A 72,089-nucleotide genomic window follows, 5' to 3' on the forward strand; every position below is an offset into this window, starting at 1 on the left:
CAGGATCAGCCATAACTGTCATGAATCGACGAGACTATGAGCGGTTATTCTCACACATACCCTTAAAGGACACGTCCATTGTATTGAAGACATAAACGGGGCAAAAGGTCTACCCCAGAGGAAAAATAAGGGTGCCAGTTGAATATAACGGAAAGGAAACACAGAAACTATACATGTATATACTACGAGATGGAGGACCACCATTATTGGGACGTGAATGGATCCGAAGACTACAATTGGATTGGCATTCCATTCTGGCACTAACTGTGACTGACAAAAAAGATGATGACGTCGCACCTGGACGTCTGTCACAAATTCTATCTGACGCAGAAGAGGTGTTCCAACAAGGACTTGGGACTCTAAAAGGAGTAAAGGCAACCATAAAGATTGAGGATAACGCAACCCCAAAATTTTTCAAGGCCACACCGGTGCCATACGCGATACGCCCAGCTGTGGAAGCTGAACTGGAGAGTCTGGAGCGTTCGGGGGTGCTGTCTAAGGTGGACTGGAGCGAGTGGGCCACACCCATCGTTCCTGTAATGAAGAAAGCATTGAGTAGCATGCCTGGGGAGCCAAGGAAGGTTCGCATCTGTGGGGACTTCAAGGTGACTGTGAACCCAGTCCTGCACACAGTACAGTATCCACTTCCGCGGATAGAAGATATTTTTGCCTCACTATCTGGAGGGAAACATTTTACAAAGATTGACCTGGCTCAAGCGTATCTACAAATGGAGGTGGAAGAAGCATCTAGGAAATACCTCACGATAAACACTCACAAAGGCCTTTACCAGTACAATCGACTGGTATTTGGGGTAGCATCAGCCCCGGCTATGTGGCAGAGGGCAATGGAACAAGTCCTGCAAGGGATCCCGGGGACCCAGTGTTATTTGGACGACATCCTGGTTACGGGCGAAAATGACAATGAACACCTTGCCAACCTGGAACAGGTGCTCACGAGATTGCAGGAATATGGGCTACGAGCCAACCGTCCCAAATGCGAGTTCTTCAGGAGACAAATCTCGTATTGTGGCCACATGATTGATGAGGAAGGGTTGCATAAGTTGCCGGACAAGATTGAGGCTGTAGTCAAGGCTCCAGCACCAGAAAATGTGTCGCAACTGAGGTCGTTCCTCGGGTTGGTGAACTACTACCATAAGTTCTTGCCGAATTTATCTACAATTCTGCACCCACTGAACGCCCTCCTTCAAACTGGTGTAACATGGAAATGGAGTGATGAGTGTAAGCGTGCCTTTCAGGAATGTAAATGCCAAATCACTTCAAAAGAAGTATTGGCCCACTACAACCCAACACTACCGATTCGGTTGGCATGTGATGCGTTACCTTACGGCATTGGAGCGGTGCTGTCACACAAATTCCGTGACGGTTCAGAGAGGCCAATAGCCTTTGCATCGCGCTCGCTAACCTCAGCCAAGCGTAACTACGCCCAGATTGACAGGGAGGCCCTCAGCCTGGTGTGGGGGGTGCAGAAGTTCAATCACTATCTGCACGGGCAGAAATTCACCCTACTGACTGATCATCAACCACTGGTCTCAATTTTTAACCCAAAGAAGGGCATTCCGGTGATGATGGCGCAACGGCTGCAAAGATGGTCACTTTTTCTAGGGGCACATCAGTATGACATAGAGTACAAAGGTACGAAACAACATGGAAATGCTGATGGGCTGTCGCGCCTACCGTTGCCTACGGCGGAAGAAGCACCTGCAGTGGACCCTGTGGAGATATTCCATGCGACCATAGTCGAATGTTTGCCTGTTACAAACGCAAGTATTGAGAAGGAAACTCGAAATGACCCGACACTCTCTCAGGTCTATGATTTGACAGTGAAGGGATGGCCAGCATATGGCGACTCACTGTTGCCAGCATTCTCGCCAAGGAGGGAACAGCTGTCAGTGTGCCGGGGAACCTTGATGTGTGGATCCCGAGTGGTAATTCTACCCAAGTTGAGAGATAGAGTACTCAATGAACTTCACGAGGGTCATCTGGGAGGGGTAAAAATGAAGAGCCTAGCCAGGGCGTTTGTGTGGTGGCCGGGAATCGATAAAGAAATCGAGGATATGACCAAGAGATGCACAGGATGCCAGAAGGTCCAAAACGCTCCACCACAGGCCCCACTACATCCATGGGAGTGGCCCTCATCTCCATGGCAACGGGTACACATTGATTTCGCTGGTCCATTTATGGACTCAATGTTTCCAATCGCTGTGGACGCCCATTCGAAATGGCCAGAGGTCATTAAAATGTCCTCCACCACCATGGAGAAAACTATTGCAGTCCTAAGGACCATCTTCACCAGGAATGGGTTGCCAGAACAGATCTGTTCCGACAATGGCCCACAGTTTGTGTCTGAGGATTTCCGGAGGTTCCTGAAGAATAATGGGGTGAAACATTACACATCTGCCCCATATCATCCAGCCACAAATGGATTGGCTGAGAGGTATGTTCAGACCTTTAAAAAGGCCATAAAGGCAATGTATAATGACGACATACCACTGCAACACAAGGTAGATAACTTCCTGTTTGCTTACCGGAATGCGACACATGCAGTAACCAACCAAACTCCAGCCGTACTGTTTTTCAACCGGAGACTAAGATGTCGCTTGGATTTGCTCAAACCAAACATAAGACGAGATGTTGAGGATAAGCAGTTCCAGCACATAAATGAGAAGCCAACCAGGAGCTTCAAGATAGGGCAACCAGTCTTGGCCCGCAACTACCGAACAGAAAAATGGCAGCCAGGCATGATATGCACACAGCAGGGACCACTAATGTACACAGTGGATGTTGGAGAGAGCATCGTGAGACGCCATGCTGATCAGATTCTAGAGTCACAGGAACAAGCCAAACCTGTACCACAAGCATGTGCACCTGGTAATGAGCACGAAGTACAGATTGCGTCTACCTCAGAAGCAGGGGTATTGGAAGCTGACGAACCAACCAATGACAATGAGCCAGAATTGACTCCACCGCCAGAACAGGATACTCGAGAAAGGCGCTATCCAGTCCGGATCAGGAAGCCTCCTCAAAGACTGAACTTATAAATGACTATTTCAGTTGATGTATATATTACTGAGAAAATTGTAATTGTAATTAGTTATTATTTAGTTGTTAAATGAATGTTATGTACTGTTTATCTAAAAGGGGAGGAATTGTTGTGTATGTACCTTTAAGGGAATAACTGGTCTTAGGCTGCAGTACCGGCAGTGACCACCCCTGTATAAAAGGCCCTAGCAGGCTTCTGTAGTTTCAGTTTCAAGCTGCCACTTGTTCAGTAAAGTACCTGTTAAACTGTTCTCCCGAAGTCCGTGTATTATTGAGGCGCGGACTTTACAGCCCCCAGGCCGCCCCCAATGACAAAATGCAGCCCATTGCCTCTATCTATAAAGCCAAGGATTCCATATGCTTTTTTAACAGCCTTCTTAACTTGTCTATTTAGATGCCTATAGCAGACTGTTGAATTCCCTTTTATGTTACCTGCCATTCTATTCTCATACTCTCTTTGCCCCTCTTATTTTCTTTTTCACTTCCCCTCTACTTTCTATATTCAGCCTGGTTCTCACTTGTATTCTCAACCTGACATTTGTCATACGCACTCTTTTTCTGCTTTATCTTACTCTCTATCACTTTTGTCATTCGGGGAGCTCTGACTTTGGTTGCCCAACCTTTCCCCCTCGTGGGCATGTACCTCAACTGTACCCAAACCATCTCTTCTTTAAAGGCAAAATAACAACAGAAAATGCTGGATAAACTCAGCAGGCCAGGCAACCTCTGTGGAGAGAGAAATAGAGTCAACGTTTCAGGTCGAAACCCTTTGTCAAGACTGAAAAAGCACAGGAAATGAAACAAATTAAAAGGCCAGTTTGGGGGCTGTGAGAACAAAAGAGAAGTGAAGAGACATTAAGAGGTATTCAAAACGAGATGAGATGGTGAAAGGACTAGTAGAGACAAAAGACGGTTCTAGATTAGGTGTGAAATGCGCTGGCAGAATGGGAGACAGCTGCCATGTGGGAGAGGAAAAAAAGGTGTGGATAAAAAATATAAGTAAAAATGTAATGGGGGCCGAGGTTATGATCTGAAATTGTTGAACTCGATATTGAGACCGGAAGGCTGTAAAGTGCCTAATCGGAAGATGAGGTGCTGTTCCTCGAGTTTACGTTGAGCTTCCGTGGAACAATGCAAGAGGCCGAGGACGGTGAGGTCTGAGTGGGAATGGGGCGGTGAATTAAGATGACAGGCGACCGGAAGCTCGGGGTCACCCTTACGGACTGAACGGAGGTGTTCCGCAAAGCGGTCACCCAATCTGCGTTTGGTCTCCCCAATGTAGAGGAGACCACGTCGTGAGCAGCGAATACAGTATACTAGATTGCAAGAAGTACAAGTAAATCGCTGTTTCACCTGGAAGGGGTGTTTGGGGCCCTGGACAGTGGAAAGGGGGAAGGTATAAGGGCCGGTGTTGCATCTCCTGCGCTTACACGGGAAGGTGCCGGGCAAAGGGGAAGGGGTGCTGAGTGGCGTGGACTAAGGTGTCTCGGGGGGAGTGGTCCCTATGGAATGCTGAAAGGGGAGGGGAGGGGAAGATGCATTTGGTGGTGGGATCACGTTGGAGGTGGCGGAAATGGCAGAGATGATCTGTTGAATGTGGAGGCTGGTGGGGTGAAAGATGAGGACAAGTGGAACCTTATCGTGGTTCCAGGAGGGAGGGGCAGGGGTTAGGGCAGAAGTGCGGGAGATAGAACGGACATGGTCGAGGGCCGTGTCAACCACAGTAGTGGGGAATTCTCGGTTGAGGAAAAAGGAAGACATGTTGGAAGCATTGGTGTGGAAGGTGGCATCGTCGGAGCAGATGTGGCAGAGACGGAGAAACTGGGAGAATGGAATAGAATCCTTACAGGAAGCGGGGTGGGAGGAAGTGTAGTCCAGGTAGCTGTGGGAGTCAGTGGGCTTGTAGTGAATGTTGGTCAATAACCTATCCCCAAAGATGGAGACGGAGAAGCCGAGGAAAGGAAGGGAAGAGTCGGAGAGGGACCATGTGAAGGTGAGGGAAGGGTGGAAATTGGAGGCAAAGTGAATGAAATTGTCTAGTTCAGGGTGAGAGCAGGAAACGGCACCGATACAGTCATCAATGTATCGGAAAAAGAGGTGAGGGAGCGGACCCGAGTAGGACTGGAACAAAGAGTGTTCCGCATATCCCACGAAAAGGCAGGCATAGCTAGGACCCATGTGGGTACCCGTAGCAACATCTTTAACTTGGAAGAAATGAGTGGAGTCAAAGGAGAAGTTGTTCAATTTGAGAACAAGTTCAGCCAGGCGGAGGAGGGTGGTGGTGGATGGGGACTGATCGGGCCTCTGTTCAAGGAAGCCCATTGTTTAAAGGCAGCCCATTGTTTGATTACAGTTTTGCCTGCCAATCTTTGATTCCAATTTACCCAGACTAGATCCATTCTCAACCCAATGAAATTGGCCTTCCTCTAATTAAGTAGTTTTACTCTAGATTGCTCCCTGCCCTTTTCCATAGCTAATCTAAATCTATGATCACTGTTCCCCACTTGACCCAACTCATTCCCCAGAACTAGATCCAGCAATGTCTCCTTCATCGTTGGGCCAGAATCATATTGATCAAAAAAGTTCTTCTGAACATACTTCAGAAATTCTTCCCACTCTCTGCCCTTTATACTATTACTATCCCATAGAAACATAGAAACATAGAAGATAGGAGCAGGAGTAGGCCATTCGGCCCCTCGAGCCTGCTCCGCCATTCAATGTGATCATGGCTGATCATCCAAATTCAGTACCCTGTCCCTGCTTTCTCCCCATATCCCTTGATCCCTTTAGCCTTAAGAAATATATCCAACTCCTTCTTGAATATATTTAATGAATTGGCCTCTACTGCCTTCTGTGGTAGAGAATTCCACGGGTTCACCACTCTCTGGGTGAAGAAATTCCTCCTCATCTCTGTCCTAAATGTCTTACCCCTTATCCTTAGACTGTGACCCCTGGTTCTGGACTCCCCGATCATTGGGAACATCCTTCCTGCATCTAGTCTGTCTAGTCCTGTTAGAATTTTATAAGATTCAATGAGATCCCCTCTCATTCTTCTGAACTCCAGCAAGTACAAGCCCAATCGACCCAATCTCTCCTCATACGTCATTCCTGCCATCCCAGGTATCAGCCTGGTCTATATTAGGATAGTTGAAGTCCCCCATTATCACTACCCTATAGTTCTTGCACCTCTCTGTAATTTCCCGGCAAATTTGCTCCTCTATATCCTTCCCACTAGTTGTTGGCCTATAGAATACACCTAGTAGTATAATGGCACCTCTATTAATTCTGAACTCTAACCAAATAGATTCTGTCCTTAATTCCTCCAGGACATCCTCTCTCCAACACTGGTGAGAGGCTAGCCCCAATGAAAGCTAGCCTCCACTTTTTAAAGGCAGTCTGCACCTCTTAAAGGGGAGGTGCATTCTGCCTGCAGCAGCTCATTCAACTGGCTGGGGAAGTACAAAACAATTACTGATGTCACAACAGGAGAAGGTAAGGCACCAAGGTTCTCTGATGCAGTACTGGAGGCTTTGGTACAGGAGGTGGAAAGGAGAGAGTACCTATTTCCACAGGGGGCCAGGAAGCCCTCCAAGCAAAATTGAAAACACCAATAAGAGCAGATAGCCATAGCTGTCAATGCCAGCAGTTTCACCCCGAGGACCTGGCTGCAGTGTTTAATGACATCACACGAGTGGTTAAGGTCAATGAATTACTACTCAAATGCCATATCCCACCATCTGCACCACTAGCCTCACACGCCGCTCAATGCTCCACACCCGCATCACTCACCTAAGAACATAAGAAAATAAGAAATAGGAGCAGGAGTAGGCCATTTGGCCCTTTGAGCCTGCTCCGCCAGTCAATAAGATCATGGCTGATCCTGTACCTCATCTCCACTTTCCTGCACTATCCCCATATCCCTTGAGTCCCTTAATATTCAAAAATCTATTGATCTCTGTCTTGAATATACTCAATGACTGAGCCTCCACAGCCCTCTAGGTTACAGAATTCCAAAGATTCACCACCCTCTGAGTGAAGAAATGTCTCCTCATCTCAGTCCTAAATGGTCAACCCCTTATTCTGAGACTGTGACCCCTGGTTCTAGACTCTCCAGCCAGGGGAAACATCCTCCCTGTATCTACCCTGTCAAGTCCTGTAAGAATTTTGCATGTTTTAATGAGATCACCTCTCATTTTTCTAAACTCTAGAGAATGTAGGCCTAGTCTACTCAATCTCTCCTCATAGGACAGTAACCTCATCCCAGGAACCAGTCTGGTGAACCTCCGTTGCACTCCCTCTATGGCAAGTATATCCTTCCTTAGGTAAGGAGACCAAAACTGTATACAATACTCCAGGTGTGGTCTCACCAGAACTCTATATAATTGCAGAAAGATGTCTTTACACTAAAACTCACATTTCTTGTAATAAAGGCCAACATACCATTTGCTTTTCTAATTACTTGCTGTACCTGCATGTTAACTTTCAGTGATTCGTGTACAAGGAAAACCAGGTCCCTCTGAACACCAACATTTGCCAACATGAACCCTGCAGTCCTGCGACATCCAGTCATCAATGGTGGTGGACCATTAAACAACTAACGGGAGGAGGAGGCTCCATGAATATCCCCATCCTCAATGATGGTGGAGGCCAGCACGTGAGTGCAAAAGACAAGGATGAAGCATTTTCAACCATCTTCAGCCAGAAGAGCCAAGTGGATGATTCATATCTCCTCCTCAGGTCCCCACCATCACAGAAGCCAGTCTTCAGCCAATTCGATTCACTCCACATGATATCAAGAAACGGCTGAGCGCTCTGGACACAGCAAAGGCTATGGGCCCTGACAACACCCCGGCTGTCGTGCTGAAGACTTGTGCTCCAGAACTAGCCGCGCCTCTAGCCAAGCTGTTCCAGTACAGCTACAACACTGGCATCTATCCGACAATGTGGAAAACTGCCCAGGTATGTCCTGTCCACAAATAGCAGGACAAATCCAACCCAGCTAATTACCACCCAATCAGTCTACTCTCAATCATCAGCAAAGTGATGGAAGGTGTCGTCGATAGTGCTATCAAGCGGCACTTACTCACCAATAACCTGCTCACTGATGCCCAGTTTGGGTTCCGCCAAGACCTCATTACAGCCTTGGTCCAAACATGGACAAAGGAGCTGAATTCCAGAGGTGAGGTGAGAGTGACAGCACTTGACCGAGTCTGGCATCAAGGAGCCCTAGTAAAACTGAAGTCAATGGGAATCGGGGGGGAAACTCTCCACCAGCTGGAGTCATACCTAGCGCAAAGGAAGATGGCTGTAGTGGTTGGAGGTCAATCGTCACAACCCCAGGACATCGCTGCAGGAGTTCCTCAGGGCAGTGTCCTAGGCCCAAACATCTTCAGCTGCTTCATTAATGACCTTCCCTCCAACATAAGGTCAGAAATGGGAATGTTCGCTGATGACTGCACAGTGTTCAGCGCCATTCACAACTCCTCAGATAATGAAGCAGTCCATGCCCACATGCAATAAGACCTGGACGACGTTCAGGCTTGGGCTGATAAGTGGCAGGTAACATTCGCGCCACACAAGTGCCAGGCAATGACTATCTCCAACAAGCGAGAGTCTAACCACCGCCCCTTGACATTCAGTGGCATTACCATTGCCCAATCCCCCACCATCAACATCCTGGGGGTAACCATTAACCAGAAACTTAACTGGACCAGCCACATAAATACTGTGGCAACAAGAGTAGGTCAGAGGCTAGGTATTCTGTGGTGAGTGTCTCACCTCCTGACTCCCCAAAGCCTTTCTACCATCTACAAGACACAAGTCAGGAGTGTGATGGAATACTCTCCACTTGCCTGAGTGCAGCTCCAACAACACTCAAGAAGCTCAACACCATCCAGGACAAAGCAGCCCGCTTGATTAACACCCCATCCACCACCTTAAACATTCACTCCCTCCACCACCAGCGTACCGTGGCTGCAGTGTGCACCATCTACAAGATGCACTGCAGCAACTCGCCAAGGCTTCTTCAGCAGCACCTCCCAAATCTGCGACCTCTTCCAACTAGAAGGACAAGGGCAGCAGGCGCATGGGAACACTACCACCTCCAGGTTCCCCTCCAAGTCACACACCATCCTGACTTGGAAGTATATTGCCATTCCTTCATCATCGCTGGGTCAAAATCCTGGAACTCCCTCCCTAATAACACTGTGGGAGCACCTTCACCACACGGACTGCAGCGGTTCAAGAAGGCAGCTCACCACCACTTTCACAACGGCAATTAGGGATGGGCAATAAATGCTGGCCTTGCCAGCGACATCCACATCCCATGAACAAAAAAAAAATATCTCACCATTTAAAAATACTCCACTTTTCTATTTTTCCTACCAAAGTGGATAACTTCACATTTCTCCACATTATATTCCATTTGCTATGTTCTTGCCCACTCACTTAGCCTGTCTATATCCCCTTGAAGCCTCCTTGCATCCTCCTCACAACTTACATTCCCACCCAGCTTTGTATCATCAGCAAACTTGGATACATTACATTTTGTCCCCTCATCCAAATCATTGATGTAGATTGTGAACAGCTGAGGCCCAAGCACTGATCCTTGTGGTACCCCACTAGTTACAGCCTGCCAACCCGAAAATTACCCGTTTATTCCTACTCTCTGTTTTCTGTCCGTTAACCAATCCTCAATCCATGCTAGTATATTACCCCCAATCCCATGAGCCCTAATTTTGTTTAATAACCTCTTGTGTGGCACCTTACCGAATGCCTTCTAAAAATCCAAATAAACCACATCCACTGGTTCTCCCTTATCTGTTCTGGTAGTTACAATCTCAAAAAATGGTAACAGATTTGTCAAACCCGATTTCCCTTTCATAACTCCGTGTTGACTCTGCCCAATCCTATTATTATTTTCTAAGTGCCCTGTTACCACATCCTTAATAATAGATTCTAGCATTTTCCCTACTACTGATGTCAGGCTAACTGGTCTGTAGTTCCCCATTTTCTCTCTCCCCCCTTTCTTAAATACTGGGGTTACATTTGCTACCTTCCAATCCACGGGAACCGTTCTAGAATCTGTGGAATTTTGGAAAATGACAACCAATGCATCCACTATCTCTAAAGCCACCTCTTTCAAAACCCTAGGATGTCGGCCATCAGGTCCAGGGGATTTATCGGTTTTCAGTCCCATTAATTTCTCCAGTACTATTTTTTTACTAATATTAATTTCTTTCAGTTCCTCATTCTCGCTAGGGCCTTGGTTCTCCACTATTTCCAAGAAGTTTTTTGCGTCTTCTTCCGTGAAGACAGACACAAAGTATTTGTTTAATTTCTCTGCCATTTCCTTATTCCCCATTATAATTTCTCCTGTCTCAGCCTGTAAGGGACCCACATTTACTTTCACTAATCTTTTCCTTTTTGCATACCTATAGAAGCTTTTACTGTGTTTATGTCTCTCACTAGTTTACTCTCATATTCTATTTTCCCTTTCTTTATCAATTTCTTGGTCCTCCTTTGCTGAATTCTAAAATCCTCCCAGTCCTCAGGCTTACTACTTTTTTTGGCAACATTATAAGCCTCTTCTTTTGATCTAATACTGTCTTTAACTTCTCTTGTTAGCCACAGTTGGACCACTTTTCTTCTGGGGTTTTTGTGCCTTAAAGGAATGTATATTTGTTGTAAATTATGTATTAATTCTTTAAATGCTAGCCATTGCTTGTCTACCGTCATATCTTTTAATGTAGTTTCCCAATCTACCTTAGCCAACTCGCCCCTCATACCTACATAGTTTGATTTATTTAGGTTTAAGACCATAGTTTTGGATTTAACTAAATCACTTTCAAACTCAATATAAAATTCTATCATATTATGGTCACACTTCCCTAAAGGCCCCTTTACAAGGTTATTAATTAACCCTTTCTCGTTCCACAATACTAGATCTAAAATAGCCTGTTCCCTAGTTGGTTCCTCGACATACTGATCTAGAAAACTATCTTGCATATATTCCGTGAATTTGTCCTCCACACGATTACTGCAAATTTGGTTTGCCCAGTCTATATGTAGATTAAAGTCCCCTATGATTACTGTATTACGTTTGTTATATGTGCCTCTAATTTCCTGATTTATACTCTGCCCTACATTACAACTACAGTTTGGGGGCCTATAAACAACTCCCACCAATGTTTTCTGCCCCTTGCTGTTTCTTAGCTCCACCCAAACTGATTCTACTTCTTGATTTTCGGAGCTAAGATCCTTTCTCTCTACTGTCTTTATCCCATCCTTTATTATCACGGCGACCCCTCCTCCTTTTCCATTTTGCCTATCTCTTCTAAAAGTTAGGTATCCTGGAATATTTAGTTCCCAATCTTGGCCACTTTGCAACCACGTCTTCGTTATGGCTATTAGATCAAACCTGTTAATTTCTATCTGCGCTATTAATTCATCTATTTTGTTGCGAATGCTTCACCTACCAACATTCATAGCTTCACCTCAACCTCACACACTTAACACTGCTGCAAGACTCACACCCACATCTCACAGCTTGCACACACTTGTCAGCTATTCAACCATGACAGGCACATCACCCAAACACATTGCACCACACTCACTGATACACTTCCCTTTCACTTGCAGAACAAGGTCAATCACATTCGGAGCAGGGGCTACCCAAAGGAGCACAGTTCCTCCAACAGATTTCTAGGCTTACTGAGGTGCCGCCCCTCTGCAGAGCACGATCCTGCTGTCCTCTCTCAGGATGGCAGCATTCGCACTCCCTCCACTGCCACTTTACCAGTGCCCCTACTGTTGTCTGTCAGCCAGATCACCCAGACTGCTGCCACCTGTGCCGAGGTTGTGCAATCCGCAGCCTGGCCTTCGAGGCCCAGAGCTGCTTGAGGTCGTCCGGCAAGACCATCTGCAGTCTCCCCCACTGAAAGTCAGCAGCCTTCCACCAGCCATGGTGTAGCTACTGAGGTAGCACTTCGTAGGAGCATGAGGACAGACAAAGGCACACGGATGACAGGGACTAAGGAAATGCACAAGGGTGATTAGTTGACTTTTTATGTTATATCCTTCTCACATCCCACTTCCCCCTCATCCCACAATCTCTTCCAATTTACAATTTGCGCATGGTGTAAGCATGCAACTCTTGCTTCCCCCACCCTCACCGCAACCCTACCCTTGGTACCTTTCTCATTTCAGACACTCAAGGACTCTAATCTGGCCAGGCAGTGGTGGAAGAGCAGGAAGACAGTGATGAAGAAGAAACACCGTTACTCGATTTCACACTCACAGCCACCAGCTCAGATACTGGCACTGCGCGGAGTGTAGAGGGTAGCTTAGAGGCGGTATCTGCATGTGCGGAGACACCGGGCAAAAGTGCCATGCATCCAGGGCAAGGGACAAGGGTAGCGCAGGTGCCAGCTCACCAGAGGGCGAGGTCGCACACGAATTCTGCTGCAGAAGACTCAGATGAGCACTTTGATGTGGCGAGCTACAAGAGAAGGCTGATGAGTATGCACAATGAAATGCTTGGTGTATTGGCAGACCTGCCAGAAAGCCTGCATGCAATATCAAGGAACATGGAGGAGTCTGGCACCAATTTGGCACAAGGCTTTGCGCAGAGCTTGGAGCCCATCCTTTCCAGCATGGAAGTGGTGGCCAACTCCATTAGCACACCTGCGGACCCAACCATGATGCAGTGTTTGATGGCCGATGTCTCAGCTTCCATTGCAGCACAAGCAGAACCCACCCAACATCTGGGTGCTACAGTGGAATCTCAGACTTCTGCCACGCAAGCTCAGACTGCTGCCATCTTGGCTGCGGATACCAGTGTTCAAAGGAGCTTGCAGGGTGTCACAGCAGTCCAGCAAACTGTCCTCCAACAGATTACTAGGAATGCTGAGGCGCCACCCCGGGGGAGTGGCAGTGGCTCCGTGAAGCACGAACCTGTTGTCCTCTCTCAGGATGACAGCATTCATCCTCCCACCCCCGCTACTCCCCCAGTGCTCTTGCTGTTGCCTTTCAGCCAGCCAGCCCAGAGTGCTGCCACCCATGCCGAGGTGGTGTGGTCCGAAGCTGGGCCTTTTAGGGCAGAGCTGCTCAAGGTCGTCCTGCAAGGCCATCTGCAGTCTCCCCCACTGAAAGTCAGCAGCCTCCCACCAGCCAGGCTGCAGCCACTGGGCTAGCACTTCGTAGGAGCACTAGGACAGGCAAAGGCACATGGAAGACAGGTACTAGGGAAATGCACAAGGGTGATTAGTTGATATTTGTATGCAATATGGCATGGTTTAATTTATAAATTTGGTTTGGAATGTTTATTTTGTGTTGGCTTTTATTTTTGCATCATGGTCAAGCAGACGCTGTGATGCTCAGTGACAGAGGGAAGGTAAGGTCTGGGACTGTTGGTCAATGAGGAATTGGGATTGTGTTTACTCGTATCACAGTGGGATGAGCCTCTCATGGATAGCCTATCCAGGTTGCCTCCTCTTCCTCCTCCTCATCTTCCTCCTCCTCTGCCTCCTGCTCCTCAGCTGCTCGTAAGGGGTTCTGACAAGGCTGTGCCCTCATAATGGCAGCATGCAGCAGACCATGATGAATCTTGACACCCGCTGTGCCGAGTACTGCAGGGCTCCTCCAGAACGCCAATGGTGTGCTGTATCACATTCCGTGTGGCAGCAAGGCATTCGTTGTATGCATGCTGCTCACGTGTGCGTGGCTAGTGCACCGCCGTCATGAGCCATTTCGTTAACGGATAGTCCTTGTTGCCCACTGGCCATGCTCTGGCTTGTCGTGGTGGCTCAAATGCAAATGGCACAGCAGACTGCCACAGAATGAAGGCATCATGACTGCTGCCAGGATACCGGGCACTCACCTGCATGATTTACTGAGTATGGTCGCACATCAGCTGGACGTTGAGGTAGTGGAATCCCTTTAAGTTGCGGTACAGCTTAGAGTTTACATGTGGCACCCGCAGAGCGGCATGCATGCAGTCAATGGCACGGACCATAGGGAAGCCTGCAATCCTCGCGAAGCCACATGCTCGCTCTACCTGCTGCTCTCTAGCAAGAGAGAATGAAATGTGTTCAGCTCTCTTGGACTACAGAGCCACAATTACCACCCCAATGCAACAGTGGACAGAAATCTGGGAGATATTGCATAAAAGTTCATGGCCACCATTGTAATGTCCGGGTATAAATAATACACGGACTGCAGGAGAACAATAAAACAGGTATTTACTTGAACAGAGGGCAACTCAAGACTGAAATACAGAAGCCTGCTATGGCTTTATATACAGGGGTGGTCACTGCCGGTACTGCAGTATAGAATCAGTTCTTGTCTTAAAGGTACATACACAACAATTCCTCCACTTTTAGATAAACAGTACATAACATTCATTTAACAACTAAATAATAACTAAATACAATTACAATTTTCTCTGTACTATATACATCAACTGAAATAATCATTTATAAGTTCAGTCTTTGAGGAGGCTTCCTGATCCTGACTGGATAGCGCCTTTCTCGAGTATCCTGTTCTTGCGGCGGAGTTGATTCTGGCCCATTGTCATTGGTTGGTTCGTCAGCTTCCAATACCACTGCTTCTGAGGTAGACGCAATCTGTACTTCGGGTTGATTACCAGGTGCACCTGCTCGTGGTATGGGTTTGGCTTGTTCCTGTGACTCTAGAATCTGGTCAGCATGGCGTCTCACGATGCTCTCTCCAACGTCCACTCGCAAAGAGGGGGACAGAGCCCCCAAAAGGGGGGAATAACACAACTCCCAAAAAGAGGTGGAACATAGCTTCCAAAAGAAGGGATAAAACCCCAGGAAATGGGGGAATATGCTCCCAAAAGAGGGGGAACACAGTTCGCTAAAGAACGCGAGACACAACTCCCAAAAGAGAAAGGTCACTGTAGTGTATGTACCTTGAAGAAGGAACTGTATTCTACAGCCCCTGTATACTGCAGTACCAGTAGTGACCACCCCTGTATATAAGCCTGTGTAGTAACTTTGTATAGTAGTTCCAGTTTTGTCTCCATTCAGTAAACACCTGTTATAACCAACTTCTGCAGTCCGTGTCTCAATTACACATGCACATTACATTGGCGACGAACAGAGCCGAACTTACCTACAGTTCTGCAACACCTCACGGGGATCCATCCCTGAAGCAAAGTTATTAGAGGTCGAAGCCAGAAGGCAGAAATCCAAAAAGATTTTAAAAAACAAACAGAAGAAACGGGCGTCGACCGTGGGCAACCGCCCTCTGATTCATCGAATTCGAAGATTTGCAGGAGAGGCTGTCGAGAGCTGGGCTTGGTTAACCAGTCTATGGTGTTCCAGCTAATCGGGCTGGTGGCAGGTAGTACACTGATCCTTCCTGGGCTGCGGCGGGCTAGAGCTCGATCGGGTGGCTTTTCAACGGGGCCGAGCAGCGTTGTCGGGAAGAGGAGAGAGAGAGAGAGAGGGTGGAGCACACAGGGCGCGGCCGGTGCTACGAAGCCGGGCAGCGTACAGACCCGAGAAGAGGGAGGAAAGTGTCCCATAGGGTCTGCTCTGACGATGGGAACAGTAATTAAAATAAAAGAAAAAGAAATTAGAAGCGCAGAAAGCCGCGAGGAGCTGCAGTTTGCCACGGGGACCGCGGAGAGCGGCGTTGGCAGCAGCGCGGGGGGAAGCGCGCGAAGACCATAGGGCGCCGCCATCAAGGCATAAAAATGCCAGCAACAGCGTTGGCAGCAGCGGAAAAGACAGAAAGCGCGGGAGGCGCCATCTTAATCCAGCGGGGAAGAAGGAAAAGCGCGGGAGGCGCCATTTTGTTCAATCGGGGAAGAAGGCAAAGCGCGGGAGGCGCCATTTTGTTCAATCGGGGAAGAAGGCAAAGCGCAGGAGGCGCCATCTTAGATCTCCAAGATGCCGAAGACTGGCAATATCACTGCCTTCGATAATGAAATAGAAGACTGGACCACGCATGTGGAAAGAGTCGAAGTATATTGCAAGGCAAATGAAGTAGCCGATGAAAAAAAGGCATCGGTACTACTAAACTTAATGGGCGCAAGAATGTACGGCCTATTGCGGAACCTGATCACTCCAGTCAAACCGATGGAGAAGAGTTTTAACGAAATTGTTGATATCCTACAGGAACACCTAAACCCTACACCGCTGCTGATAGCAGAAAGATTTAAATTCCACAAGAGAAATCAGCATAAAGATGAGAGCAATGCTGATTACCTTACGGAACTACGCAAGCTATCAAAGCACTGCCAGTTCGGAGCAGGACTGGCAGATACCCTACGGGACAAATTTGTCTGTGGACTCCTGAGTGAAGGAACCCAGAAGAGGTTACTCTCAGAGAAAGAGTTGACGCTAGATAAGGCTTTCACCGTGGCAGTATCGTACGAAGCAGCAGCAAGGGGAGCTGCGGAAATACAGCAAAAGCCACAGGAATACGGCACCCATGAAATGACACGGGGATTTGAAAAATGTTATCGCTGCGGCAGAACAACCCATGACCAGAAGGACTGCTGGTTCAAGGACAAAACATGCAGGCAATGCGGAAAGACGGGACACATTGCACGAGTTTGCAGGTCCGGGAAGAAGACCAACGACAACAAAAAGACTACTAAGGAAAAGTACAGGAAAGTACAAAAAATGACGGACAGTAGTTCCGAAGACCAGAAGAGCGATAGTGAATCCGGGAACAAGAGACTAAGCTGTCTCAAACTACACAACGTAATCACAAAAGAGGATCACCGAACCATTTGGGTCACCCTCACAATAGCAGGGTCCCAAGTCAAAATGGAATTGGATACAGGATCAGCCCTGACCGTCATGAATCGACGAGACTACGAGCGGCTATTCTCACACATACCCTTGAAAGACACATCCATTGTCTTGAAGACATATACGGGGCAGAAAGTATACCCCAGAGGGAAAATAAGGGTGCCTGTCGAATACAACGGCAAGGAAATACAGAAATTGTATCTGTACATACTGCAAGATGGTGGACCACCGTTATTGGGATGTGAATGGATCAGAAAGATAAGTTTAGACTGGCACTCCATTCAGGCACTGACTATGGCTGGTAAAAAGGATGACGACGTCACACCTGGACGATTGTCAAAAATCTTAGCTAACGCTAAAGAGGTATTTCAACAAGGACTGGGAACTCTTAAAGGCGTAACTGCCTCAATAAAAATAGAAGAGAATGCAATTCCCAAGTTTTTCAAAGCAAGACCGGTACCGTATGCAATTCGCCCAGCCGTCGAGGCAGAGCTGGAGAATCTGGAGAATGCAGGCGTGTTATCTAAGGTAGACTGGAGCGAGTGGGCGACACCCATCGTTCCTGTCATGAAGAAAACGTTAATCAATAAGTCTGAGGAGCCAAGGAAGATTCACATCTGTGGGGACTTCAAGGTGACGGTGAACCCAGTCCTTCACACAGTACAGTATCCTCTTCCGAGGATAGAAGATATTTTCGCCTCACTATCTGGAGGGAAACGTTTTACAAAAATTGACCTAGCGCAAGCATATTTGCAGATGGAGGTTGAAGAATCCTCTAGGAAATATCTCACGATAAACACTCACAAAGTTCTTTACCAGTATAATCGACTGGTATTCGGAGTAGCATCAGCTCCGGCTATATGACAAAGAGCGATGGAACAAGTCCTGCAAGGGATTCCGGGGACTCAGTGTTACTTGGACGACATCCTAGTGACAGGTGAAAATGACAGTGAACACCTTGCCAACCTATAGCAGGTGCTCACTAGACTAAGAGAACATGGGCTACGAGCCAATCGCCCCAAGTGCGAGTTTTTTAAGAAACAAATATCGTATTGTGGCCACGTGATTGATGAAGAGGGGTTACATAAGTCCGCTGACAAAATTGAAGCGGTAGTTAAGGCTCCAGCGCCTGAAAATGTGTCGCAACTGAGGTCATTCCTCGGATTGGTGAATTACTACCATAAGTTTTTGCCGAATTTGTCCACAATTCTGCACCCACTGAACGCCCTGCTACAAACTGGAGTAGCATGGAAATGGAGCAATGAATGTAAGCGGGCCTTTCAGAAGTGTAAAGGCCTGATCACTTCAAGAGAAGTATTGGCTCACTACAACCCATCACTACCAATAAGACTGGCGTGTGATGCGTCTCCCTACGGCGTTGGAGCGGTACTGTCACATAAATTCCTTGATGGTTCAGAGAGGCTGATAGCTTTTGCGTCACGCTCGTTAACTTCAGCCGAGCGTAACTACGCCCAGATTGACAGAGAGGCCCTCAGCCTGGTGTGGGGGGTGAAGAAGTTCAATCACTACCTGCACGGACAGAAATTTACTCTACTAACTGATCATCAATCTCTTGTCTCCATTTTCAACCCTAAGAAGGGCGTCCCGATAATGACAGCACAACGGCTACAGAGGTGGTCCCTTTTCCTAGGGGCACACCAATATGACATAGAGTACAAAGGAACTAAACAGCATGGGAATGCTAGTACGATAGCAAAATACTGCAGATGTTGGAAATCCAGTTTTGAAGAAGGGTCAAACCCGAAACGTCAACTCAAATTTCTCTCCACGGATGTTGCCTGACCTGCTGAGTTTTTCCAGCATTTTCTGTTGTTAGCATGGGAATGCTGATGGATTGTCGCGCCTACCGTTGCCGACGGTGGAAGAAGCACCTGCAGTGGATCCTATGGAGATATTCCACTCGACCATAGTCGAATGTCTACCTGTGACGAATGCAAACATAGAAAAGGAAACACGAAATATAGTAACATAGAGATAGGAACAGGAGTAGGCCATTCGGCCCTTCGAGCCTGCTCCGCCATTCAATGAGATCATGGCTGATCCTCGTCTGAGATCATAGCTGATCTTACCAGTTCAGTACCCCGTCCCCGCCTTTTCTCCGTAACCCTTAATCCCCTTAGCCTTCAGAAATATATCCAATTCTCTCTTGAAAATATTTATTGAATTAGCCTTCACAGCCCTCTGTGGCAGGGAATTCCACAGGCTCACCACTCTTTGAGTGAAGAAATTCTTCCTCATCTCTGTTTTAAATGATTTGCCCGCTATTTTTAGACTGTGGCCCCTGGTTCTGTGCTCCCCGGCCATTGGAAACATTCTCTCTGAATTCAGCCTGTCCAGGCCTGCCATAATTTTATATGTTTCGATGAGATCCCCTCTCAATCTTCTAAACTCCAGTGAGTACAAGCCCAAACTATTTAATCTCTCTTCGTAGGTCATTCCCGCCATTCCAGGTATCAGCCTGGTGAATCGCCGTTGCACTCTTTCCATGGCAAGAACATCCTTCCGCAGATGGGGCGACCAAAACTGTACACAATACTCCAGATGCGGTCTCACCAGCACCTTGTACAGCTGTAGTAAGGTATCCCTATTCCTATACTCGAACCCCCTTGATATGAAGGCCAACATACCATTTGCCTTCTTAATCGCCTGTTGCACCTGCATGCTCTCCTTCAGTGACTGGTGCACAAGAACACCCAGGTCCCTCTGCACTTCCCCATCTCCCAATCTATTGCCATTTAGATAATAATCTACCCTCCTGTTTTTACCCCCAAAGTGGATAACCTCGCATTTATCCACATTATAGTGCATCTGCCACGTATCCGCCCATTCCCCCAACCTGTCCAAATCGCACTGTAGCCTCCTGACATCCTCATCAGAGCCCACCCCTCCTCCTAGTTTAGTGTCGTCAGCGAATTTGGAAATATTGCATCCAATTCCCTGATCCAGATCATTTATATATATTGTGAACAGCTGGGGTCCCAGGACAGATCCTTGCGGCACCCCGCTGGTCACTGCCTGCCACTCTGAAAACGAGCCGTTTATTCCAACTCTCTGTTTTCTATCCGCCGACACTCTCCAGGGTCTATGATTTAACGGTGAAGGGATGGCCAGCACATGGCGAACCACTGTTGCCAGCATTCTCGCCGAGAAGAGAACAGCTGTCAGTGTGCCGAGGAACCTTGATGTGTGGATCCAGAGTAGTAATTCCACCCAAATTGAAGGATAGAGTGCTCAATGAGCTTCATGAGGGTCATCTGGGAGGGGTAAAAATGAAGAACTTAGCCAGAGCGTTTGTGTGGTGGCCGGGAATCGATAGAGAAATCGAAGAGATGACCAAGAGCTGTACAGGATGCCAGAAGGTCCAAAACGCCCCACCACAAGCCCCTCTACATCCATGGGAGTGGCCCTCATCTCCATGGCAAAGGGTACACATTGATTTTGCTGGTCCATTTATGGACTCGATGTTTTTAATTGCGGTGGATGCACATTCAAAGTGGCCAGAGGTAATAAAAATGTCCTCAACCACCACAGAAAAAACTATCACAGTCTTACGAACCATATTCGCCAGAAATGGGCTGCCTGAACAGATTTGCTCCGACAATGGACCACAGTTTGTGTCTGAAGAGTTCTGGAGGTTCTTAAAGAACAAAGAACATCCGCCCCATATCATCCAGCCACCAATGGATTGGCTGAGAGGTTCATTCAAACATTCAAGAAGGCTATCAAGGCAATGTGTAATGAAGACATACCCCTACAACACAAGGTGGATAACTTCTTGTTTGCCTACTGGAATGCGACACATGCGGTTACCAACCAAACTCCAGCCATGATGTTCTTCAATCGAAGACTAAGATGCCGCTTGGATTTGGTTAAGCCAAACATCAGAAGAGATGTGGAGAACAGGCAGTTTCAGAATATGAATGAAAGGCCAACCAGGAGTTTCAAGATAGGTCAACCAGTTTTGGCCCGGGACTACCGCACAGAGAAATGGCAGCCAGGAATGATCTGCACACGGCAAGGACCTCTAATGTATACTGTGGACGTTGGAGAAAGCATTGTAAGACGCCATGCTGACCAGATTCTAGAGTCACTGGAAAACGTCAAATCTACACCACGATCCTATACACCTGGTGATGAAACCAAAGTACCAATTGCATCTACCTCAGAATCGGTGATATTGGAAGCAGACGAACCAAACAATGACGTTGATCCCGAATCAACTTTGCCAGAAGAACCTGATACCCCAAAGAGGCATTATCCGGACAGAATCAGGAAGCCTCCTCAAAGACTGAATTTATAATTGATTAACTTCAGCTAATGTATATAGCAACTGTAATTGTAAATATGTTATTTAATTATTAATCGAATGTTATGTACTGTTTAGCTAAAAGGGGAGGAATTGTAGTGTATGTACCTTGAAGAAGGAACTATATTCTGTCGCCCCTGTATACTGCAGTACCAGTAGTGACCACCCCTGTATATAAGCCTGTGTAGTAACTTTGTATAGTCGTTCCAGTTTTGTCTCCATTCAGTAAACACCTGTTATAACCAACTTCTGCAGTCCATGTCTCAATTACACACGGACATTACAGTCACAGTCCCCCAAAAAGGGGGAAATACAGCTCCCAAAAGAGGGAGAGACACAGATCGCAAAACAGGAGGAGACAACTCCCAAAAGAGAAAGGTCACAGCCCCCCAAAAAAGAGTTGAAACACAGCTCCCAAGAGAGAGGAGAAAACAGACCCCAAAGTGACGTGACGACTCGCAAAATATGGTGGGAACACAGCTCTCAAAAGAGGGGGAACACATCTCCCAAAAGAAGGAAGACACAACTCCCAAAGAAGGGGGACACAGCTTGATAAAACAAAGGCAGAAAACTCCCAAAAAGGAGGGGGAAACACAGCTCCCAAAAGAAAGGGGCACAGCTCACAAAAATAATAGGAACAGCTTTCATAATAGGAGGAACACAATTCCCAAAAGAGAGGGCGACAACTTCAGTCACCGCCACAACCCCCAAAAGAGGGGGAACACATGTCCCAAAAGAGGGGCATTTTATTCGTAACATCCGTCCTACAATCCCATTTCTACGTATTTTGGTGCAAGCACTTTGAAAGCCTGAGGTACTGTAGGGTCGATATTAGTATCAAACTGTTGCACAATCCAATATGGCTGCCAGGGGTTGCATTTGTACCTTGTCAGTATGGTCTGCACCTCTGGCCTGTGCCTTAACCCCCAGCCACCTTAAACTGTCACAATCAGCTAGCAGGACTTATATGGGCAAATGACCCAGGGCCCACATCATAACGAAGGGGTTATGTCACATCACGTGACTTCATAATGGAAACCATAACAACCCAGAGGCAGGAGGGGTGGACCAAATACAACCATGTGGCACAAAATGTGCATTTGTATTTGAGAGAGCCACAAGGAGAGAGCTTGAAAACAAGTGAGTTCATCAAATCCATCCAAATCTGAGCAGATCACTGGAGAGGAGATTAGGAACACTGTGTAAAGGAACAGTGTTAATCATTGGACAGAAAGAACAGTCAGACAGGAAAGAGACAGTCATCCAATGGGAGATTTAATTCTGACTGTGAGTGAGTGAACAAAGACAGTCTTTAATTGATAATCAGACACAGAAAGTATTTGGTTAATAAGTTGCTTCAGATTGAAGAGCAGTAGTTAGAACCCGGAGCAAAGCTCAGGACCGAGCTGCTTAGAATATATCAGACAGCTCAGGGTTTCAATTCTGAAAGGACACGTGCTTTAGTGAGAGGCCACTAGTAATCTCTGTTATACTGAACTGAGCAATTTTAGCCTTCCAGTCTCAGGCCGTGGAAAGACCCCTAAAATGTCTAGCAGCGTGGAATCATTCTCAGTTGCCCTGGTGAGGATGACTGCACAGGAAGATGAAAGATGTCAGCAGAAAATCTCAAACACCCTCCATACACTGGGGCGTCATCACCCAGAAATAGTGTTAATGACCTGCCATGACTATCTATCCCACCACACCACGCTGACAGCTCCACAGGGGGTTGTAGTATTGGAGAGCATGACAAAGATTATCAAGGACACCCTTAATCAAATGAGCCAAGCACTAGTGCAGAAAGTTATCTCTTTGGCTACACTGTGGATGACGAGGTTAACAGGAGCACAAGCTGACAGCCAGGAAGCTGCGTGCAATCTCCTGGTTGCCGTGAGCTTCAGGTTTATTCATGAAGTTGTCCAGTTGACGATGGAGAATTTCAAACAAGGGCACCTTCCGCATGTGTACATGGTGAAGACCTTGACCAAAATGTCAGCAGAAAATGTGTACGGCATGGTGCCTTTTCTCAAATCTATCTTGGGGGCCATGATTCCCGTTCTCATTGGAGTTAAAGAGGATGAGCTGAAGTCTGTATTCGCCTCAGCAATAGGTAGTTTTAGCAAGAGTATCCTGATCTATCTGGGAAATATGGAGAAAGCCTCAGACCCTACAGTGACTAAAAACTCTTTCTCCACCGAGATCAACATTGTCTACAATCTGTTGTTCAAGGTGTGGCTCGAGAAGGAACCCTCCCAGTTGAACATCCCAACAGTGGAAGCTCTAGGCTATGTCAGCTCCCTGCTGCCCAAGGACAGACTAGAGGAAGAGCTGCCCAAGTTAATTTTAGGCATCCTGTCTCTCTACAAGAAACAAGTGGGGCATTGCTCCATCACAGAGAGTCTGTGCCGGGTACTGGATATTGCCACAGAGATGAAGTGTCTCGGGCTGAAAACACAGATGGACAATCTGCTTAAAAATCTCCACCAGCAGATTTGTCTTTCAGTGGACTTTAATAACCAACTTGCCGTGAAGAACCACACTGAGATCCTTCACTGTTTCACAATTCTGGCCCCAGCTTACGCAGACTCATTGGTCGACTTCCTCTTACCTAAGTTAGAGAATGCTGACCAACAAATCAGAGTAGGAACACTCAGTGTACTGAGACACCTCATCAGCTCGGTCTCCTCACACTTAGAGAGGAAGAAGGGTCAGATTGTGGCTGCATTAAAACCAGTACTTCTAGACAAGAGCAGCAATCAGCAGAAGAAGCTAGTGGCCCAGGTAATATGTGCCATGGCCCAGCAAGGTTACCTTGAGCCAGAAGGGGGAAAGGTAATGGTGGAATTCCTCATCCGACATTGTGCTGCATCCGTTGATTCAGGGACCCTGGTACCATTCTATCATCCAGATCAGGTTACAGATGAAGATTTAGGTACAGTATGTGAAACAGTGATGTTTATGATCACAAATACAGTGAAGATGGAGGATGTTATCTGGCCATTCTTACTGGATTGTGTTACTGTGACCCAGTACACTAAGGCTTTAGCAACAATCTGCAATTGTTTAGCACATCTGGGGAAAAAGAAATTGCAAGCTGGCAGTGAAAGGATTTTACTTACTTACAATGAAGATGCCAATCCCCCTGAAGCCCAGGCACTGCTGGCCCGACTCCTCATTGTGTCTTGTTGCCCATATCAGGGAGGAGAACGAGGAGCTGCTGCACTGAGGCTAATGCAAGTCCTGAGCTTCAATATCCACCCAGCAACAGTAACAGGGTGGGAAGAGGAGCTTCCATCATTAATGGACCATTTACTGGAGAATTCAGAGGAGTCTCTGCCCCAACAAGAATGGGAGGAGAAACTATTGCTGCTCTTGTCCAGGACACTGAATTCCATTGATGACGAGGAATGGACGGGTAAGCTGAGTGATGAAATGTGCAAACAGATCGACACCGACCATCGTTCCCCACAAGAGAAAGGCTTTCTCTATAAATCACTCGGGACAGTGCTCCGTCATGTCCCCAGTAAGAACATAAAGGAGGAGCTTCATCAAATGCTGCAGAGTGTGCAGCACAGTGAGAGGGTGGAGAGAGAGGGAGCAGCCATTGCCATTGGTTTCTGTGCCATGACCCACTTTGATGATACCCTCAGTAGCCTGGAGGAGTTTGGTCATTCCAACAGCTTGAAGAACACTAATAGTTTCTTCAATATTCGTAGGGACAAGCCTGATGTGGATCTGGATAAAGCTAAGAGCACACTGGTTCTGTGCTATGGGAACATGGCACTCTACGCACCTGAGGAACTAGTTCTGTCCAGAATCGAGACCCACATTCTGCCAGCTGTGGTTAGCCAATTCATTACAAGTGGGCAGGGGATAAAGGCTGAATCCGGGGATCTTACACTAAAGCTCAGCCTAATAAAGACCGTGACTCTGATCGCCAGATCCCTACATTCACATCACCAGAGAGCTCCCTTCAACTTTAGCAGAAAAAGGCATCTGCTGATATACATGCAGGACTTTATCGAGATTGAGCCACCAGAGCTGCTGCGGAGCCCGGTTCGACAGTTAGCCATGACTGCCTGCATGTATCTCGTACAGCTGCACACTGAATCAAACCAAGCTGACACCTCACAATTGATTCAAACCTGCCTGATCAGTACTTTCAGCTTGGTGCATTCAGAACTGGACAAGGACAAAGACACGGATAGCAATAGCAAACAGACCGCAACACTTTATACCCAAACGATGACTGCCCTGCAACAGCTTCTGAAGCAAATATTACTTCAGGACCTGTCCCCGGAAGGTCTTCAGGCCATATTCAAGCAGGTAGATGATTGGATCACGTCAACAAAGGACTATGAACGAGAGAGAGCCATGGAGACGACCTTAAAGCTGCTGGAATGTTACTTGGAGACGCTCAATGTTAACAATGTGGTGCCACTTCATAACATGGGGACTCTGATTGGACGAATGATGCCACGCTGTGCAGACCCTTCGCTACCCATTGGGCAGATGGCCATCGACAGTTTGTACATCATCCTGTCCATTCAATTATCGTATGAAAGCACCAATCAGGATCAGCATAAGGAGCAGCTGGAGGTTCTGAAATCAGTCAGAGAACAGCTAGTCAACCCTGACAGCTCAGTCCTCTTTCAAACATGCAGTCAGATCGCAGAGGTCATATCCAAGTGTTTGCCACATGACCAGCTGGGCAACTTGCTCTTCATGGTCTTCAAAGGACTGACCGACCAACACCCCAGCTGTTCCAGTGCAGCCGCTGTCCTCATGAAAACAATCATTAAAAGACGTGGCAGTGAACTTGGGGACCAGGTCTCAGAGATACTTGATGCGTTGAGGGGTCAATTGCACTCAGTTCCCTCCGAGGTGGTGAAACTTTCAGTTCTACGCAGTATTGCCATTCTAGCCTCACACAACACACCAACAGTTGTGTCCTGGCTCCTCACTTACCCTGTTCCTTTGGACAAGTATGTCAGTGACGTATGGAGATCACTGGCAGAGGAGGCGGAATGTGCCATGAGTACAATCAGGGAGCTGCTGGATATACTGAACAAACAGTTACCATTTGGGGGAAGGAGAACCTGTCCTATTAGTGAGAACCCGACTCAATATTCAACTCTTGAATCGCTGGCTGCTGTGTGTGCTTTGTATGAGATGATAACCACACCAGAGTCAGGAGAGATTGTAATCAAATTATTCCCCCAATTATTCAGCACCCTGCTCGTCCATCACAGCTCTTCCGTCAATGTGCGTCTGCCCAAGGTTTTTCTTCCCCATCGCGAATTGAAGCAGCGAGAATTCTCAGCTGAGCCTCAGACATCTAGCAGCAGAGATGTGTGTGTGAACTGTGTGGAGATGCTAATGGAGCTGCTGGATCAGTCGAACAATCAACGAGTGGTACATTTCATGGTGGAAACTGGAGGCTGGGACCAGATGATGGACGTACGCAAGTCCCACAGGGGGGTTATTCTGCTGGCCAAAGCAATGGTCCGACATGCTGGCCCTTGTCTGATTGGGATTGTAGTACAGCTCGCAGCACTGATCCTTACTGTACAAGAGTGTCAGAAAGTCACCGTGGCTGCCTTTTTTGGAGAGCTTTTAAAATCTCCGCTGGCTTCACAGCTGCAGCTCACCGACACCTTGATGAGCAGATTGCTTCGATGTCTGCTGACTACTTCTTCGGTTGTCCAGTTTCTGTGTGTCAGGGGCCTGGGCAACGTTACAACTGGAGCTCCTCACAGAATAGAAAAATATTCTCGACCAGTGCTGTGTGCAATGACTGGCCTGATGGGAAGCGGGGAGAATGACAACGAGGTGCTAATGTTTGAAGTGCTGTTATGTCTCGCAAAGCATTTAGATCAGTTGAGAGCAAATACCATCAGACCCTTCGTACTGAAAATCGTCACCGGGATCCAACCATTCTTTGAGGCTAAGTGCGACAAAGTGCGGGCTGAAGCGTTTAACGTGTTGGGGAACTTAGCCAAGTGCGGAAATAGAGATCCCAAATCCTACTTCTGCCGACAGGTCCATTCGAACCTGGTTTGCTTGTTGTTGCACCTGAGTGGAAACAGCGAAGAGGTGTCTAGATCTTGTAACTCAACACTGCGTTTGGTCATCCCCCTTATTGGTTCAGCCGAGGCATGCTCAAAGATTGAGGAGTGTTTAGGGGAGCACACCCTGAACTACACGGAGTTCCTGAGGGACATTTCAAAACAATTCATTAAAGACTTCCCTGATAGGATCCACTCGTACGTCACCGACTGTACGTCCTTCTTCAACAACCCACAGGACCAGATCCGGGCAAATGCAGTCGCCCTTTCAGCTTTCTTTTTCCAACATCCAGAAGAATGTTCCCAACCGGCCCAGAGAGTCACCTGGTGGAACAAATATAAATTCTACAACTGAGGTCAACCATTGGAGCGATATGAAAACAGGCCCAGATCCTCCCCAACCTCCTCTGTGTCAGCACAGGCCCTGATCCTCCTCAACCTCTTCTTCTTCTTAGCAAGAAATTGTTAGTTGTATCAGAATGATGTTTTGTCATTTTTTTTATTGTAAATAAACTGATATCCTGTTTTGACGTTATAATTATTGGTCGATTTTCAAACAGTGCAGTGTTATCCTGAATTAGAGACAAACCCTTCTCCTCAGTCTATGGAGTTCCTCATTGGATCAGGATTCTTTTTTATTTGTCAACTAATTTGGCAGGCAGTGAGCACCAAGATGAAACATGGGAGAGGGGAAACAAGGTGCACAGAACACTGGGAGAGACAAATAGCACTAGAGTGCAGAATAGTTCAGAAATATGAGGGATCAGGCAGGGACAAATGTGAGGCAGAATAAGATGAGTTTAGAGTGCATGTGTGTAAATGCACGTAAGGTTGGTGAGCTGCAGGCACAAGTTGGCACATGGGACCATGATATAGCAGCAATAAGAGAGACCTGGCTCAAAGAAGGGAACTTAATATTCCTAGCTACAAGGTATTCAGGAAAGATAGGGTAGGAAAAAAAGAGGGCAGTATTGATCAAAGAAAGTATAGCACTGGCGAGGGATAATGTAGTTGAGGGGTCAAACACAGAATCTATTTGGTTAGAATTAAGAAACAAAAGAGGGGCTATTACGCTACTGGGTGTTTATTATAGGCCACAAATAGTGGGAAGGAGATTGAGGAGCAAATTTGCAGGGAAATTACAGAAAGATGCAAGAAGTGCAGCATAATGAATTTGGGGGACTTCAATTATCCCAGTATAGACTGGGATAGTAACAGTAAAGAGTAAAGGGCAAAGAGGGAGAGCAATTCCTCAACTAGGTACCAGAGAACTGTCAATGATCACTGTGTTTTCAGCCCAGCGAGAAAGGAAGCCGTGCTGGATTTAGTTCTGGGGAATGAAATGGGGCAAGTGGAGCAGGTTTCAGTGGGGGAGCATTCAGGAAACAGTGATCATAATATCAGATATAGAATAGTTATGGAAAAGGGCAAGGAACAATCAAGAGTAAAAACACTTAACTGTAGAAGGGCTAATTTCAGTGAGTTGAAAAGTGATCTGGCCCAGGTGGATTGCAATAAAAAATTGGGAGGCAAAACAGTAATTGAATGCACGTTCTGCTATACAAGGGCACCCCACCCCCCACCAGCGGTATTTAAAGGGATCATCAAAAACTTAGTTTTTGATTTCTACTGGGTCTGTGTAAATTTGTGGAACTGTTTGGAGCTTTCTAGAGTTATTTAAAGTTGGTGAGGTGACGGTGTGGTACTGCAAGAGGAGAAGGCGTTGCTTCTGACTTCAAGGGTTCTGGTCAGACCACTTGCTCCCAGTCATAGGGGCTCGACTTGCAGTTCCCCTCATGCTGTACCATGACAGGGAGATAGAGCAGAGGCAACAAAGAGGACAAGCTGCTCACAAAGGGAGGAGGAGGAGGGGGAGAAGGGCTCTCAGCAGGGTCATAGAGTCATAGGGTCATAGAGTCATAGAGTCATAGGGTCATAGAGTCATAGGGTCATAGAGTCATAGAGTCATAACGGCAAAGAAAGAGGCCATTTGGCCCATCGAGTCGGTGCCGGCTCTCTGTAGAGCAATCCAGTCAGTCCCATTCCCCTGCTCTATCCCCGTAGCCCTGCAAGTTTATTTCCCTCAAGTGCCTATCCAGTCTCCCCTTGAAAACATTGAGGCCTAGAAATTCGGTAGGCTTAGCGCCGCATTTGAGGCGCTAGAGGGCCTAGCGCCGGAGTTATGGCCAGTTGAGAAATTCCCTGGGGCCCTAAATCGGCGTTGCACCGGTAGCGCTGCGCCGGCACCGATGACGTCATCGGTGTGCGCAGCGTCCCGGTTGCCATGGTAACCCGGCCCCAAGCCGAAATTCAGTTGCGCCCGCCTCGCCCGTGGTAGGCGCAACTAAGACTCTGGCAACAGAGTCTTCCCCCAGTGTGCGCCGGCGCATAAAGGTGGAGCGGCGGCCGGCCGCGTTCCCGGCGGCCGCCTGCCCGCACCTCCCTTCCCGGACTCCTGCATTCCCCCCCCACGGCCCTGATCAGTGCCTGATGCGAGCCCGGCACTTCCCCGAGGTGCCGGGCTCAGATGTCGGGTCAATCCGCCGGACAGTTGTCGGCTGCAGGCAGCTCCTCCTTAACAGGAGGAGGAGGCCTGCAGTTCCCCCGCCTGCTGCACCGCATCGGGTGCCGCAGCGGGGGATTAGCGCCGGGAAACCCAAGTTCACGCCCGTTTTGAGGCGCTAAAGGAGGGTTTTAGCGCCCGCCGCCGTCTGGGCCCGGCGCACCCGAATTTTCGTCGCGCGCTGCCGCATTACCGCTGGCGCAAACTTTCTGGCGCTACAGCCCTGGCAAGACCAGAACCCAATTTCTAGGCCTGAGTGTCTCCGCTTCCACCACTTCTGTCGGTAGTGAATTCCAGGTCCTCGCCACTCACTGCATAAAAAAGTTTTTCCTCACATCCCCCCTGTATCTCTTGTCCAAAACCTTAAATCTGTGTCCCCTAGTCCTTGTACCATCAACTAGTGGGAACAGCCTTTCCCCGTCTAGCCTATCCAAACCCGCCATAATCTTGTATACCTCTATCAAATCACCCCTCAACCTCCTTTGCTCTAATGAAAACAAATCCAGCTTCTCCAACCTGTCCTTGTAACTAAGATCCTCCATCCTCGGAACCATTCTGGTAAATCTCCTCTGCACCCTCTCAAGGGCTTTCACATCCTTCCTAAAGTGTGGTGACCAGAACTGGACGCAATATTCCAGTTGTGGCCTAACCAGCGCTTTATAAAGGTTCAGCATAACTTCTCTACTTTTGTACTCAATACCCCTATTTATGAAGCCCAAGATCCCATATGCTTTGCTAACCACTCTCTCAATATGTCCTGCCACCTTCAGAGACCTATGCACATTAACTCCCAGGTCCCTCTGTCCCTGCACATTCTTTAAAACTGTGCCATTAAGTGTATATTGCCTCTCCCTGTTCCTTCTGCCAAAATGCATCACCTCACACTTCTCTGTATTAAATTCCATCTGCCACTTGTCTGCCCATTCTGCTAGCCTTTCTATGTCCTGTTGCAGTCAATTGGTATCATCCTCACTGTTTGCCACACCCCCAAGTTTGGTGTTGTTGTGTCTATGTATAATAAGACACGGACTGCAGGAGAACGGTACAACAGGTGTTTACTCAACGTGGCTCACGCTGGAACTGATCTGTACAGATTACTACTCAGTGTTATATACAGGTGTGGTCACTGCCGGTACTGCAGTATACATGAGCTGTAAAAGATAGTTCCCCCCTTAAAGGTATATACATTACAATTCCTCCCCTTTTAGATTAACAGTACTATAACACTCATTTAACAATTAAATATCAAACTAATTACAATTAACACTTTTAACATGCAACATTAGCTGAAAATAGTCTATTTATATATTCAGTCTTTGGGGAGGCTTCCTGATCCTTTCTGGATAGCGCCTTTCCCGAGTGTCTTGCTCTTGGTGCGGAGGCGATTCTGGCCCCCTGTCATCGGTTGGTTCATCAGCTTCCGATGCTACTGTTTCAGGGGTAGATGCGACCTGTATGTCAGGTTCATCACCAGGTACGTATGGGCGAGGCATGGGGTTGACTTGTTCCTGTGAATCTAGGATCTGGTAAGCATGGCGTCTCACGATGCTCTCCCCAACGTCCACTGTGTACATTAGTGGGCCCTGCCGTGTGCATATCGTTCCGGCTGCCATTTTTCTGTTCGGTAGTCGCGGGCCAAGACTGGTTGCCCTACATTGAAGCTCCTTGTTGGCTTCTCATGGATGTGCTGGAATTGCTTACTCTCAACATCTCTTCATACGTTTGGTCTGAGCAAATCCAGGCGAGATCTTAACCTTCGGTTAAAGAACATCATGGCTGGGGCCTGGTTGGTGACTGCATGTGTCGCATTCCGGTAGGCGAACAGGAAATTGTCCACCTTGTGCTGCAGTGGAATGTTGTCATTGTACATAGCCTTTATTGTGTTCTTAAAGGTTTGTACGAACCTCTCAGCCAATCCATTTGTGGCTGGATGATACGGGGCGGATGTGTAATGCCTTACCCCATTCTTTTTCAAGAACCTCCGGAACTCTTTGGACACAAACTGTGGTCCGTTGTCGGAGCAAATCTGTTCTGGCAAGCCATTCCTGGCAAAAATGGTCCGTAGGACTGCAATAGTTTTCTCCGTGGTGGTGGAGGACATTTTGATCACCTCAGGCCATTTCGAGTGCGCATCCACGGCTATTAAAAACATTGAGTCCATGAATGGACCAGCAAAATCAATATGCACCCGTTGCCATGGGGATGAGGGCCACTCCCATGGGTGTAGAGGGGCCTGTGGTGGTGCATTTTGGACTTTCTGGCATCCTGAGCAACTCTTGGTCAGGTCCTCGATTTGTTTATCGATTCCCGGTCACCACACATAATCCCTGGCTAGGCTTTTCATTTTTACCCCTCCCAGATGACGCTCATGAAGCTCATTGAGCACTCTATCCCTTAACTTGGGTGGAAAGACCACTCGGGATCCACACATCAAGGTCCCCCGGCACACTGACAGCTGTTCTCTCCTTGTCGAGAATGCTGGCAACAGTGAGTCGTCATGTGCTGGCCATCCTTTCACCGTCAAATCATATACCCGAGACAGTGTCGGGTCATTTCGGGTTTCCTTTTCGATACAAGCGTTAGTTACCGGTAGGTATTCAACTATAGTCGAATGGAATATTTCGACAGGATCCACTGCTGGTGCTTCCTCCGCAGTAGGCAGTGGCAGGCATGATAGCCCATCAGCATTTCCATGCTGTTTCGTGCCCTTATATTCAATCTCATAGTGGTGCGCCCCTAGAAAAAGTGACCATCTTTGTAGTCGTTGCGCAGTCATCACCGGAACGCCCTTCTTCGGATTATAAATGGAGACAAGAGGCTGGTGATCAGTCAGCAAGGTGAATTTCTGCCCGTGCAGATAGTGATTGAACTTTTTCACTCCCCACACTAGGCTGAGGGCCTCCCTGTCAACCTGGGCGTAGTTACGCTCGGCTGAGGTTAGTGATCGTGACGCAAAGGCTATTGGCCTCTCTGAGCCGTCCGAGAATTTGTGCAACAGCACCGCTCCAATGCCGTAGGGTGACGCATCACATGCCAACCGAATTGGTAATGCTGGGTTGTAATGGGCCAATACCTCTTTCGATGTGATTAGTGTTTTGCTCTTCTGGAAAGCTCGTCTACATTCGTCACTCCACTTCCATGGCACCCCAGTTTGCAGTAGGGTGTTCAGTGGGTGCAGTATTGTAGACAAATTTGGCAAGAACTTATGGTAGTAGTTTACCAGCCCAAGGAACGACCTCAGTTGTGACACATTTTCCGGTGCTGGAGCCTTGACTACTGCCTCAATCTTCTCTGGGGACTTATGTAACCCCTCTTTATCGATAACGTGGCCACAATACGAGATCTGTTTTCTAAAAAACTCGCATTTGGGGCGGTTAGCTCGGAGCCCATATTCCTGCAATCTAGTGAGCACCTGCTCCAGGTTGGCAAGGTGATCACTGTCATTTTCGCCCGTGACCAGGATGTCGTCCAAATAACACTGGGTCCCTGGGATCCCTTGCAGGACTTGTTCCATTGCCCTCTGCCAAATAGCCGGAGCTGATGCTACCCCGAATACCAGCCGGTTGTATTGGTAGAGACCTTTATGGGTGTTGATTGTGAGGTATTTTTTTGATGCTTCTTCTACCTCCATTTGCAGATACGCCTGGGCCAGATCAATCTTAGTGAAGCGTTTCCCTCCAGATAGCGAGGCGAAAATATCTTCAATCCGCGGAAGTGGATATTGTACAGTGTGAAGGACCGGGTTCACTGTTACCTTAAAGTCCCCACAGATGCGAACCTTCCTTGGTTCCCCAGGCGTGCTGCTCAATTACTTTTTCATCACAGGGACGATGGGTGTAGCCCACTCGCTCCAGTCTACCTTGGACAGTACACTTGAACGTTCCAGACTCTCCAGCTCTGCTTCGACAGCTGGGCGGATCGCATAAGGTACCGGTCTGGCCTTAAAAAATTTTGGGCTTGCGTTTTCTTCAATTTTAATTGTCGCTGTCATGCCTTTTAGTGTTCCGAGTCCTTGCTGGAACACTTCTTTCGCGTCAGTTAGGATCTTTGACAGTCGCCCAGGTGTGACATCGTCATCCTTTTTGTCAGCCACAGTCAGTGCCTGTATGGAATGCCAATCCAGTTGTATTTTCCGGATCCATTCACATCCCAGTAATGGTGGTCCTCCATCTTGCAATACATACAGGTATAGTTTTGGTGTTTCCTTACCGTTATATATAATGGTCACCCTTATTTTTCCTTTGGGGTAGACTTTTTGCCCCATGTACGTCTTCAAAATAATTTTTGTGTCTCTCAAGGGTATGTGTGAGAATAGCCGCTCGTAGTCCCGTCGGTTTATGACTGTTAGGGCTGATCCTGTGTCCAATTCCATCTTTACCTGGGCTCCTGCTATCTTGAGAGTGACCCAAATGGTTCGGTGATCCTCCGTTGTGATCACATTATGTAGTTTCAGACAACTCAGTTCCCTGCTTTCGGAGTCGTTATCACTCTTTTGTTCGTCTGAACTATTCTCCATCATCTTATGTACCTTCTTGTACTTTTCTTTGGTAGGTTTCTTATTGCTGGTTTTCTTTCCTGACTTGCAGACTCGTGCTATGTGTCCTACTTTTCCACACTGTCTGCACACTTTGTCTTTGAACCAGCAATCATTCTGGTCGTGTGTTGTTCTGCCGCAGCGATAGCACTTCTCTGTTCCGTATGACATTTCGTTTGTGCCATATTCTTGCGGTCTCTGTTGTATCTCTGCAGCGCCCCGTGCTGCTGCTTCATATCATACCGCAATGCTGAAAGCCTTTTCCAGCGTAAGGTCCTTTTCAGATCAAAGCCGCTCCAAACTGGCAGTGTTTCGATAGTTTGCGCAGTTCTGTTAAATAATCAGCATTGATTTCATCCTTATGCTGGTTCCGTTTGTGAAACTTGAATCTTTCTGCTATCAGCAGCGGTGTGGGGTTTAAATGTTCCTGTCGTATCGTTACTATGTCTTCAAAACACTTTTCCATTGGCTTCGTTGGGGTTACTAGATTTCGTAATAAACCATTCGTCTTTGCACCCATTAAATTTAACAATACCGACGCTTTCTTGTCATCTGACACCTCATTTGCCTTGCAGTATACCTCTATTTGTTCGACATATGTAGTCCAATCTTCGACTTCATTGTCAAATGCGGTGATACTGCCACTCTTCGGCATTTTTGGGTGTGGTTTAAAATGGCGTCTCCCAATGGCTTAAAATGGCGTCTCCCATGCTTTCCTTCCTCCCCCGCTGCTGCCAATGCCGCTCCCAGCGGTTCTTGTGGCAATGGCGGCGCCCTGTAGGTTTCACACGCTTCTCCTGCGCTGCTGCCAACGCCGCTCTCGGCGGTCCTCGTGGCAATGGCGGCATCTCGCGGGTTTCTGCGCATCTCTCTCTCCCTCTCTTCGACGCTGCTCGGCCCCTGAACACCGGCTGCGCCCTGTGCGCTCTGCCCGCTCTCTCTCTCCCCCGTCGACGCTGCTCGGCCCTTTGCTGTGCCGCTCGGTCAGGCTCTAGCCCGCCGCTGTCAGGGAAGGGTCTGTGCACTACCTGTTGCCAGCCCGTTTCGCTGGACCACCTCGACTGGAAAGCCAAGCCTGGCTCTCGACAGCCTCCCCCGCAATTCTCGAGTCTCTGCTGGATGACTGGGCGGTTGCCCGTGGTCGACGCCCGAGTCTCTGGCCTTGACCTCCAATCCACTGATCTCCAGGAACGAATCCCCGGGAGGTGATGCAGAGTTGCAGGTATGTTCGAACTTGCCTTGTCGCCAATGTTGTGTCTGTGTATAATAAGACACAGACTGCAGGAGAACGGTACAACAGGTGTTTACTCAACGTGGCTCACACTGCAACTGATCTGTACAGATTACTACTCAGTGTTATATACAGGTGTGGTCACTGCCGGTACTGCAGTATACATGAGCTGTAAAAGATAGTTCCCCCCTTAAAGGTATATACATTACAGGTGTCATCGGCAAATTTAGAAATTCTACTCTGTATTCCAATATCCAGGTCATTTATATATATCAAAAAAAGCAGTGGCCCCAGCACTGACCCTTGAGGAACAGCACTGTCTACCATCCTCCAGTCTGAAAAACAGCCATTTACCACAACTCGCTGTTTTCTGTCCTTAAGCCAATTCCTTATCCAAGCTGCCACTGACTCACCTATTCCATGAGCCTCAATTTTGTTAACCAGGCATCTATGTGGTACTTTGTCAAAAGTGGTCTTCCAAGAGTACTTCTCCTACCTGCACTTAAGCCAGGAGCAGTGAATTCGGAGGCTCCACTTCACCAAGGAGGTGGTCACAGAACTCTGCCGCCTTTTGGAACCAGACCTGCAGCCTCAGAGCAGGGCGACGACTGCGCTGCCAGTGGCTCAGAAGGTGACCGTGGCCCTGAATATTTTCGCCACCGCATCCTGCCAGTCTGGGGCAGGTGACATAACTAACAGAAAAGAGAGAAGTAGGAGGAGCATGTATGTGGCTTCCCCATGGTGCAGTGTTCCATCGAATGCATACACGTGGCTTTGCGGGCGCCGCATCTCAATGGTGAGATGTACCGCAACCGCAAAGGTTTACCACTCACTTAATGTGCAGTTGGTGTGACCACACCCAGCACATCATGATGGTGAATGCCCGCTATCCTGGCAGCAGTCATGATGCCTTCATCCTGCAACAGTCCAGTGTGCCAGCAATCTCCCAGCCACCACATCGAACCCGAGGGTGGTGTAGGATTCGCAAAATTGAACTTTATATTATAAAGGGTCGAATGGCAGAAGAGGCCATGATTTTAAAGACTGTTTTAAAAGAAGCCTAGGAAAAAGGGGCATTCAAAATGGCCGCCAGACCCCGTGACCAACTTATTGGAACTCTTTAAAATGGTTCCTGCAGTCCTCAGGCAGCTTTGTGGATTCAGCCCACAGTAAGTTCTGGAAGCCGTTTGAGAGAACGAAACCAGACACCCACATATACATATAGATTGGATGCAGATCCAGTCAAGATCGGCCTGTAGATAAAGGCCATCTACGTGTTTACCCAGACAAAAGGGAACAGTTTCATATTCATGAGAAGAGCATCAAGGGCCCGTTAAGGACATCACCAGGACATTAAAAACAATGAAGGTCATTCCAGACCAGAGATGGCCCGTTACCGGCCATCCAAGAACAGTTTAAAATATAATAACTACCCCGTTGTGCTCCCAGCCTGCCAAAAATTAAAACAAAAGACTAACCTGATTTGGCGCGAGATAAGGGCTTCTGATGAGAAGTATATCTGGGAATCCAGGGGTAGAAAGAAAAGCGGTCATCGTGGTGCTACCATCGTATCGGTGGCGTCATCGCTAGAAGAAGGAGAAGAAGACGGTTCGAGCCGGCGTCCCGCCCCGGGGTAAAACATCGGGAGATCATCGACCAACCCCGTCGATGAAACGGGAGGCCATCGACCCACTCCGGCTCGGGAGAAGAGACAATAAAAATCTGAAGAAACGATGGGGGCCAGCCCGAGGCTTCTCTGACCGGGGTCGAGCAGACGATCCCCGACCCCGCTGACATCCAGACCAGCCGGTGTCCAGCCGTCCCTGACCCCCACCTCAGGAGAGAGATGTGGCGCAGCTCGCTGGGGCTCCACCAACCACGTGGAGACAGGACGCCTGAAAGGATCAAACGCAGACCTGTTTCAAAACCTTACACTTCCTAGTTGGATTGGTGAGCATGTTTCTGGCCCTTCATAATCAGATCTAGATAGGTTTAAGGGGGTGGATATTTAAGGGTATAATTAACAGGAGTTGTTGTCCCTCGATGTTCCGTGTGTTTCCCTATTTCATGATGATCTTGTAGAGTATAATATGCCTGTATTTGCCTTAGTTAGTATTGTGTCATTATGATTTGTTTGCGTTTTCCCCTCCCATGTACCCTCTTATTTGCTTGCATTTGATTTGTTTTACATTATGCAATAAAATTCCATTTCGTTTCATCAAACTTGGTCTATAAGAGTTTTCTCTACATTGTAGTTCCCGCCCCAAAGACCAGAGTACAGAATCTAAGGGGCGAGTGGGTCGAACCACTCACGGTTTTACTGTGCAAGAGAGAGAGGCCTCTAGAGAGAGAAACCTCTGCGATCTAAAACCCCTTACAGTGGCTGCTCGGAGACAAGGGCTACCCGCTCTACACCTGGCTGATGACTCCCCGCCGCAACCCCACCACTCGTAGCCAGCAATCATATAATGAGAGCCATGCTGCCACGAGGCACCTCATCGAGCAGACCAGAGGGGTGCTGAAGCAGCGGTTCACTGCCTTGACAGCTTGGGAGGAGCTCTCCAGTACAAGCCGGAGTGGGTGTCCCATTTTGCAGTGGTCTGCTGCATCCTCCATAACTTGGCCATTATGAGTGCGCAGCCCTTACCACCACGGGTTCCGTGACCACCTCAGAAGAAGGAGGAGGAGGAGGAAGACAACGAGGAGGAAGAAGGGAGGAGGCAGTCAGCAAATCCCCGTTCCGGATGGGCTGTCCGTGAGCACATCATCAGACTCCAGGTCCAATGAATGAAACCCCAGATCCCCGCTGTTCAACACTTTTCCACCCTACCATACCTCTGTCACGGAGCATCACGGGGTCCTCTTGGACACAAAGTTGAAATGAAAGCCACCATAAAACAAACATTCCAAACATAATTTATAATGATTCAATCCAATAGAACATAACAAAGTCAACTAATCACCCTTGTGCATTCCCTTAATGTCTGTCTTTCGTGTTCCTTTGCATGTCCTAGTGCTCCATGCAGTGCTACCCCTGTGGCTGCAGCATGGATGGTGGAAGGCTGCTGACTTTCGGTGGGGCACACTACTGATGGCCTTGCAGGATGACCTCGAGCAACTCTGGGCCTAGAAGGCCCGGCTGTAGACTGCACCACCTCGGCATGGGCGGCAGCAGTCTGGACTGGCTGGCTGGCAGGCAGCAGCAAGGGCACTGGTGGAGTGGCACTGCTGGGAGGATGAATGCTGTCATCCTGAGAGGGGACAGCAGGTTCTTGCTCCACGGAGCCGCTGCCACTCTCCCGGGGCGGCGCCTCAGCATTCCTAGCCGTCTGTTGGAGGACAGATTGCTGGATTGCTGTGAGACTCCGCAAGCCCCTTTCCACACTCGTAAACCCAGCCACGATGGCAGCAGACTGAGCTTACGTGGCAGCAAGCTGAGCCTGCATGAGAGCAGTCTGAGCTTCCACTGCAGCACTCAGCCATTGGGTCACTTCTGCTTGTGCTGCAATGGAAGCTGCGACATCGCCCATCACACCCAGCAGCGTGGTTAGGTCTACAAGTGCTCTCATGAAGTTGCCCATCACTTCTATCCTGGAAATCATGGGCTCCAAGCTCCGTGCAAAGCCCCATGCAATGTTGAAGCCGGACTCCTCCATGTTCCTTGACACTGACAGGAGGCTCTCTGTCAGGCCTGCATCAAGCATTTCTGTGTGCATGCCCATCACCCTTCTTCTGAAGGCCGCCCCATCGAAGTCCTCATCTGATTCCTGTGCAGCAGAACTCGTGTGCGAACTCATCCTCCGGGGAGCTGGCACCAGAGCTACCCTTTCCCCCTGCCCTAGCTGCAGCCCAGTCATGCCCAGTGACTCACCACATGCAGATCCCGCCTCTATACTACCCTCTAAAGTTCACACAATGCCATTTTCTGAGCTGGTGCCTGGGAGTGTCAGATCGAGTGATGGTGCCTCCTCTTCTCCATCACTCTCCTCTACTTGGTCGGGGACAGGATGGGCTGCTGGCAGTTCTTGGGTATCTGAAAGGAGAAAGGCACAAGGATGTGGTGAGGGGAGGGGGAAAGCAAGATGTGAATGCTGACACCATCAGCAGCTTCTAAGTGAGAAGAGATTGTGCCATGAGGGGGAAGTGGAATGTGAGAAGAAGGATTAGGTATGAGCATACCGTCATCAACAATACTTTCAGCCTCGCCGCTCGCCACGGCCTCAGTGACAGCCCCACAATTATCTCCAGCAGAGCCTCCTCCAGCACAATAAGATTGTGCAGACGTGCTTGTCCCCACCTGTCTGCTGCTGAAGCCAGTCATGAGCCACCTTGGCCTGCAAGGGAAAGGGAAGTGTGTCAGTGAGTGTGGTGCAATGTGTTTGGGTGAAGTGTGTCAGTGCATGTGGTGCAGTGTGTTTGGATGAAGTGTGTCAGTGAGTGTGGTGCAATGTGTTTGGGTGAAGTGTGTCAGTGAGTGTGGTGCAATGTGTTTGGGTGAAGTGTGTCAGTGAGTGTAGTGCAATGTGTTTGGGTGAAGTGTGTCAGTGAGTGTGGTGCAATGTGTTTGGGTGAAGTGTGTCAGTGAGTGTGGTGCAGTGTGTTTGGGTGAAGTGTGTCAGTGAGTGTGGTGCAATGTGTTTGAGTGAAGTGTGTCAGTGAGTGTGGTGCAATGTGTTTGGGTGAAGTGTGTCAGTGAGTGTGGTGCAATGTGTTTGGGTGAAGTGTGTCAGTGAGTGTGGTACAATGTGTTTGGGTGAAATGTGTCAGTGAGTGTGGTGCAATGTGTTTGGGTGAAGTGTGTCAGTGAGTGTGGTGCAATGTGTTTGGGTGAAGTGTGTCAGTGAGTGTGGTGCAATGTGTTTGGGTGAAGTGTGTCAGTGAGTGTGGTGCAATGTGTTTGGGTGAAGTGTGTCAGTGAGTGTGGTGCAATGTGTTTGGGTGAAGTGTGTCAGTGCATGTGGTGCAGTGTGTTTGGATGAAGTGTGTCAGTGAGTGTGGTGCAATGTGTTTGGGTGAAGTGTGTCAGTGAGTGTGGTGCAGTGTGTTTGGGTGAAGTGTGTCAGTGAGTGTGGTGCAGTGTGTTTGGGTGAAGTGTGTCAGTGAGTGTGGTGCAGTGTGTTTGGGTGAAGTGTGTCAGTGAGTATGTTGCAGTTTTTTTGGATGAAGTATGTCAGTGAGTGTGGTGCAATGTGTTTGGGTGAAGTGTGTCAGTGAATGTGGTGCAGTGTGTTTGGGTGAAGTGTGTCAGTGAGTGTGGTGCAGTGTGTTTGGGTGAAGTGTGTCAGTGAGTATGTTGCAGTTTTTTTGGATGAAGTATGTCAGTGAGTGTGGTGCAATGTATTTGGGTGAAGTGTGTAGAGTTTCGCAAGAATTTCGAAATTCTCTACAGCTCCGAAGATTATATTTTTGATTAAAGGAAACCTGGGTAGAATATACCTTTAAAAATCCAGGGATCAAAAATGGCCGTCAGGCCTCGTGGCAGAAGAAAAGGCAGCCTGTGTGTATGTGAAAAAGGAAAATCAAAGATGGCTGTCCGACCTCGTGGCAAGAGACACAACACAGCCTGTGTGCGTGTGTGGTAGGAAAATCAAAGGTGGCTGACAAAGGATTTTAAAAAAACACCCCAGCCTCTGAAGTAATGAGGTGTTCAAACTGTCAATCAAATGCGGTTTGGGAAACTGCTACAATATTGACTCAAGAGGCTGAAGTACTTGAGACTGTCAACATGAACAAAAACCCTTCTTTACACAAACGCTCTACAATGTTGACTCAACAGATTAAGTACTTACGACTGTCAATCAATTGCGGTTGCACTGACCACAGGACAATTGGGTTTGTTTACAAATCATTTAGTGCTATTGACTATTCATTTGTCCAGCACTTGAGATACATTTAAACTGAGCGACTACCAGTTTAAATGAATGGGTAATTCATCCAAACCCATCACAGTGAATGGGGACAGATCGATTCCCTTTTGTATAGCCCAGATCCATCCGGATTTATGCACGAAGATTTCGGTCCCAATTGGGTATAAAGATAGCTTCTCAGGAAGCCATTGCTCTCTCTCTGCCGCCTCGCCTCCGTGCTTTGCCTGCAAGGAAGAACAACTCGACAGCCCGCCCAAAGGAGTGGAATACCAGCAGTTACTTTTAAACACTGGGGTGTCTCCATATCGGGGTGGTGAAGAATCTAAGACTGCAGGGGCACAGAGCAGGCGTTCTCTGGTGAGCATAGTTTTTCTGGCCCATCACAAGGCAACCTAGATAGGTATTAGGGGTGGGAGTTAAGGGGAATTTTGTTAAAATTGTAATTGTAGTCAATTTTTCCTCGTTGTGTCTGTTTTCCCCTCCCCTATTAAGTAAAAGAGTGTTCTACTAAGCAAAAGAGTGCTGTAGTAGACTAAAAGTGCTGTAATTAAGTAATAGAGTGTTGCACTAAGCAAAGAATGCTGTAGTGGACACTAAGTGTACTGTGTTGAGTAATAGTGCTGTAGTTCAGCATAGGTGTGCTGTATTGATTATTTTCAGTCTATTTCTTTTTATTTCAATGAATACTGGTCTGTTTTGCACCCAACCACGAGTCACGTTTTGTCTACATCGCTACTGAATAAGTCCGCTGGTCAGAACCAGGAAAGGGGAGCGATTCAAAACCGCACGGGGCTCTGGAGCAGCTCAGAGGCTTCTGACTGGCCAGAGGCAATAACCCCAGTATATATAATATACCCCCTAATAATTCCTACAAAATGGCGACCGCGGCAGGACCGTCGGCAACGGTGTGCGATGTAGCAGACGGTGGTTTGAGTCTGGAGAGAGCAGCAGTTATTGGGTTTCTTTTTATCCCACTGATCTGTTTGTGGTTGGGTGCTCGCAGGCTTGGGGAAGTTACCCGCAGGCTTAGGGAATCCAGAGCAGAGAGTTAGGATAGGGAAAGGGAGGTTGAAGAATACCAGGCCAAGGTAGAGGGCCTGGCGGTCCAGTTTAGTGAGGGCAAAAGCCACACAAGGCACGAGTCAGAGTACCTGAAGTGCCTAGTTGCAGAGGCCAAGAGCAATGAGATGAGGGTGCGGGAGGAGAACGCCCGCCTCATACAAGAATTAAAAGAGCAGGAGGAAAAGGTTAGGGAGGTAAAGGCAGCATATAAGCTGGCCTGCAAGCAAGGGTTTGAGGAAGCAGATCATGGCCCCTGTAGGGCAGAGATAGAAAGCTTGAATATGGCTTTAAAGAGGGCTAAGGGGATGATATGTCTGATCAGCCCGAAGGCAGGTCAGTCGGATTTTACCGGCAACCCAAGTAAATCCGTCCCACAGGCAACACCCAGGGAAAGGTTGGTCAGGGAATCAGAGGTCCCACGACCGCCACCCACAGTTCTGAGCTTTCAGGAGCTCTGGCAGCAAAGGGGGGTGGAGGATGAGGTGGTAGAGGAAGCACAGCAGGCCCCGCAAGATAGGCCGGGACCAGGATTAGTGTACCCCCTCCGACAACGGAGGTACGGTCCGCCCATTGATAACGAGGACCCGGGGCCATCCAGAATCAGTTTGTGGTGCCGTATGGCACCCACCAGCTCAGGGATATGGTTAGCCACATCCCCAAGCTCACTAAAAAGGGAGACCCCTCTCTGCACTTCAGGGAGATAGAGCAAGCAGCTTGTGTAAATGACTGCGATGATGCAGGGCAAGCAAAAATGCTGCTGTTTTCCCTGGGAGGTGATCTCCTCCAGTCCCTATCTGGCGAGTGCAAAAGGGGGCAGAGGGATTATGAGGGTCTGAAGAACGAGATACTGGAGGCCACGGGACTCAATGATGGTAGTCCGTTCGCCCGGGTGGAAAGAACGGCGCAGCTCCCAGGGGAGTCCCCGCAGGCGTTCGCAGACAGGCTGTGGCCAGTCTACCAGAGCGCATGCCCAGGAATGCCAGGGCAGGCAGCACTGGACCCAGTCCAATTGACTCACTGGCTTCGGTGTCTCATGACAAACAGCCTACCCCAGATCCAAGCCCAGGTCGTGGCTTGGTTTGACCCCCGAAACCCCCAGACCACTGAAGAAGCGGTGATCCGCCGGCTCACAGTAGCCTTCAGGAACATGAGGGGTATCAAGACACCCCAACCCAAGGGAAAAGTCCATGAGGTTAAACCTGGGAGCCAGAGTAAGAGAGAGTGGCACCAGGAGGGGAACCGTCCCTCTCAGGCTAGGTTAAATTGCTATGGGTGCGGGGAAGACGGTCACTGGAGGAAAGACTGTAAGAATCCCTGGAAGGATAGCAAGGGAAAGGATCCCACAGCCCCAGCCCAAAAGGCAGGGCTAGATGTCCCTCCTGCTGCGATCGAGTCATTTTTACACTCCCTATGGTCTCTTCTGACTGGCCAGGGGAGAGTAGCAGCCACCACTGGTGCTTTGACCCCGCCTGCCCCATCCCACTCCCAGCAATTACTAGAGCCAGCGCAACCTGTTGACCTGTGTCCCCGCGAAAATGCTGAGGGGAGCAGGCACTATGTTGAGATTGGGTGAAGACGGGGCAGGGGAGATATTCGGTGGACACTGGCGCCTCCAGTATGGTGGCCCACTCGGAAGACCTGACCAATTCACCCCGGTCCAACAAGGTCCCATTTGGCTTAATGGGACCGACAGGGATACAGGCAGCTGGGATTGTACCCGAGATTAGAAATCCCCAGCCTGTAGCGCGTATGCATACACAGGCTGCACACGCATGAGAGGAGAAGCTCCCCAGCACTTGGCCTGAGCAATTCCCCCTCTCTTGCGGGACTCTGGGGAGGAGCCTGAACCAGGTTTTAGACCTGAAGGGGAAGGCTCTCAGCCACTGGCAGCCAGTGGCAAGGGATGGCCTGTCCCCAGCCTAGGTTTGGGAAGGGAGGGACCTGAAGGAGGAGGTCCCCAGCCAGCAGGGAGTGTGACCCGAGCTAAGGGTCTGCTCGCTGGGGTAGCCCCACCAGCGACACTCCCTAGGAGGTCTCTTCAGGTACCCCAGCCCAAGAAAGTATGGACACTCACTTTCCAGTGGAATAGGGCAGTATCCCGAGTCAGGGAGAAGCCAAAAGATAGAAGTCCCCAACCAGCAGCCATAAGCTGCAAGGGACTAGAAGTTGGGATCAGTCCAGCCACGCCACAGGGAGCAGCCTGTGGCAGCCCAAACAGGGATTGGGCTGGCTGCCCGGAGATGGGCGACGCTTGTATATAGCTTTGGTCAAGTAATATGTATAGAGGGTTAAGTTAGAATGTGTTAATTTTAATTTTATATTGCCATTCGATAGTGTTAACTATTAGAGTATAAGTTTTAAGTATAGTACCATCCCAGAAGTTGTATTATGTGAACCAAGGTCATGGGACCTGATCACACTCCCCCGAGCCAGGGGACCTGGCTAGATGTTTTCTTTTTAAAGTCTTTTTCAGAGTTCCGGAGGGTACAGAGGACCAGCGTGTCTCTGGATGCTCAAGGAAGGAGCACCCCTAGCCCACGATGGGAGGGGTCTGCAGGAGGCAGATGCCCACAGCATTTAAACTGTTATTGGAAATCCAGATTAAGATGGAGAGTTTACAAAAAACTTGTTAATTATTTCATATTTTATATTATGTACTGGTCCCAACTCCAAAGGAGATACTGTGTGAATTTAGTGTCTAACTGTGAGATTGTACTACTTGTTTGGAGTTAATTGAACAAATTGCATATGCCTATGAATTGTTGTGTTTGCAGATTGTGGAAATTTAAAATACATTTATGGCTGAAGAATAGTGCCATTTATTAAAGTGTCAGGCTATTGCATTATATTAAAAAAAAGGGGAAAAAAAGGAAGCTCGGTTCTTCCATTTGTATTTTTAACAGATATGTTTTGGCTTGGTTCTAATCCCATTGAAGATGTTGTATCATTTTAAAACTCTGTCGCAAGTGGTGCAGGGGCATTGGACCCCTCCATGCTTGAATTATTGTGAATGCAAGTGGTGCAGGGGCATTGGACCCCCTCCATGTATTGATTATTTAACTAATCTTGTTTTTCTCTTGATAGATGCCTACCGTGTACTGCGATTCTCTCTGGGTAGGGGAGATAGAGGTGTCGGGGATCAAAGATAGATCTAGCTAAGTATCAGGGAAGGTTGTTTGTGGGGGGTCAGAAATTATTGCTCACCTTTGGACAGGATACTACAAGCAAGTTTTAGTATCCGATTGGGGACTGTAGGGTTTCGCAAGAATTTCAAAATTCTCTACAGCTCCGAAGATTATATTTTTGATTAAAGGAAACCTGGGTAGAATATACCTTTAAAAATCCAGGGATCAAAAATGGCCGTCAGACCTCGTGGCAGAAGAAAAGGCAGCCTGTGTGTATGTGAAAAAGGAAAATCAAAGATGGCTGTTCGACCTCGTGGCAAGAGACACAGCACAGCCTGTGTGTGTGTGTGGTAGGAAAATCAAAGGTGGCTGACAAAGGATTTTTATAAAAAAAACAGCCTCTAAAGTAATGAGGTGTTCAAACTGTCAATCAAATGTGGTTTGGGAAACTGCTACAATGTTGACTCAAGAGGCTGAAGTACTTGAGACTGTCAACATGAACAAAGACCCTTCTTTACACAAACGCTCTACAATGTTGACTCAACAGATTAAGTACTTAAGACTGTCAATCAATTGCGGTTGCACTGACCACAGGACAATCGGGTTTGTTTACAAATCATTTAGCGCTATTGACTATTCGTTTATCCAGCACTTGAGATACATTTAAACTGAGCGAATACCAGTTTAAACGAATGCTTAATTCATCCAAACCCATCACAGTCAATGGGGACAGATCGATTCCCTTTGTATAGCCCAGATCCATCTGGATTTAGGCACGAAGATTTCGGTCCCAATGGGGTATAAAGATAGCTTCTCAGGAAGCCATTGCTCTCTCTCTGCCGCCTCGCCTCCGTGCTCTGCCTGCAAGGAAGAACAACTCGACAGCCCACCCAAAGGAGTGGAATACCAGCAGTTACTTTTAAACACTGGGGTATCTCCATATCGGGGTGGTGAAGAATCTAAGACTGCAGGGGCACGTAGCAGGCGTTCTCTGGTGAGCATAGTTTTTCTGGCCCATCACAAGGCAACCTAGATAGGTATTAGGGGTGGGAATTAAGGGGAATTTTGTTAAAATTGTAATTGTAGTCAATTTTCCCTCGTTGTGTCCGTTTTCCCCTCCACTATTAAGTAAAAGAGTGTTCTACTAAGCAAAAGAGTGTTGTAGTAGACTAAAAGTGCTGTAATTAAGTAATAGAGTGTTGCACTAAGCAAAGAGTGCTGTAGTGGACACAAAGGCCTAGAAATTGGGTTGGGGCGCCAAAGTGGCGCAAAAGTCGCCTGAGCGCAGGATTTAGCACAGCGATCAGGGTAATTCCGATCGCCAGATATTCAGTTTCAGTGCCGCTCAAGGGACATGGGGCGAGGCTCAAGGCGCGTCACGTCCCTCTTAGGGCGCTGAAACTGATTATCGCAGCGCAACGTGCCGCAGCGCCACACGCTGCAGCACGGCACGCTGCGGTGCTGCAAGCCTTCCTCCCACTGTTAAGGGGGAGGTGCCTGCAACAGCGCGATCCCCGATCGCGAGTGCCGGCAAATGAGCCCGGCACCAAGGAGAAGTGCCGGGCTCTCGGGAAACAGCCGGCAATGCCGCGGGGAGGTGGGTAGGAGGCCGGGGACGGAGGTGCGGGGCGGCCGCTGAAAAAGCGGCCGCCCCGCACCTTCACCTTAACTTGCGCCGCTGCCGGCACAGTAAGGCCCCGTGAACCGGGCGCGGGTAGCGAGCGGCACAACTGCAACGTTCGCTACCAAATATCGCGAACGGGGCACGAATGGGGCGCTGCGCACACCGATGACGTCATCGGTGGCGGCGCAGCGCAAAAGCCTAATGCCACCATTAGCGCCCCTACTGAATATTGCGGGAGATGCAGCCAGTGGCGCTACAGCCACTGACTGCCTCTTTAGGCGCTAACAGGTGGCGCTACTCACCCAATTTCTCCCCCTAAGTGTACTGTGTTGAGTAATAGTGCTGTAGTTCAGCATTGGTGTGCTGTATTGATTATTTTCAGTCTATTTCTTTTTATTTCAATAACTACTGGTCTGTTTTGCACCCAACCACGAGTCATGTTTTGTCTACATCGCTATTGAATAAGTCCGCCGGTCAGAACCAGGAAAGGGTAGCGATTCGAAATTGCACGGGGCCCTGGAGCAGCTCAGAGGCTTCTGACTGGCCAGAGGCAATAACCCCAGTATATATAATATACCCCCTAATAATTCCTACAAGTGTGTCAGTGAGTGTGGTGCAGTGTGTTTGGATGAAGTGTGTCAGTGAGTGTGGTGCAGTGTGTTTGGATGAAGTGTGTCAGTGAGTGTGGTGCAGTGTGTTTGGATGAAGTGTGTCAGTGAGTGTGGTGCAATGTGTTTGGGTGAAGCGTGTCAGTGAGTGTGGTGCAATGTGTTTGGGTGAAGCGTGTCAGTGAGTGTGGTGCAATGTGTTTGGGTGAAGCGTGTCAGTGAGTGTGGTGCAGTGTGTTTGGATGAAGCGTGTCAGTGAGTGTGGTGCAATGTGTTTGGATGAAGTGTGTCAGTGAGTGTGGTGCAGTGTGTTTGGATGAAGTGTGTCAGTGAGTGTGGTGCAGTGTGTTTGGGTGAAGTGTGTCAGTGAGTGTGGTGCAGTGTGTTTGGGTGAAGCGTGTCAGTGAGTGTGGTGCAGTGTGTTTGGGTGAAGCGTGTCAGTGAGTGTGGTGCAGTGTGTTTGGATGAAGTGTGTCAGTGAGTGTGGTGCAAGGTGTTTGGATGATGAGCCTGCCATAGTTGAATAGCTGACAATGGCCCAGAAATTCGGGTCAGGGGCTTCCCGCGGGTGTAAGCCCCCAACCTGCACTTACCTAGCGCGCCGGCCGTTGAGCTGTGGGCCCACGTGGAATTCCGATCCGGGGCCTGGTCCAACTGCCGGCGCGCAGTGCTCACGTATTCCAGGGGCGCAGTTAGTTCGATGCGTCCCCTGGGATTACGTGGGCCATGGGGAGCCAATTGGAGCAGGGAATGCTTCATTCATAAGTTTGACAGGAAGAGCTGTCAAACTTATAAATACTATAAGCCCCAAAACATCACTAAATCTTCAAATAAATTTTTTTTAAATCACATTTTTTAAATAAACTATAAATGACATGAAATAACTATTTTAAACAATAATTTAAATTTTTGAAAAAAATAATTTTATTTTCTAATGGGGCTAAAAATAAACTTAACTTTCTTTAAAGTATTTAAAAATAATAAACCTGTGGAAAAAATGTTTTAATTTTAATTAATTCACCACTTACCTTGTAAAAAGCAGGCCTTGCGACTGCTTTTTAAATGTCTAACTTCTGGAGACTTACCCTCCCGGGAAAACCTGCAAAAAAAACGTAAGTTCGATGCGCACGCGCTGCCTCTCCGGCGCACGCGTTCGACCTCTGAACCCCTTCTTTCAGGGGAACGGAAGTGCCGGTTTCCTGCTTACCCCGTGCGTACTCACCCGTGGAGACCCGAATTTCTGGGCCAATATCAACTGCACAACCCTCATCAACCCTCTCCATTACTACATCAAAGAACTCAATCAAATTAGTCATACACGATTTGCCTTTAACAAATCTGTGCTGACTTTCATTTACTAGCCCATAATTTCTAAATCTCTAAAAGGGCCTAGAAATTCGGTGGGCTGTGCCACCAGTTAGCGCCCAAAGAGGGCACTTAGTGGGTTTAGCGCCACTGGCCACGCCTCCCGCGAAATTTAGCGGGACGCTAATGGCGGCATTAGCCGGTAGCGCTGCGCCACCACCGATGATGTCATCGGGCAGCGCCCCGCTGCCGCCCCGATCGCCAAATTTGGTAGCGCCCTCCGCTATAACGCCAGTCACAATTTGCGACCGGTTCAGGGGGGCCTACCTGCGGCGGTAGAGGCGTGGAGGTGCGGGGTGGCCATTTTTTTGCTGGCAGCCTGCCAGCACCTCTCCGCGCCGCCATCCCTGGCCTCCTGAGCCCCCCACCCCGCGTTGTGCCGGCTGTCTCCCAAGAGCCCGGCACTTCTCCTCGGTGCCGGGCTCTTTTGCCGGCACTCGCGATCTCCGATCGCGCTGCAACAGGCCCCTCCCCTTTAAGAAGGGGAGGAAGGCCTGCAGTACCGCAGCGTGCCGGCAGCACGTTGCACTGCGATTTTCAGTTGCAGCGCCCCAAGAGGGATGCGGGGTGCCTCGAGTAGCGCTGCGCTTCCATCTGGGGTGCTGAAACTGAATTTCCAGCAGGCGTTCACGACTCCTTCCGGGGCGGTACTTCCGGCGCCCTGGCGAGACTGGCGCCCCAAACGGGGCACCACCGAATTTCTAGGCCCATGACTTGTATCTCACAATCACAGCTTCACCTCACCCTGACACACTTACCACTGCTGCAAGCCTTACACCCACATCTCACAGCTTGCACATAATGGCCCAGAAATTCCGTTCACAGCCCTCCCGCGGGCAGAGGACTGCGATTTGGATAAATCTCCTCCTGGACCGGAGGGCTCCCGGGAGGCGCAGAGTTCCGTTGCTGTGCCTCTTCAAACTGCCGGTGTGCAGGACTTGCGTATCCCAGGGGCGCAGGCGGTTCGCAGCATCCCTGGGATCACGTGGGCCATGGGGAGCCAATCAGAGCAGGGAATCTCCATTCATAGATTTGACAGGAAGGCCTGTCAAATCTATGAATAGAGATCAGCCCCAAAACATAATTAAAACTTCAAATAAATGTTAAAAAAAAAATCACATTTTTAAAATGACTATAAATTAACTATTTTAAACAAAAATTTAAATTTTTGAAAAAAATTAAAGTTTTTACCAGGGCTAAAAATAAACTTTAAAGTATTTTAAAATGACAAATCAGTGGAAAAATTTTTTTTTTTACTTTCTTCAACTCTTAGCCTGGTAAAAGCAGACCTTGCGCCTAGGAGCTGCCGGCTGTACGCCTGCTTTTCCAGGCGCAGCTGTTTCCAACCTACCTGGACTGAAGCAACTGTGAAAAAAATGGAAGTTTCAGCCGTACGCGCTGCCTCTCCGGCGCAGGCGTTTGAACGGTGAAACCCTTTCTTCACAGAACGGAAGTTCCGGTTTCCAGCGCATGCACAGTGCATGCCTAAAACCAGCACTTCCGTTGGCCCTACAGGTGAGTACACAGCGCATACACACCCGTAGGGAATGGAATTTCAAATTATAAACTAAAGGTACAATTTTAAATGGGGTGCAGGAACAGAGAGACCTGGGGGTGTATGTATATGGAAGGTGCCATCGACAGTGCTATCAAGCGGCACTTACTCACCAATAACCTGCTCACTGATGCCCAGTTTGGCTTCCACCAAGACCACTCAGCTCCCGACCTCATTAGAGCCTTGGTCCAAACATGGACAAAGGAGCTGAATTCCAGAGATGAGGTGAGAGTGACTGCCCTTGACATCAAGGCAGCATTTGACCGAGTGTGGCATCAAGGAACCCTAGTAAAACTGAAGTCAATGGGAATCAGGGGGAAAACGCTCCAATGGCTGGAGTCATACCTAACACAAAGGAAGATGGTTGTGGTGGTTGAAGGTCAATCATCACAGCCCCAGGACATCGCTGCAGGAGTTCCTCAGGGCAGTGTCCTAGGCCCAACCATCTTCAACTGTTTCGTCAATGAACTTCTTTCCAACATAAGGTCAGAAATGGGGATGTTTGCTGATGACTGCACAGTGTTCAGTGCCATTCACAACTCCTCGGATAATGAAGCTCTCCATGCCCGCATGCAGCAAGACCTGGACGACAGACAGGCTTGGGCTGATATGTGGCAGGTAACATTCGCGCCAAAGAAGCACCAGGCAATGATTATCTCCAACAAGCGAGAGCCTAACCACGTCCCCTTGACATTCAATGGTATTACCATCACTGAATCCCCCACCATCAACATCCTGGGGGTCACCATTGACCAGAAACTTAACTGGACCAGCCACATAAATACTGCGGCAACAAGAGCAGGTCAGAGGCTGGGTATTCTGCGGCGAGTGTCTCACCTCCTGACTCCCTGAAGCCTTTCCACCATTGACAAGGCACAAGTAAGGAGTGTGATGGAATACTCTCCACTTGCCTGGATGAGTGCAGCTCCAACAACACTCAAGAAGCTTGACACCATCCAGGACAAAGCAGCCCACTTGATTGGCACCCCATCCACCACCTTAAACATTCACTCCCTCCACCACTGGCGTACCGTGGCTGCAGTGTGTACCATCTACAAGATGCACTGCAGCAACTCGCCAAGTCTTCTTTGGCAGCACCTCCCAAACGCGTGACCTCTTCCACCTAGAAGGACAAGGGCAGCAGGCGCATGGGAACACCACCACCTCCACGTTCCCCTCCAAGTCACAAACCATCCTTACTTGGAAGTATATCGCCGATCCTTCATCGTCGCTGGGTCAAAATCCTAGAACTTTCTCCCTAACAGCACTGTGGGAGTACCTTCACCACACGGACTGCAGCGGTTCAAGAAGGCAGCTCGCCACCACCTTCTCAAGGGCAACTAGGGATGGGCAATAAATGCCGGCCTTGCCAGCGACGTCCAAATCCCATAAACAAATTTTAAAAATGTCCTCCATTGGCTGTAAAGAGCTTGGGGAAATCCTGAGATCATGAAAGGCGGTCTAAAAATGCAAGTCTTTCTTTTGTTGCTGAGGTTGAGCAGGAGCCAAAATGCCATGGGGCCAATGATCTGGGAGAGCTGAAAATAAATTCCTTGGGGTCCTATTCGGCTGCTGCTGTAACCTGTTAGACCCTCTGCTCTGAGGAGAGATATAGCACAAGCATCCAGCTGTTGGTGATTCAGCCTGAAAAAGAGGGAAAACACCCAAAAGAGGGAGACACAGCTTCCAAAAGAGGGGGAGACACAGCCCCAGAAAGAGGGAGAACACAGCTCTCAAAAATGGCATTACACAGCCTCCTTTGAGAATGCCTAGTATAAATAGGACGAGGGGCGCGGTGCTTGCCTTTGGTATCTGTAATTACAAAAGTAGTAGTACAACTAAGGGAAGATCCCGAATGTATATGGAAGCAGTTTCCCGTCTGTTTTGGGAGTTGCAGGGGGGGGCGTTGCTGAGCACTCCAGGCCTTGGCCATCTTATTGCAGTAATAACTATCACCGTCAAACCTTCTCCCCTGCAACCTCCATCCTCACCTCGAACAACAAGTACCAGGAGCTCATTGGCTTCCTTGTCACCAAGACTGAGATTCCATTCAGCTGCCAAATCCACTCTGCATTCTTTAACATGGTTGACCACACCATTCCCTTCAAACACCTCTAGTCTGTTGTTCAGCTCTGTACACACCAAGTTCCACTCACCCATCACTCCCGTCCTCACTGACCTACATTGGCTCCTCGTCCCAAACACCTCAAAATTTAAAATTCCCATTCTCGTGTTTAAATCCCTCCATGGCCTCATCCCTCCCGAGCTCCCATAACTCTACAACCCTCAAACTCTTGTGCATCCGCCTCCCTTCACCCCACCATTGGTGGCTGCGCCTTCAGCTGCCTAGTCCCACGGTTTGGAATTTCTTCCATAAACTCTAAGGGGGAAAAATTCGGTTGCTCTGCGCCTAAGAGGGGCGCAAAGCAACTAGTGCCCGGGCGCGGTGCCGCCAACACCTCCTGCAAAATTCAGCAGGAGGTTAGCGGCGGCGGTAACCGTTAGCGCCCCGCGGTGCTGCGCCACCGCCGATGACATCATCGCCGTGCGCAGCGCCCCAGCCGCGATCTTCGGTAGCGCCCCCTGACTTACCGCCGGACGCTATATCCGACGGGGTCAGGGGTGCCGACCTGCGACCGGGGCAGCGCTAATTAAAGGCGAGGTGCCGGGCGGCCATTTTTGTTGCTGGCCACCTGCCAGCACTTGTCCCCGTTGCCGCCCCCGGCCTCCTCAGCAGCCCTCCCGCAGAGTGCCGGCTGCGCTCCGTGAGCCCGGCACTTCCCAGCTGGGCCCCCGGTCGCGCTGTGCAAGACCCGTCCCCTTTAAGAAGGGGAGGAAGGCCTGCGTGACGTGCCGCAGCCCCTCGCAGCGCCCCAAGAGGGAGGCGGGGCGCTAGTAGCTCCCCGCTTCCCTCTTGGGGCGCTACCGATGAATTTTGGTCGCGGGGGCGCTAAGTAGAAGTAGTGCCCCAGTGAATTTAGCGCCCCAAAGGGGGCGCGACTCAATTTTTCCCCCCAAGGGGTTTAAATTGACTAACCCGAGAATGGGTGTGATTAACCCGCGCCTGTTTATTGTGTTGCAGGCAGCACATTAAATTTATGTTGCCTGCTGTTTTAAATGATTTCTGCGTGCAGCTAGCTCTACCTGCACTGTTCATTAGCTGCACACATCAGCAGGCCTGATATTGCAAGTGGCTATAGCTATTTAAAGGCAGCCTGCACCACCTAAAGGGGAGGGCATCCACAGGTAGGCAAGAGGTCCTCCAGACATATGCTCAGGACGCAGATGGAAGAAGTAGCGGCAGAGGTCAATGCCAGGAGTGTAGCTCCAAGAACACAGATGCACTGCAGAAAGAGGTTTAACTATTTGACATGAGTTATCAAAGTGAGTGACTTCATCTTCAAATGGCATGTCCTACTGAGCCACTAGCCTCACCCAGTACTCAGTTCTCTACACCCCCAGCACCCACCTAATAACAATCTCTATCAATCAGTACTCAACCCTTCAATTCATTTGCTTTACCTCACTCTTGCACACTTAGCACCATTGCAAGCCTCGCACCCATAACTCACGGCTCACATACACTGGCAGCTATTCAACCATGCCAGCCACATCATCCAGAAATATTGCAGGACACTGACTTATACACTTCCCTCTTTCTTGCAGGAGAAGGTGACGCATAACAGCAGGCAGCAGCAACGAACTGGAGGAGGACAAATGCGCCAGCATGTTTTACCCCCAACGGAGGAGGACAAGCGCGCCTGCATGTTTTACCCCCCCATGGAGGGGACAGTGCTGGCCACCATGGGAAGGGGCATTGCTGAGGCTGTGGCCATTGGTGGGGTTGGAGAGATCGATGATGAGGGTATCTGCTAACCTAATCTCTAATCCTCCTCCTCTCTTCTCACTTCTCCCTCATCCCATAATCTCTTCTAACACATGAGCTGCAGATGGGATTTGCACAGATCTTGAAGCCCATCCTTATCAAGAAGGAACAGGTGGGTCATCTTCATCAGCACATCTGTGGAACACGGCATGATGCAGCGTCTGATGGCCAATGTCACAGCTGCCACTGCAGCACAAACAACTTCTATCAAACGTCTGAGTGCTGCCTTGCTAGCTCAGGCTGCTGCCATCGTGGCTCTGGATACCACTGTTCAAAGGGGCTGCCAGGGCATCGCAGCAGTCCATCAATCTGTTCTCCAACAGATCAGTAGGTTTGTTGAGGTGTCGCCTGGGAGAGTGGCAGTGGCTCCATGGAATACGAATCTACTGTCCTCTCTCAGGATGACAGCATTCCTGGTCCCCACCCTGCTACTCCGCCAGTGCCCTTGCTGTTGCCTGTCAGCCAGCCAGCCCAAAGTGCTGCAGAGCAGGCCAAGATATTGGAGTCTGAAACTAGGCCCACGATGCCCAGAGCTGCTCGAGATTGCCCTCTAAGGTCATCTGCGGAAGCATCTTAGAGGAGCACTAGGATAAGCAAAGCCACACAGGAGAGGCACTATGGGAATGCACAAGGATGATTAGTTTATTTTTGTATGCATCATGTCATGATTGGAATGTGGTTTTTATTTTTGTGTTGTCGGAAAGAGGACAATGTGTTGGTCAGTGATAGAGGATAGGTAAGGAGTGTTGGTGTACGGAGAGGTTTGGTTGAGATTACTGGTGTCGCTCATGAACCGGGCATAAAAGGGTTGTCTCCCTTCCTCTTCTTCCACTTCCTGTTGTACTTCCTCTTCCTCCACTTCCTCCTCCTCCTCTTCCTCATGCTCCTGCTCCTCCTCTGATAGATGCTGGCAAGGGCTGTTCCCTCATAATGGCCAGGTTGAGCAGCATGCAGCCCATGACTACAAATCCTGAGAGCCATTCAGCTGAGTATTGCAGGGTTCCTCTAGGGCAGTCCAGGCAGCAGAAGCATTGCTTGAGGATACCGATGGTGTGCTCTATAAGGTTCCTTGTGGCAGCATTGCTTTCATTATTTGCCTGCTGTGCACATGTGAGTGGGTTCCGGACCGGAGTCATGAGCCATATCATCAGCGGAGAACCCTTGTCGCCCAGGAGCCAGCCTTTGACTTGCTGTGGTGGGTCAAATACAGCTGGAACAGAGGACTGCCACAGAATGAACGAATCGTGACTACTGCCAGGATACCGGGCATTGACCTGCATGATGCGCTACCTGTGGTCACACACCAGCTGGACATTGAGGGAGCGGAATCCCTTTCAGTTCATGAAAATGGCCGAGTTCACATGAGGCGCACGCAAGGCAATGTGCGTGCAATTAATGGCACCCTGCACCATGGGAAAGCCTCGTGCTTACTCTGCCTGCTTGTCTCTGGCAAAAGGAAGTGAGATTTAACTGTCTCTCTTTGAATAGAGAGCCTCAGTGACCACCCTTATGCAGCAGTGTACTGCAAACTGCAAGGTGCTGCTTCTATCTGCAGCAGCAGCCTGGAAGGAGCCAGGCGTATAAAAGGTTACAGTTGTGGCTGCAGCAGTTGGCAGATTTCAGTCACAACTTCTTTTGTGAAGCAAAGATCTCTCAAGCATTGGTCCTCGCTGAAGTGGAGATAAGAGAATTGCTCCCGAAAGATGCTTTGCGGATATGGCTTCCTGCTAAGAGCCCTTCTCCCCCTCCTCCTCCACCCTCTTCTGGCAGTTCGTCCTGCTCTGCATGGTTTCTCTTCATTCTCCCAGCCATGCTCAATTCCAAGATATTGGCCTGAATTTTCCGATCGGAGGCTTCCTGCGTGCGGAGGCCTCCGATCTAGAAAAAATCTACGCCCTTACCTGAAGGCTGCAGAGGTCCGGCCATTTCCGATCCCGGGCCTCTCCACAACGAAATGCGCAGGGCCGAGGTATCCCAGGGGTGCATGCAGTTCGCAAGCGTCCCTGGGATCATGTGGGCCATGGGGAGCCAATGGGAGAAGGGAATCTCCCTTCATAGGTTTGACAGCTTAGACCTGTCAAAAGTATGAATGGAGATCAATCCAAAAACAGCAAATAAATATTTTTAAAATCACATTTTTAAAATTAGTTAAAACATCAAATACATTTTTTAAAAATCACATTTAAAATTAGTTAAAATTACATTAAACTAAATATTTTAAACAAAAATTAAAAAATTTTTAAAGTATTTTTAAATTATAAATGAGTGGGGAAAAAAATGTGTTTTTACTTTTTTAAACTCTTATGCTGGTAAAAGCAGGACTTACACCTTTTACCAGACGTAAGATTTTTAAGTGATTTCAGCGAGCAGAGGTTCTGCAGAAAGCGAAACTCAGGAATACCGGTTTTCAGCGCATGGACTTCGCAGAAACTGGCATTTGTGAGGTCCCTACAGGTGTACGCACCTCGTACACATCCATAGGGATCGGAAAATACGGGCCATTATTGGGCAGATGGCCCTGAGTTATATTATTGGGCAGATGGCCCTGAGTTATATTATTGGGCAGATAGATGATCCTGTGTTATATTATTGGGCAGATGATCCTGTGTTATATTATTGGGCAGATGATCCTGAGTTATATTATTGGGCAGATGATCCCGAGTTATATTATTGGGCAGATGATCCCGAGTTATATTATTGGGCAGATGATCCTGAGTTATATTATTGGGCAGATGATCCCGAGTTATATTATTGGGCAGATGGCCCTGAGTTATATTATGGGGCAGATGGCCCTGAGTTATATTATGGGGCAGATGATCCTGAGTTATATTATTGGGCAGATGGCCCTGAGTTATATTATTGGGCAGATGGCCCTGAGTTATATTATTGGGCAGATGATCCCGAGTTATATTATTGGGCAGATGATCCCGAGTTATATTATTGGGCAGATGATCCTGAGTTATATTATTGGGCAGATGGCCCTGAGTTATATTATTGGGCAGATGATCCTGAGTTATATTATTGGGCAGATGATCCTGAGTTATATTATTGGGCAGATGGCCCCGAGTTATATTATTGGGCAGATGATCCTGAGTTATATTATTGGGCAGATGACCCTGAGTTATATTATTGGGCAGATGATCCTGAGTTATATTATTGGGCAGATGGCCCTGAGTTATATTATTGGGCAGATGATCCCGAGTTATATTATTGGGCAGATGATCCTGAGTTATATTATTGGGCAGATGGCCCTGAGTTATATTATTGGGCAGATGATCCCGAGTTATATTATGGGGCAGATGGCCCTGAGTTATATTATTGGGCAGATGATCCTGAGTTATATTATGGGGCAGATGGCCCTGAGTTATATTATTGGGCAGATGATCCTGAGTTATATTATTGGGCAGATGATCCCGAGTTATATTATTGGGCAGATGACCCTGAGTTATATTATTGGGCAGATGATCCTGAGTTATATTATTGGGCAGATGATCCTGAGTTATATTATTGGGCAGATGATCCTGAGTTATATTATTGGGCAGATGACCCTGAGTTATATTATTGGGCAGATGGCCCTGAGTTATATTATTGGGCAGATGATCCTGAGTTATATTATTGGGCAGATGATCCCGAGTTATATTATTGGGCAGATGGCCCTGAGTTATATTATTGGGCAGATGGCCCTGAGTTATATTATTGGGCAGATGATCCTGAGTTATATTATTGGGCAGATGATCCTGTGTTATATTATTGGGCAGAGGATCCCGAGTTATATTATTGGGCAGATGATCCTGAGTTATATTATTGGGCAGATGGCCCTGAGTTATATTATTGGGCAGATGATCCTGAGTTATATTATTGGGCAGATGGCCCTGAGTTATATTATTGGGCAGATGATCCCGAGTTATATTATTGGGCAGATGATCCTGAGTTATATTATTGGGCAGATGATCCCGAGTTATATTATGGGGCAGATGGCCCTGAGTTATATTATTGGGCAGATGATCCCGAGTTATATTATTGGGCAGATGATCCTGAGTTATATTATTGGGCAGATGATCCTGAGTTATATTATTGGGCAGATGATCCTGAGTTATATTATTGGGCAGATGACCCTGAGTTATATTATTGGGCAGATGGCCCCTTTGTGATATTAAAAGATGGTTATGCTGACCCCAGGAACTGAAACCACTGCTTCAACATTTTACCTTTAATCTGTCAAACATCCAAAAACAAGGGACCGAACAGAAACCAAGCTTGAATTGGAAAGAGGCTAAGGGTGGTGATCAAAAAGTTAAGTTTTCATGAGGCTTCACTGGTTAATTTTTATCATTCGGACTGGATTTCAGCCGTTAATATTCGCTGTAAAAAATAACTGCTAGTAAGACAAAGGCGCACACCCAGGCACTGAAATAGAGTATAATTCACACACCGAGTTTTAGGATATTTTCAGTGAGATTGTGGTTACTGTCCAACAATCACTGAGATTTGGCTCATCCTTGCATTATAATTATACAATAAAACATGGGCAAACAGCAGTAGAGAATTTACACAACAAAATTTCCACCCATGGTCTTTTAAAATATTTTCCACATTCATTACAAATAAAATCAACACATCGACTTCCCTTAAATTGATTTCCTGCAGGATCAATTCCTGGAGATAACACCTGCCCCTGCCCTTCTACTAACTCCATATCTCCTGCTGTAGGGGCTGACTCCTCACTGGGGCACGGTTCCTTCTTCTGGTGATACCTCGCTTGAGTGGCCATTCTTCATGTGCGAACCCAGATAATGAGTGTTGGTAGGATTTTGAACTGTGGGGCATCATAACCGAGCCTGGTCCTGTCCTCTCAAAACATTTACAAATAAACTCTGGACTCCAACTACACCCAGGCCACAGTACATTTCTGGCATGAGTTTGTTTGTAAACTTCCCTTTTATAACTAACAACTTCACAGAGCAGAACCCTATTAACTCAACTGAAGCTACTAATTTACAGCTATTTATAAATCAGGTAACAATCTCACCAGCCAGTCTTCTGCTCACTAGCTCAAAGAACGTGCTAAATCCAGGATGTTATTTCAAAGTATTTTTATACATCTCTCTTGGCAGGACGTGATCTGAGATTGACACAAACGAAAATCTGTATTGCACTGCCTGAAAGGGTGATCAAAGCAGATTTAATAATAACTTATAAAAAGGAATTGGATAAATACTTGAAGTGGAAAATTCTGCAGGGCTATGGGGAAAGGGCGGGGGAGTACATCGGATATACGGCACAGAAACAGGTCATTCGGACAAACCAGTCCATGCTGGCATTTATGCTCCACTCGAGCCTCTTCCCATCTTTCCTCATCTAACTCTACCAGCATAACCCTCTATTCCCTTCTCCCTCATATGCATATCTAGCCTCCCCTTAAATGCATCTATACTATTCACTTCAACCGCTCCCTGTGGTAGCGAGTTCCACATTCTCACCACTCTCTGGGAACTTCCTATTGGATTTCTTGGTGACTATCTTATATTGATGGTCTCTAGTTTTGCTCTTCCCCACAAGTGGAAACACTCTCTCTGTATCCACTCTATCAAAACCTTTCATAATTTTAAAGACCTCTATTAGGTCACCCCTCAGCCTTCTCTTTTCAAGAGAAAAGAGACCCAGCCTGTTCATCCTTTCCTGATAGGTATAACCTCACATTTCTGGTATCATCCTTGTAAATCTTTTTTGCACCCTCCCCAGTGCCTCTATATCCGAATTATAATATGGCGACCAGAATTGTACGCAATACTCCAAGTGTGGTCTAACCAAGGTTCGATACAGGTTTAGCATAACTTCACTACTTTTCAATTCCCTCTCTCTAGAAATAAATCCTAGTGCTTGGTTTGCTTTTTTTATAGCCTTATGTTGCTACTTTCAGTGATTTGTGTATTTGTACTCCGAGATCCCTTTGCTCTTCTACCCCACTTAGATTTGTATTTTCCAATATGTGACCTCCCTATTTTTCTTACCAAAATGTAATACCTCACATTTATCTGTGTTGAATTTCGTTTACCAGTTATATGCCCATTTTTCAAGTTTATTAATGTCTTCTTGTAATTTGTTGCAGTTCTCCTCAGTGTTGACTATTCCCCCCCACCATCACCCGCAATTTGGTGTCATCTGCAAATTTAGAAATTGTGTTTTTGATTTCAAATTCTAAATTGTTAATATAAATTGTGAACAACATTTGTCCCAGCACTGATCTTTGTGCCACTCTGAATAGCTACCCTTTACCCCTACCCCTACTCTCTCCTTTCTGTCTTGAAGCCAGCTAGTTATCCATTCTGCTATTGGCCCTTGACTCTGCATGTTCTCAGTCATAGAGTCATAGGCCTAGAAATTCAGTCTGGACACTTTTGGGGCGCTAAAGTCGGGCGTTCGCTAAAGTTAGCGCCCGCCGGAAAGTGTAGGCCACATCGCTGAAATTCAGTAGAGTTGGCCAAGAGTTTGGCCGAGCGCTGAAACTGGCGTTGCAATGCTCTCTTCAGGCGCTAAGCCGGCGATGCGGCCTGATAACGCCGAGGCCGGGCGCAGCGCAGGTGCGGTCATGTTTTGATTGACAGCAGACACCCTGACGCCGGCCAGCTCTTAAAGGGGGAAGGGTCGACTTTGACTGCTGCCACGCCCTGCATACTGGAGCCCTGCAGCTAGGCCTCAACACTGCTGGTAGGCCAAAATAGCGCCTGGAGCCATGGAGAGGGCCCATGAACGAGCGCAGCGCTTCTCAGAGCATGCTCTGAGGGTGCTGATTAATGGTGTCGAAAACAAAAGACAGATCTTGTGCCCGGACAGTGGCAAGAAGGCTCCCAGGAGCCAGTACAGGAAAGCCTGGAGGAAAATCGCCCGCAGGGTGCCATCCACCTGCGATGTCCCCAGGAGTGCGGACCAATGCTGCAAGAAGTACAACGACCTCACTCGGATGGTGAAGGTGAGTACCCTTTCCAGTGTCCTCCTCATCCTTGCATGTGCACCTCACATTATGGGCAAAGGGACCTCAAAGGACTAATGGGCAGCCCTCCTCCCGCAGCAATGGCACTGGCATGATCATCAATAGCACTTTCTGCACTTAACACACTGGCCAAGCTATTCGACCATGGGAGGCAGTGCACACAGCAACAGGGCACCACACTGGCCAAGCTATTCGACCATGGGAGGCAGTGCACACAGCAACAGGGCACCACACTGGCCAAGCTATTCGACCATGGGAGGCAGTGCACACAGCAACAGGGCACCACACTGGCCAAGCTATTCGACCATGGGAGGCAGTGCACACAGCAACAGGGCACCACACTGTACTTAGAGGCCATCCTTTCTCTTGCAGGCCAAGCTGGCGCGGAATTTGAGGAGCCAGTCTGTCACCGGTGGAGGCCGTCCTGAGTACCAGGCGCTCAGTGAGCTGGAGGAGAGCGTGGCTCGACTCATGCGTGCCCGGGTGACTGGCCCTGTTGCGATCGGAGATGCGGACCCTGTACTGGGACCCACTGGTAAGGACATGACCGGTTGGACCTCTCTCGTTGCCCTTGCGCTTCAGATCTACATCCTTTCGCACTGACCGACAAATGCGCATAATGCCACCACTCAGGCCTCCCTCGCTGACGCCCTGTCCTCACTCTAAAGCTACTCTTGTGCCTTCCTGCTTTCAGCTGGTGAGGAGGAGGTGGTCCCTGAAGCTCAGAGTGCCAGGCCCTTGGAGGAGGAGGACGACGAGGACCAGGAGGAAGGCAGCACATCGGGGGAACCCTCATCCGCGTCAGGGGATGGCAATGGAGGGGAGACGTCTGGCCTGCAGGAGAGCCAGGGGGAAGTGTTGCAGGGGAGGGCAGATCCTGGGCCCAGTGGGCTCAAGGCACGCGGGAAGGGTCCGGCAGCACGCCGGCCTTCTCCCCAGAGCGGGGAGGTGTTGCAGGGGAGGGCAGATCCTGGGCCCAGTGGGTTCGAGGCACGCGGGAAGGGTCAGCCAGCTCGGCGGCCTTCTCCCCAGAGGGAGAGTCCGCCCTCCAGTCCGGAGACGGTCCTCGCCCAGGAGGTGCGCCTCCTCGATGAGATGTCGGCGGCGTCTGAGCGGCGCCACCAGGAGTTCATGGGGGTTGTGCAACAGATGCCTCAGGCCATTGAGTCCCTGGCTCATAGTGTGGTCGCTTTCGGGGAATCACAGGCCAGGGGGGTCGAACAACTCGCGGCAGCGCACGACAGGGGTGTCCAGCAACTCGCGGCAGCCCAGGTCGCGACTCACGAGATGAGTGGTGCCGTCCAGACACTGGCAGAGCTGATGCGGGCACATACCAGGGCAGTTCGGGCACTCACTTCTGCCACACTCGCTGTGGCGCGGAAGCATCGCCAGGGCACCCGCCGCCCTGCTGCAGCACAGCGGTCTGGCCTCCACCAGATTGCTGTGCTTGCTGCACTGCCAGCCCGGCCGAGTGCCAGTGTCTCTGGCGAGCAGCGCGTGCCTGCCATCAGCCAGCTTGCCCCATTGGTGCAGCCGACACTGCCACTCCCCCAGCCAAGGTGCGATGAGCTGCTGCTGAGACTGATGCTGGCCAGCCACAGCTGCAACAGTCAGCAGCCGGCCCCTCCCGGGCCGGGCCTCGTCTAGGCCGACCCCCAAGGGCATCTGCCGACACGTATTGTGGCCCTCATGAGCCTTCCCCCAGCCTTGCCACACCCGCAGGGCCCAGGTTGAGGTGGAGCAGCAGGTCGGGCAGGGGCCAGAGAAGCCTGTCTAAGGACTCGCCCTCTCGGCACACCCATTAGAGTGTGGTGATAGTGGTTTTTTTTATATTGGGGGGCTTGTGTTCTGGGGGGGCATTATTTTGGTAAGGCCGAGGATCAAGGCATTTTTTGTTTTTATGGGGGTGTTTGTGTTGTGGAGGGGGGGGCTTATTTTTGTAAGGCCGATGATGAAGGCCATTTGGATGGACAAGTTTTGTTAGTCCTCCCCAGGTTTTGGGAGTGACAGGTGTTTTTGACTGTTTTTTGGGGGTCTTGTCTGTTTTTCTGTTTCATGTGGGAAGGGCCCTGAGTTTGTGAAATAAAGCTTTTTATTTATTCAGCATGTCCACGTCTCAGGTTTCAAGTGGTTGTTGCGTTAACCGGCTGAGCGCTTGCGGTGTGGCTGCCTTCAGGTGCGTTCATTGCCACAGCCCATTCCCTGACAGGGGGCCTAGAAGTGTCGATCAATAAGCCCCCGGCGGACGGCCCTTGGACCTTGTGGCTCCCTCCTGGGCTGGTGCTCCTCCTCCTCCTCCTCATGGTCCTCCTGCTCGTCCTCCTGAGGTGGTGGTGCAATGTCAGGTGGCAGTGCCTGAGTCCTGCGGATAGCCAGGTTGTGCAGCATGCAGCACACGACGACGAACTGGGAGACTCTATCCGGCGAATACTGTAGAGATCCGCCGGAACAATCCAGGCAGCGGAACCGTTGCTTGAGGATGCCTATCGTTTGCTCTATGATGTTCCTTGTGGCTTGATGGCTTTCGTTGTATGCCTCCTCCGCTGGGGTCCTGGGCGCGCGGAGCGGGGTCATGAGCCATGTACACAAAGGGTAGCCCTTGTCCCCAATAAGCCATCCCCTTGGTGGAGGCTGTGCCTCGAACATGTCAGCCACAGTAGTCTGGCGCAGGATAAATGCATCGTGGCTGCTTCCTGGGAAGCGGGCATTGACAGCTAGGATGCGCTGCCTGTGGTCACACACCAGCTGTACATTTAGGGAATGGTAGCCCTTCCGGTTGCGGTAATCCTCGGCATTGTGGATAGGTGCCCGCATAGCCACATGCGTGCAGTCAATGGCGCCCTGCACCATGGGGAAGCGCGCGATCCTGGCAAATCCGACTGCACGCTGCTCCTGCCTCTGTCGGGTCATGGGGAAGGAGATGAATTGGTGTCTCCTCGCGAAAAGTGCATCGTGACCTGCCGGATGCAGCGATGCGCGGCGAACTGGGAGATGTTCGCTATGTCCCCAGCAGCGGCTTGGAAGGAGCCGCTTGCATAAAAGTTCAGAGCCACCGTGACCTTCACTTCCACCGAGAGAGACGTCCTGCACATCAGCTGTGGACGCAGATCTCTGTGAAGCAGCTGGCAGATCTCTGCAACCACCTCCCTTCTGAAGCGCAGCCTCTTAACACAATGCGCCGCAGTCATGGTGAGATAGGACACCTGCTGCCGGTATTGCCTGAGTGGGTAAGGCCTACGTTGCCAACGCCTGATGGCCCCTCTGCGTCGAGGCATGGCTGGCCCTCTCTCACAGCGTCTGCGAGCCCTTCGCACATAATGCTGCAACTGAGGGTTGGACCCCCATACAGCCCCCATAATAAAGTTGAAAACAGTGAAATCAAATGAATCAAATGTCAAAGCACTGGCCAGAAGCCAAAAATACCTCTCCTATGTTGTCCCAAATCAGTAAGCTCTGTCCCTTGGTCTCTGTCCAGAAATCCAAAGCAGTAAAGTCATTGCAGCAAAATGGCTGGGCTTTATAGGTCAGTGTAAGTGCCCTTTAATTAGCGCTCCCCGAGGCCCACAGGGCCTCTGTTGCGTTCCACTTCACAGTTCTTAGCAGCGCCACGCCCACATTGGGCGGGCGCCACTGAATTTCTGGTTTGGGGCGCACAAACAGCGTTGCACGACGAGATGACGTCATAAGCTGCGCGCGCAGCTGAGCGGGCGCAAACACTTTGCGCCGGCGCTAAATGTCAACTGAATTTGGGCGTTGGCGCAGATCGGTCTGCGCCCGGGCGCTAAGTGCCTAGTGCTGGAAATATACCCCTCTTATGGCGTTACCGGCTGGCGCAACCAACTGAATTTCTAGGCCATAGACTTTTAACTTTTATTTTACCATTTCTCTTTGTTTTGTCCCATTTTCTGTTGCACTCTTATGCTTAAACATTCTGTCCCTTCCTGTCATTATTTCCCCCATCTCTATCCTGCTCTGTAGTTTTCTCACTTCTCATTGACTTTTTAAATTCCCGCTCACCTGGATCCTCCCACCCACTATTTAGTTTAAAGCTCTCTCTACAGCCCTAGTTATTCGATTCGCCAGGACTCTAGCCCCAGCATGGTTCAAGTGAAGCCCGTCCAAGAGGAACAGCTCCCTCTTATCCCAGTACTGGTGCCAGTGTCCCACAAATCAAAACCCACTTCTCCCACACCAGTCTTTGACCCACTCATTCATTTCTCTGATCTTATTTACCCTGTGCAAATTCACTTGTGGCTCAGGTAGTAATCCAGAGATTATTACCTTTGTGGTTCTGCTTTTTAATTTAGCCCTTAGCTGCTCATACTCTCTCAGCAGAACCTCTTTCTTTGTCCTACTTATGTCATTGGTACCTACGTGGACCATGACAACTGGATCTTCCCCCTCCCACTCCAAGTTTCTCTCCAGCCCAGAGGAGATGTCCTTAACCTTAGTTGTGGCCTAACCAGCGCTTTATAAAGGTTCAGCATAATTCTGTACTTTTGTACTCAATACCTCTATTTATGAAGCCCAAGATCCCATATGCTTTGTTAACCACTCTCTCAATATGTCCTGCCACCTTCAGGGACCTATGCACATTAACTCCCAGGTCCCTCTGTCCCTGCACACTCTTTAAAACTGTGCCATTAAGTGTATATTGACTCTCCCTGTTCCTTCTGGCAATTGCATCACCTCACACTTCTCTGTATTAAATTCCATCTGCCACTTGTCTGCCCATTCTGCTAGCCTTTCTATGTCCTGTTGCAGTCGATTGGTATCGTCCTCACTGTTTGCCACACCCCCAAGTTTGGTGTCATTGGCAAATTTAGAAATTCTACTCTGTATTCCAATGTCCAGGTCATTTATATATATCAAGAAAAGCAGTGGCCCCAGCACTGACCCTTGGGGAACACCACTGTCTATCATCCTCCAGTCTGAAAAACAGCCATTTACCACAACTCGCTGTTTTCTGCCCTTAAGCCAATTCCTTATCCAAGCTACCACTGACCCACCTATTCCATGAGCCTCAATTTTGTTAACCAGCCTTCTATGTGGTACTTTGTCAAACGCCTTCCTAAAATCCATGTAGACAACATCCATTGCATTCCCTTCATCAATCCTCTCTGTTACTTAATCAAAAATTTCAATTCAATTAGTCAAACACGATCTGCCTTTTACAAATCCATGTTGGCTCTCCTTAATTAGCTTAAACCTCTCCAAGTGCCTGTTAATTTTTTCCTTGATTATTGTTTCTAAAACTTTACCCACCACTGATGTTAAACTGACCGGCCTATAATTGTTAGGATTGTCCTTACACCTTTCTTGAACAATGGTGTCACATTTGCCATTTTCTAATCCTCAGGCAGCTCCCCCGCATCTAGGGAAGATTATGGCAAGCCCTTCCGCTATCTCCTCCCCCAATTCCCTTAGCAACCTGGGATGCAAGCCATCCGGACCAGGGGACTTGTCCACTCTAAGCTTACCCAGCCTTTCTAGTACATCCTGTCTATCAATTTTCACATCTTCCATTGCTTCTACCTTTTCCACTTCTACCGATATTTTGCCAGCATCCACCTCGCATTGTGCGAAAGAGGATGATGTGATGGTCAGTGACAGAGGAAAGGTAAGGAGTGTGGGACTGTTGGTGAATGGGGAATTGAGGTTGAGGTTACTGGTATCCTCATGAATTATTTGTTCACGTAGAGACCGGGCAGAAAGGGGCTGTCTAGGTTGCAACCTCCTTTCCTCTCCCTCCCCTTCAGCCTCCTCCTCGTCCACCTCATGCTTCTGCTCCTCAACTTCTCGCCTGATAGGTGGTCACAAGGACTGTTCCCTCATGATGGCAAGGTTGTGCAGCGTGCCGCATACCATGACAAATCTTGAAACCCGCTCAGCTGAGTACTGCAGGACTCCTCCAGAGCGGTCCAGGCATTGTTTTAGGATGCCAATGGTCTGCTCTATAAGATTCCTTGTAGCTGCATGGCTCTCACTGTATGCCTGCTGTGTACTTGTGCGTGCATTCTGGACCGGAGTCTTGAGCCATGTCATTAGTGGATAACCCTTGTCACCCGGTAGCCATCTTTTGGTTTGCCATGGTGCTTGAAATACAGCTGGCACAGAGGACTGCCACAGAATGAACAAATCGTGACTGATTCCAGGATACCGGGCATTGACCTGCATGATGCACTGCCTGTGGTCACACACCAGCTGCACCTTGAAGGAGTGCAATCCTTTTTGGTTCAGGTAAATGGCTGAGTTCACATGAGGCGCTTGCAAAGCAATGTGCGTGCAGTCAATGGCACCCCGCACCATGGGGAAGCCTGCATTCCTTGCAAATCCTCATGCTCGCTCCATCTGCTTGTCTCTGGTGAGAGGAAATGAAATTAAGTTGTCTCTCTTTGCATAGAGAGCCTCAGTGACCTCCCTTCTGCAGCAGTGCACTGCAAACTGAGAGATGTTGCTAATATCTCCAGCAGCAGCAGCCTGGAAGGAGCCAGATGCATAAAAGTTCATGGCCACGGTCACCTTCACAGCCACTGGCAATGCAATCCTTGTCCTGCTCTGAGGTTGGAGTTGTGGCTGTAGCAGTGGCAGATTTCAGTCACGATCTCTTTAGTGAAGCGCAGACGTCTCAAGCATTAGTCATCGCTAAAGTTCAAGTAAGAGAATTGCTTGCTAAACACCCTCTGCGGATATGGCCTCCTGCTGAGAGTTCTTCTCCCCCTCCTCCTCACTTTTCTAGCAGCTTGTTCTGCTCTGCGTGGCCTCTGCTCATTCTCCCAGTCATGCTCAATGCCAAGAGGAAGCCGAACTAGGCCACCCATGTCTGGAAACAACTGGTTTGTGCACAAGTCTTTAAGTCACAAGCCAGACCACTCCCTGTAGACAAGTGAACCTTTTAGCAAGTATGGAAAAGCACCCAAACCGTGTAGAATTGCTGCCACAGCCAGAAGAAATAATCCAGCAACTAACCTGTAAGTAGTTCATGATCCTTTTAAATAGCGCTAGTTGCTGAATCCGTAAATCTTTAGGTATGGTGTTCTTCAATAACTAGACGGAGGCTGTAGATTAACAATCAACAGGTGTTTACTGGAGGAGGGTAGTCTAAAGACTAACAGTACAGATGCCTGCTGAAGGCTTATATACAGGTGTGGTCACTGCCGGTACTACAGTATACAGGAGCTGTAAAAGTAGTTCTCTCTTAAAGGTACATACACTACAATTCCTCCCCTTTTAGATTAACAGTACCCATAACATTCAAATAACAGTTAACACTTTAACATGCACATTTAACTGAAATAGTCCATTTATAGATTCAGTCTTTGGGGCGGCTTCCTGATCCTTTCTGGATAGCGCCTTTCCTGAGTGTCTTGTTCTTGGTGCGGAGGCGATTCTGGCCCCCTTTCGTCGGTTAGTTCATCAGTTTCCGCTGCTACTGTTTCTGGGGTAGATGCTACCGGTATGTCGGGTTCATCCCCAGGTACGCGAGACCTGGGGTTGACTTGTTCCTGTGACGCTAGGATCTGGTTGACCTGGCGTCTCACAATGTTCTCCCCGACATCCACTGTGTACATTAGTGGCCCCTGCCGTGTGCATATCGTTCCGGGTTGCCATTTCTCTGTTCGGTAGCCGCGGGCCAAGACTGGTTGTCCTACATTGAAGCTCCTTGTCGGCTTCTCATTGATGTGCTGGAATTGCTTATCCTCAACATTTCTTCGCACATTTGGTCTGAGCAAATCCAGACGAGATCTCAAACTTCGGTTAAAGAACATCATGGCCGGGGTCTGGTTGGTAACTGCATGTGTCGCATTTCTGTAGGCTAACAGGAAATTGTCCACCTTATGCTGTAGTGGAATGTCATCATCGCACATGGCCCTTATTGCCTTTTTAAAGGTTTGTACGAACCTCTCAGCCAATCCATTTGTGGCTGGATGATACGGGGCGGATGTGTAATGCCTTACCCCATTCCTTCTCATAAATTTCAGAAACTCTTCGGACACAAACTGTGGTCCGTTATCAGAGCAAATCTGCTCTGGCAAGCCGTTCCTGGCAAATATGGTCTGTAGGACTGCAATCGTTTTCTCTGTAGTGGTGGAGGACATTTTGATCACCTCAGGCCATTTCGAGTGCGCATCCACTGCTATTAAGAACATTGAGTCCATGAATGGACCAGCAAAATCAATATGTACCCGTTGCCATGGAGAGGAGGGCCACTCCCATGGGTGTAGAAGGGCATGTGGTGGTGCATTTTGGATCTTCTGGCATCCTGAGCAGCTCTTTGTTAGGTCCTCGATTTGTTGATCGATCCCCAGCCACCACACATAAGCCCTAGCAAGGCTTTTCATTTTCACCCCTCCCAGATGGCCTTCGTGAAGCTCATTGAGCACTCTCTCCCTTAACTTGGGTGGAATTACCACTCGGGATCCACACATCACTGTCCCCTGGCATACTGACAGCTGTTCTCTTCTGGATGAGAATGCTGGCAACAGTGAGTTGCCATGTGTTGGCCATTCCTTCACCATCAAATCATATACCCGAGACAGTGTCGGATCATTTCGGGTCTCCTTCTCTATATCCGCGTTAGTTACTGGCAAGCGTTCAATTATCGACGAATAAAATATTTCGATAAGGTCCACTGCTGGTGCTTCCTCCGCAGTAGGCAGTGGCAGGCGTGATAGCCCATCAGCATTTCCATGCTGTTTCGTGCCCTTATACTCTATTTCATATTGGTTTGCCCCTAGAAAAAGGGACCATCTTTGTAGCCGTTGTGCAGTCATCACCGGAATGCCCTTCTTTGGATTAAAGATGGAGACAAGTGGTTGGTGGTCAGTCAGCAAGGTGAACTTCTGCCCATGCAGATAGTGGTTGAATTTTTTTACTCCCCATTCTAGGCTGAGGGCCTCCCTGTCAATCTGGGCATAGTTGCGCTCGGCTGAGGTTAGTGACCGAGACGCAAATACTACTGGCCTCTCCAACCCGTCTGGGAATTTGTGCGACAGCACCGCTGCAATACCATAGGGTGATGCATCACACGCCAACCGAATTGGTAGTGCTGGGTTGAAATGGGCCAACACCTCTTTTGATGTGATCAATTCTTTGCACTTCTGGAAAGCTCATTTACATTCGTCATTCCACTTCCATGGTACCCCCTGTTGCAGTAGGGTGTTCAGTGGGTGTAATACTGTAGACAAATTTGGTAAGAACTTAAGGTAATAGTTCACCAGCCCGAGGAACGACCTCAGTTGTGACACATTTTCCGGTGCTGGAGCCTTGACTACTGCCTCAATCTTTTCAGGGGACTTATGTAACCCCTCTTCATCAATAACGTGGCCACAATACGAGATCTGCTTCTGGAAAAACTCACACTTGTGGCGATTAGCTCGTAGCCCATATTCCTTTCATCTAGTGAGCACCTTCTCCAGGTTGGCGAGGTGATCACTGTCATTTTCGCCCGTGACCAGGATGTCGTCCAAATAACACTGGGTCCCTGAAATCCCTTGCAGGACTTGATCCATTGCCCTTTGCCAAATAGCCGGAGCCGATGCTACGCCGAACACCAACCGGTTGTATTGGTAGAGACCTTTATGAGTGTTGATCGTGAGGTATTGTTTCGAGGCTTCTTCTACCTCCATTTGCAGGTACGCCTGGGCCAGATCAATCTTAGTGAAGCGTTTACCTCCAGATAGTGAGGCGAAAATATCTTCAATCCGTGGAAGCGGATATTGTACCGTGTGAAGGACTGTGTTCACTGTCACCTTAAAATCCCCACAGATGCGGACCTTCTTTGGTTCCCCAGGCGTATTACTCAACGACCTCTTCATTACAGGAACAATGGGTGTAGCCCACTCGCTCCAGTCCATTTTGGACAGTACTCCTGAACGTTCCAAACCTTCCAGCTCTGCTTCGACGGCTGGTCGGATCGCATAAGGCACCGGTCTGGCCTTAAAAAACTTTGGGCTTGCATTTTCCTCTATTTTAATCGTCGCTGTTATGCCTTTCAGTGTTCCGAGTCCCTCCTGGAACACTTCTTGTGTGTCAGTTAGCATTTTTGACAGTCGTCCAGGTGTGACGTCGTCATCCTTTTTGGCCTCAACCTTCAGTGCCTGTATGGAATGCCAATCTAATTGTATCTTCCGGATCCATTCACGTCCTAGTAGTGGTGGTCCTCCATCTGGCAATACATATAGGTCCATTTTTGGTATTTCCTGGCCTTTGTATATCACGTTCACCCTTATTTTTCCTTTGGGGTAGACTTTTTGCCCCATGTACGTTTTCAAGACAATCTCTGTAGCTTTCAAGGGTATATGTGAGAATAGCCGCTTGTAGTCCCTTCGGTTTATGGCTGTTAGGGCTGATCCTGTGTCCAATTCCATTTTGACTTGGACTCCGTCTATCTTGAGCGTGACCCAGATAGTCTGGTGATCCTCCATTTTGATTAC

At 48.7% G+C, this 72,089-nt stretch overlaps 1 protein-coding gene and 1 pseudogene across 1 annotated transcript; both read left to right on the top strand.

The window, feature by feature from the left end:
- The first annotated feature begins 6,534 nt into the window (after positions 1-6,534).
- On the top strand, positions 6,535-14,227 carry LOC147106515 (uncharacterized). The gene is made up of 3 exons (XM_086008464.1): positions 6,535-6,552; positions 12,294-13,211; positions 14,171-14,227. The coding sequence occupies exons 1-3, from the start codon at positions 6,535-6,537 to the stop codon at positions 14,225-14,227; spliced, it is 993 nt and encodes a 330-aa protein (XP_085864590.1).
- An 8,483-nt stretch (positions 14,228-22,710) lies between these two features.
- On the top strand, positions 22,711-27,768 carry LOC147106516 (maestro heat-like repeat-containing protein family member 1 pseudogene; annotated as a pseudogene).
- The last annotated feature ends 44,321 nt before the right edge of the window (positions 27,769-72,089 follow it).

This window comes from Somniosus microcephalus, chromosome 15 (genome assembly GCF_052327205.1).
Source record: "Somniosus microcephalus isolate GS21.2 chromosome 15, FLI_Smic_1.0, whole genome shotgun sequence".
NCBI classification, from domain to species: domain Eukaryota; kingdom Metazoa; phylum Chordata; class Chondrichthyes; order Squaliformes; family Somniosidae; genus Somniosus; species Somniosus microcephalus.

Coding starts and splice junctions, on each gene's coding strand:
- LOC147106515 (XM_086008464.1), top strand. Junction 13,212..14,170: donor TGCAGTCTCCCCCACTGAAA/GTCAGCAGCCTC, acceptor CTTGGACTACAG/AGCCACAATTACCACCCCAA.